Below are 60948 nucleotides of genomic sequence, written 5' to 3' on the forward strand. Positions count from 1 at the left end.
TCGGGGGGAAATTAAGGGAGGGACATTTAGACTTGATATCATGGGCAACATCTTGAGAAGGAAAGCTTTCCAAAGGATGATGGACTGCCCCAACATAAGTTTGGAACTTATCGATCCAATGGCCACTAAAATTCTTACTAGAATTTGTGTGTGTTACGTTTCTGCATCCACGGATGCCTGTGTCCGCTGCAGGGATTATGCTGGGCCGCATGGGGGACAGTGGAGTCCCCCTCGTCAGCTTCTGCCAGTGCTTGAATGAGTCTGTCATGAAGATCGTGGCTGTGGCTGTGTGGTGAGTGGGCAGGGACTGGGGTCACACATGCTTAGAAGAACTCATCTCCCTGGGTCATTTTATGGTCTGAAAAATGCTTTCCTTACAGTAACCCTCTGAGGGGAGGGGTGCAAGGGTTATCACCCCATCCCAAAGAGGTTCAAAAAGAGCAGGGGACTTGTTCAGAGTCACACGTTGAATGAGTCAAGAGTGGAAAGTTGATGAAGTGGACAGAGCACAGGGAAGTCAAGGGAGATAGCATCCTTACCATCACCATCATCACAAATATCACCACCATCATCATCACAATTACCATCATCTTCATCATCACTATTATCACCACAATCATCATCATCACTACCATCATCTTAATCACCACTATCATTGTCATCACCATCATCTTCATCACCATTATTACTATCACCATCATCATCACCATTATCATCATCACCCTATCACCGCCACCATTATCATCACTACCATCACCTTCATCATCATTATCATCATCACCATCACCTTCATCAGCATTATCATCATCATCACCATCATCTTCATCACCATTATTACTACCACCATCCTCATCACCATCATCACCATCTTCATCATTATACCACCATCCTCTTCATCACCCTTATCACCACCACCATCATCATCACTATTATCATCACCATCATCATCACTACCATCACCTTCATCACCATTATCATTATCTTCACCTTAATCACCACCATTACCATCATCTTCATCACCATTATTACTACCATCAGCATCACCTTTATCATCATCATCATCATCATCATCACTATTATCCCCATCATTAGCATCACTACCATCACTTTCATCACCATTATCATCATCACCTTCATCACCAGTACCATCATCATCATCATTATCATCATCATCATCACTGTCAAGATTTCTGTAGATATTTGAGGTTCACACAGTTCTTTACAAATATTATATCACTTGATTTACAAAACCCTGGGAGGTAAGTACTGTTGTCATCTTCATTTTGAAAATGAGGAAACTGAGGTTAGAAGAGATAAGTTTAAAAAAAATTAAATGATCTGTCCAGGGTTACACAATTAATAACTGAGTCAGGATTTGAATTCAGGCCTTCTTGACCCTAGGTTCAGGGCTCTATCCATTTCAGCACTTGGCTGCCAAAGTTCAAATCCTGCTTCTGGTAGCTGATGACTTGGACCATTGGTTTTGTGCCTCAGTTTCTTTGTCAGTAAATGAGGATTAATAGTACTTGCAATCCCTCCCTCCCAGGGTTTGTGTCATACTTTGTCCTGAGGCTCCCCTAGCTCTGACATTCTCTGTTCTAAGGCCCCTCCAGCTCTGTTATTCCAAGTTCTAAGGTTCCCTCCCAGCTTCACCCCATCAAGGTCTCAGGCACAGTTAAGAGGCCTTTTCTAACAAGAAGCTCACTCTGGAGATGCTCAGACAGTCCGAGCCGTCCAAATTCTCTGGGAGCCTCAGAGGGTGCAGGGGACCGGGAGTGATCGGGGAAGGTTGCCTGGGGAGGGGGTCCCTGGGCAGGGCTTTCAAGGCCCCCTCAGGAAGTACCTGCCATACTCCACAGGTACTTCCCCTTTGGTATCGTGTTCCTCATCGCTGGGAAGATCTTGGAGATGGATGACCCCACAACCATTGGGAAGAAGCTCGGCTTCTATGCTATCACCATAGTCTGTGGCCTGATAGTTCACGGACTCCTCATCCTCCCCATGCTGTACTTTGTCATCACCAAGAAGAACCCCATCATCTTCATCCGGGGCATCCTCCAAGCCTTGCTCATCGCCTTGGCCACATCTTCCAGGTAGAACCGGAGGCTTGCACATCCCTGGGGGTTAGGGTTCCAAGTACTTAAAGGTCTTAGAATCCCATAGCCACTGACTCTTACTCAGATCCGTGGTCTCCTGAAGGCCTAGAACCACAGAATGGCGGAGCAGAGACTTGTCTTTACAAAATCTTAGTCTCACAGCTGAGCCCCATCTTGCCCAATTCCATTAGGGAGCTCTTTTGCCAAGGACACACAGCTGGCACGCCGTAAGTCAGAGAGGAACCAGAATCCTCTGATTCCAAGTCATAAGATGGAGCTGGAATAGGGAAAGGAGGAGGGGAAGAGGACGGGAGGCTTTCTCCCAACTGGATGCTGCCATTGGCGGAAGTCCTGGGCTCATCAGGCCCAGGCATCTGGGGCTGATTAGAGGCGAGTCTTGCTGCCATCGCAAACACCGCCCTTGACCTGTGGCTCCAAACTTAGACTCCGAGATGCAGAAAATGGCAAATCTGGGGAGATTTCGGGGAAGGAGAATGGACCCTAGAACAGAAAATGTCAGAGCTGGAAGGCTCCTTAGAACAGGGAATATCAGAGCTAGGAGAGGTCCTAGAACACAACGTCAGAGATGGGAGGCCCTTAGAACAGGAGATGTCGGAGCTGGGAGAGGTCCTAGAACACAACGTCAGAGATGGGAGGCCCTTAGAACAGGGGATGTCAGAGCTAGGAGAGGTCCTAGAACACAACGTCAGAGATGGGAGGCCCTTAGAACAGGAGATGTCGGAGCTGGGAGAGGTCCTAGAACACAACGTCAGAGATGGAAAGTCCTTAGAACAGGGGATGTCAGAGCTAGGAGAGGTCCTAGAACACAACGTCAGAGATGGAAAGTCCTTAGAACAGGGGATGTCAGAGCTAGGAGAGGTCCTAGAACACAACGTCAGAGATGGGAGGCCCTTAGAACAGGGGATGTCAGAGCTAGGAGAGGTCCTAGAACACAACGTCAGAGATGGAAAGTCCTTAGAACAGGGGATGTCAGAGCTAGGAGAGGTCCTAGAACACAACGTCAGAGATGGGAGGCCCTTAGAACAGGGGATGTCGGAGCTGGGAGAGGTCCTAGAACACAACGTCAGAGATGGAAAGTCCTTAGAACAGGGGATGTCGGAGCTGGGAGAGGTCCTAGAACTGAGTGTCTAGGCTTAGAGGGGGCTAATAACAAAAAGTCAGATCCAAAAGAACTCTTAGAACAGAGAGCATCAAAGATGGGAAAGGACACAGTTCAGGGAATGTTGAGAAGGGGGACCTTGAGAACAAAAAAGAGGGGTTTAGGACACAGACTCTCCCTGGGGGAGGGAATTTCAGAAGAAAAACAAATAGTCTGAAAAGATTTTCCCAGAGCCCGACCATAGACTCGGGTTCAAAGAGCCAACTCCATAACAACTCCTGAACACCGTGAGCAAGGAGAGGCTGGCCAGCGGTTGTCCTGAACGAGACCCGCCAGTTTTCGTGGCACGAGCTCCCTGGGAGCCGGCGGTACAAGCTGGCGGTCGGGATTGCTAAATCAGGAAGAGGGGCCTGGCTCCCAGGGACGGGGGCCGTGCTACCGGACCTGGCTTCTCGGGCCTGCCCCGAGTCTTGTTTAGCTCCAGGCTCCCCCGGGAGAGGATGTTCACACCTGGGGAGCTGCCGGGGTGAAGGAGCCGGTCCGTGTAGCCTGGAGAACAGCAGGCCTGGGGGAGAAGTGGGACACGCCGGCCCTGTTGGGGCATTTGCCTTGGGAATGAGGGACCGTCTTTTCCACTCTGCCCGGCCAGGAGTGACGGGAAGTGGGGGAGAAGAACAGTTCTAGCGGGGCAGGTTTAAGCTTGACACAAGAAAGGTTTCCTGAGCAGGAAGCCCGGCCCCAAGGAGCAGGGAGCGGCCTGTGACGGACACATTCGCGAGAAAGGGGATCATGGGGCTTCCTGTTTAGTTTTGAGCGGGCCTCGCCCCCACTGACAGGACGCTGCCCCCCAGCCCTGAGGGTCTCTGCCCCCCTCACACAAGGTCTGACTTAGGGCGTCCCCCAGCAGCATCTCCCACTGGTCTAACGGGGATGGGAGGAAGGTCAGGGGGTCAGCCCACGGGCACTTGGCAAGCACTGGGGACACAGAGCAAGCTCGGGAAAGACTCAGCCCAGGCAGTGGCCGGTTCCTTGGGGCAAAGACTGGTTTGGTCCAGATCCCGAGATCGGCCAAAGAGCTTGGGGGGGCGGGACAGGGGGGGCTCCGGGTTTGGGGAGCAGAAGCCAAAGCCGCCTCCCCCCCACAGCTCGGCCACTTTGCCCATCACCTTCAAGTGCCTGCTGGAGAACAACCACATCGACCGGAGAATCGCCCGCTTCGTGCTCCCCGTGGGCGCCACCATCAACATGGACGGGACGGCGCTCTACGAAGCCGTGGCCGCCATCTTCATCGCTCAGGTCAACAACTACGAGCTGGATCTGGGCCAGATCATCACCATCAGGTGCCGATCCCCGGGGAGCAGGGAAAGGAGGGCAGGGGGAGGGGGGGGCGACCAGGCAAAGTCCCTCCCACACCCACCACAGAACTGGGGATGTCAGGGAGGGGGCTTAGAACGGGGGAGGTCAGGGCTGGGAGGGAGCTTAGAACAGGGAGAGTCAGAGCTGGGAGGGAGCTTAGAACAGGGGATGTCAGAGCTGGGAGGGAGCTTAGAACAGGGGGTGTCAGGGCTGGGAGGGAGCTTAGAACTGGGGGTGTCAGCTGGGAGGGAGCTTAGAACAGGGGGATGTCGGAGCGGGGAGGGGGCTTAGAACAGGGGGATGTCGGAGCAGGGAGGGGGCTTAGAACTGGGAACTTTAGAACAAGAAGAGACATCAGCTTCTCTCCAGTCCAACCTGATCATCCCACAGATCAAGCAGCTGAGACCTGAGAAGGGAGGGGCTTTTCCAGGACCAGGCCTTGGCTGCCCCTTGGTGCTCAGGCCCCGTTCCGGGCCCTGCCGTGCCGGCCCCTCTCCTCCGGGCTCTCATGGCAGCTTGGGGAAGCGGGAGCCGCTGGGCTGCTGCCCGGAGGCCCGGGGCTTACATTGCACAGCTTCGGGCAGATTGTTTAACCTCATGGAGCTTCTGTTTCCAAGAGCCTTGGACAGGGCGTCAGGAGGCCTGGGATTAGTCACACCTTGGCCCATCCTAGGAGCCAGAGGGGACCCCGGAGACCAGCTAGTTCTAGTCTCTCATTTTACAGATGAGGAAACTGAGGCCCAAGGAAAGGGGGGCTTGCCCACATAGGCAGTACGTGGCAGAAGCAGCATTTGAACCCACAGCCGTCATCCTTTCTCTTGTCTCTTGCCGGCCACAATCACAAGCAAATCATTTTTCCCTGAGCCTCAGTTTCTGAACCTGGCAAAGAGAACTCTCTTTCTATTTCCTCCCTCTCAGAATCAGGGGAAGCAATTTGTGGACCTCCAAGTACTACAGAGATGAGAGCCCCTGTTGTTATTGGCCTTATTTTCCATTATTTTGTATATAAATGTATATATTTTATATTTAGTTCACATTATACATAACTATTTTATGCATATTTAGATCTCCAGGGACACGGCTGCTTTTGTGGGGCAACGATCCCAGTGGGATGTTTGAGCAATCGTTGCTATGCCGTGATTGCTGGGAGCCTCCTTCAAGCCCCTCGGAGGCCCCTCCCTGGGTTCCCCCGAGTTCTGACCCTGGGGCCTTCGGAAGGCTGGGGATGCCCCGAGTGACCGGGCAGTGCCCGCCGAGCCCGAACCTTTCCTTCCCCTTCTCTCGGGGCCTGCGGCCCGGGCCGGGAGCCGGACTTTCTGATGGGTCTGGCCCCGGCTCCCGCTCTCCCCCTTCTCTCCTGCTCTAGCATCACAGCCACCGCGGCCAGCATCGGGGCCGCCGGCATCCCGCAGGCGGGTCTCGTCACCATGGTCATCGTGCTCACCTCCGTGGGGCTGCCCACCGACGACATCACGCTCATCATCGCGGTGGACTGGGCCCTGTGAGTGCCCCCGGAACCCCGGCCTTCGCCCAGACTGTGCCCACTCCGCCCGTGTTTTGTGGGCTCTGGGAATGTCCTCGGGCCCCAAAGGGCCCCTCGCGGGGGCTGGGAGACTCGTTCCAAACACCAAAGCACAGAGCTTTGCCAAGTGGGCGCCTTCCCCCCAGCGGCAAAGGGCAGGCGATGCTAATGAGCTGGTCAGCCCCGGCGGCTTCTGTCCCCACGGACCCCTCCCCCACCCCATTAAGCCGACCCACCTTGTTCTTTGGCCAGCAAGCGGGTTCGCCCAGAGCCAAGGTCCCAGAGAAGAGCCCGCTGCTCTGGGCTGGGACCCTGCTCGAGTGGCTGGGACCGAGTCTGGCCCCGGTTCTGAAATCCCCGCTCCGGTTCTCAGGGACCGCTTCCGGACCATGATCAACGTCCTGGGCGACGCGCTGGCGGCCGGGATCATAGCTCACATCTGCCGCAAGGACTTTGCCCGAGACCTAGGCCCAGAGGTAAGGATGGGCCCGGCCCCTTCTCTCCCCCAGGCCTGGCAGCCCAGCCAAACCCACCCAGCCTGGCTCGGAAAACCAGTGGGTTAGACTCAGGGACTCAGAGAGACAGAGACAGAGACAGAGACACAGACAGAGATAGAGATAGAGACAGAGACGGAGACAGAGAGACAGAGACAAAGAGAGAGAGAGACGGAGACAGAGAGAGATATAGAGCAACAGAGATAGAGACACACAGAGAGACAGAGACAGAGACAGACAGACAGACAGAAATAGAGACAGACAGAGAGATACAGAGACAGAGACCAAGAGACAGAGAAAGAGACAGAGAGATAGAGGTAGATAGATAAAGGTCAAAGATATATATAGAGAGAGAGAGAGACAGAGAGAGAGAGACAGAGAGAGAGAGAGAGAGACAGAGAGAGAGAGAGGTAGAAGATAAAGATAGAGATATGGCTAAATAAAGTAGATATAGATACATATTTATAAATATATGTATTTCCTATTTTAGAATCATAGATATAGGTACTGATAGATATATAATAAATTTATAAATATATATCTGATATTTTTATTTTCCCACAATTTTTTACATTTGTTTTTAAAACTTTGAGTTCTGGATTCTGTCTTTCCCTTCCCGCTTCCAACCCCCTTTAAGAAGACATAAATGAAGTTATGCAAAACTTTTCCATATAAGTAATCTGCCCCCCAACAAAAGAAAACCTTCAAGACAAATACAATTTTCAAAAGTCCGCTTGGGTCTGTGTTCAGACACAATCTGTTCTCCCTCTGGGCACAGAGAGCTCTTTTCATCATGTCCTGCAGAGTGGCTGCGATCATTGATTTGCTGAAAGTTAAGAGTCTTCTTTATTATCCTCAAAACATAATCTTAATAATTGTGTAAAAGGCAGAGCCCAGCCTCAGTCCCCAGACTGAGGACCTGGCTCTGTCACCAGCAGGCCATGTGACCTCTGGCAAGCGGCCTCGCACGGGCCGGGTCCTCAGTGCAGTCTCATACCCAGCAGCCCCCGGGCTTGGCCTGGGCCCCGCTAGCTCAGAAGAGGAATTCCCAAGGTTCAAAGTCTCCAGAAGAGCAAGGAGTCCCTTAATGAGCCAGTCAGGAGCGTTTCCTGAGCCCCAGATGTGCTGGCCGAGAGCGCCTCTGTCCTCCCGGAGCACCCGGCCTCGTGGGAGGAGCCGGGACAGGGAGCACCGGGTTTATGAATGAGAGGGCGCTTGCGCCAGTTCTGTGGTTCACTCGGTTTTTATTCGTTTCCGATCATGTGACCCCGTTTGGGGCGCTCTTGGCAGAGGTGGCGCGCAGGCTCGCCGTTTCCTTCCCGGCACCGGAGATCAGAGAGGGCTTTATGGAGGCCTCAGGCTTTACGAGATATATGGGAATTAGGGAAAGGGCAGAGGAAAAACCTAATGGTGGAGCCAGCCCAGAAGGGATGGGGAGCGGGCCTTCAGACTGAGGCCGGAGAAGGGCTTGTCTTGCGTCTGAAGAAGGGATTTTTGCTCAGGGAGGGGGTCGGTCCGGGCCCCCCCCAACAGCTAGGGCTCTGTCTGTCAGGGCTCCCTCTCACTGACGCTCCTCACTGTCCTGGGGCAGGCAGGGCGTGCCCCCCTCGTGGGGGGAGTCGTCCCCTCCATGTCACAGGAAGCTCAGGCCCAGCCCGGGTCTGTCATGGCCGGACAGCTCTGCCTCCGCGTCCGGCCCCCGGACCTCCCACTGCCCCAGTTTTGTCCCTCAAGGCCAGGCTGGCGAGCCTTGTCCCCACCGGCCCCCGCCTCCCGATGCCCGTTCTCCCCCTCCAGGGTCACAAGCCGGCTCCCTGCGACACGAAGCCCGTCAGCTTGGAGGAGATCGTGGCGTCGCAGAGGAACGGCTGCGTGAAGAGCATGGCGGGGGCCCACGGGCCGGCTCTGGCCACGGCCCTTCTCTCCCACCACGTCCCCGTGCAAGTGGAGCAAGACGAGGAGCCCGCTCAGCCCGCGCCCAGCGCCGATCACTGCACCATCGAGATCAACGAGCTGGAGACCAACGTCTAGACGTCCTCCCCGGCTGCCAGCCCGGGCCACGGGGAGGCCAGGAGGCTCCCGGCATCTTCTCCGACTCGCGGGGTCTGAGCACTGCCCAGGGCCCGCAGGCAACGGTGGGGCGCCCACCCCAGAAAAGCCCCCGCCGTCTCTGCAGCAGGAAGCCCACGGGGTCGCCTCGCTCCCGGCTCGGCCGGCTCAGAGGCGCGATCCTGGCAAAGGGACGCCCGCTTCTTTTCCCTAGGGCTGCCCTGCTGAGACCTCTGCCACTCCTGGGTCCTAGCTACCCAGACCCTCAGTGCTCTGCTGGAAGCTTCTCAGGAGCCCCGGCCATGGCCAGAGCAGCTCAGAAACCCAAGGTCCCCTCAGGGTCAGGGAGGGCCTGGGGGAGCCACAGCCTTCAGGTCCAGAGAGGGAGCACCAGGTCCAGAATGGGGGAGGTCCAGAACGGGGGAGGTCCAGAGTGGGGGAGGTCCAGAGCGGGGGCTCCAGGTCCAGAGTGGGGCCTTTAGGTCCAGGGTGGAGGTTCCAGGTTCAGAGCGGGGGTTCCAGGACCTGGGGTCCCTGGGTTTTGTTCTGCATCCCGAGGGGACTCTCCCTGGCTGAGAGGTGAGAGACGGCCAAGCCCCCTTGGGCTCTGGCAAGGGCCTCTGACTGGGAGGCCGGGTGCAGGCTGGGGCTCAGGACCTCTGAAAGAGGGGCCTCAGCAGCCCAGCCCAGCAGGCCTTCTGTCTTCCCGACACCGACCAGAGACTTCCTGTCCCCCCAACCCCAGGCCATGTTCTGGGGATAGAGGAAAAGACGGAGACGGCCCCTGGCATTGGGAGGAAGATGCTGTTCCTGCTTTTTGTGGGAGTATATAACAAACCTGAAGTTCTGGAGAAAGCCCGGGATTTGTACTCGTCACTGGGGAGGGTGGGAGGCGATGGCGGACAAGGAGGGGAGGGGTGAGAGGAGGCAGCAGCATCAACAGTCTGGCTGGTGGGAGAGGGCCAGCCTCAGAGCGGGTCAGGGAGCATCTATTAAGCCCCTAGGGTTTGCCTGGCCCTGTGTTCGGGAAGGACCACGTTGGTGACAGCTTGAACTGCTTAAAGAGCTCATTGTTAAACTCTCCGTGTGACCAGTTACACCTGGGAAATCTGCGAACTCGGCATCTCGTGGCGGGAGTTTGCGTCTCATTGATTGTCTAGACTTAAGGGAATGATGGAAAGAATTTTTAAAATCCAATTTTATCATATTTTCATCTCTGAATTCTCTCCTTCCCACTCTCTGTGCTTACACACACACACACACACACACACACACACACACACACACACACACGAGAAAACATGAAAAATAAAACCCTTATTTAAGAAGAGCCTTCATTAAGCACCTACTATGTGTCAGGCTCTGTGCTAAATATTTTACAAATACTTTCCCCCCTTAATCCCTGTGACAATCCTGGAAGGTAGATGCTGTTAACAGCATCATTTTACATTTGGGGAAACTGAGGCAAAGAGAATTTTGTTTGGGGTTTTTTTTAACAGCCTAAGATCATACAACTAGTATAGGTCTGAGGCTGGATTTGAATTCAGGCCCAATGTTCTGGCTACTGTACCACCCAGATGCCTCTCAGAACCCTGTATGGTCAAACAAAACAAATTCATACATTAACCATGTATGGGGGGGGGGGTGCCTCAGTCTATCACCTCTCTATCTGGAGGTTAGCAGCATGTGGGGAAATGTTAATATTTGCAAATTAAGGGGCAGCTAGATGGCACAGTGGATAGAGCACTGGTGAAGGAAGGAAAGAAAGAAGGAAGGAAGGAAGGAAGGAAGGAAGGAAGGAAGGAAGGAAGGAAGGAAGGAAGGAGGAGGAAGGAAGGAAGGAAGGAAGGAAGGAAGGAAGGAAGGAAGGAAGGAAGGAAGGAAGGAAGGAAGGAAGGAAGGAAGGAAGGAAGGAAGGAAGGAAGGAAGAAGGAAGGAAGGAGGAAGGAAGGAAGGAAGAAGGAAGGAAGGAAGGAAGGAAGGAAGGAAGGAAGGAAGGAAGGAAGGAAGGAAGGAAGGAAGGAAGGAAACGAACAAAAGAAAGGAAGGAGGGAAGAAAGAAAGAGAAAAAGAAAAAGAAAAGAGGGGAGAGAAGAAGGGAGGGAGGAGAGAGAGAGAGAGAGAAAGAGAGTGAGACAGACAGACAGAGAAAGAGAGACAGAAACAGACAGAGAGAGAAGAAAACATAGGTTGTTACCACTTCCAGGTACCCATGTCTGTCTCCAGAGGCCGCAGGAAGCCTGGGTCCCAGCCTTGCGGCAGCAGCTTCACCTTGGGAGGTCTGGGCCACAGCTGCTCCTCCCCCACCTCCCTCCTCTCCCTCGGGGTGACGGGAGCGCCCTGGGGAAAACTGCGGGCAAAGTTCTCCCTCCCTGAGCCAACATTTGTCCGGGGCACCCAGGCCGGTCCATACGAGGGATCCCTACTCTGAGCCTCTGCCCAGAGAGCTCCAGGGAAGGGTAGCCCACTGCCTCCGGGGGCAACCTGCTCCACTTTGGGAGGGCTCCCATTGTTGAAGGCTCTCCCCACATGAGCCTTGACTAGCCCCTTGCCATCTCTCCCCTCCTCCCCCTGCGCCAGCTTCTGTGCTCCCAGAACCCCCTCCATCTGACACTTGAGGACGCTCCCATTTCTCCCAGGCTGCTCCAAGTGGCCCCATTTCCTTCCACTCTGTCTCATGTGACCCGGAGCCGGGCTCTCTGCCATCTTGCTTTTTTGACCTCGCTGCCCGGATATTCTGGGTGACAGGAGATGCCACTTTCTGCTTCCAGGGGCCACCCGGAGGGCCCAGGGCCACATTCATCAGCTTTTTGAGAAGCACTTTCCAGAGGGTCACAGGCACAGAGCTAAAGGCCCCCTTAGAGCTCGCCTGGTCTAGTCCCCTCATGTCACAGAGGAAGACACTGAGGCCCAGAGAGGGTGAGGGAGCCACATCCCGCGGGAGCCCCTAAACTGCCCCCGCCCCTTTCAGAACCGCGTTGTGGAGCAGCCTGGGCTCCGGTGAACGACTCATGGCGAGCCAATGGGAAGAGCGCTGGGTGAGTGCTCCTCCGGCTTCCTTGGTGCTCTTGTTCATGACGGCCTCTCGGGAGGCCCTGACCTATCAGTGGAGATTGCCAAGGTCTAGGCATCTTTTTTCCCATTGTTGTTGTGGCTGCTGCTGAGGCAGTTGGGGCTCAGTGACTTGCCCAGGGTCACACAGGAAGGGTGAATGTCTGAGGCCAGATTGGAACTCAGGTCCTCCTGACTGCAGGGCCGGGGCTCTACCCACTGCACCCCCAGCTGCCCCATCGTGGTCCTGGGTAGGCCCCCTCTCCCCAGACGCAGCTCCCTCCTCCCGGGCTTCTTAGAAAGCCTTAGAAAGGCCATAGCTGGTACCTAAGTCCGACTTTACCCCCTCCCACGGACGGCCTTCCAGTGTAGCCGCTCTGCAGGAACCGGCCAGCACTGGGCGGCGCAGAAGGCCGTTCCATCACGGGAGGACCTGCCCTGAGAACCCAGTGTAAGGATCCGGGCTCCCCCCACACCACAAGGAGGCGTCAGTGGAGATGAAAGACGTCTGCTCTAACAGTCAAATGTCGGAAGTGACCCCCAAAGGGCCCGGCCGACCTCCCCGGCACTGATGCTAAGGGGTCACGGGCCCCAAGAAACACAGCTTCTGCCTGGATGCAAGCCCTGGATCTGGGGTCGGTGTGGGGGGTGGGCTACGGATGGCGACCTCCTTCGGGCCCTGGCTCCTGGCTGGAGGAGGGGCTCACTTCACCCAAGAGCTGTGGCTGCGCCTGTGACCGAGAAGGCCGGGGCCCCCTGGGGAGCAGCCTCGGGAGGCCGTTCTCTCCGGCCTCTGTGCCGTGTGTTGCTCAGCGTGCTGGAGGAGGCACTTACGGGCCAGAAGTAATCACCACGGGTGGAGGCGGCCCGACCATCCGCTCTTGCTGGACGACACCCTCTAAGTCTGGGCCCTGGCGAGGGACACGATTGTCCAGTTGGCCGAGTCGGGGAGTGGGAGTCAGGAGGAAGGGGGCTTGCACCAGACTGGGACCGCCCAGCCCCAAGCCCACCGCCGCTCCCTCAGGCCGGGGAAGAGGCCGCTCCGCAGGGTCAGAGGGGACGGCGCCATACCTCAGCAGCCCGGCCGAGTGGGCCCCCTCCCACCACAGCCCCGCCTCAGGGGTGACCCGGCAAAGTTACCTTAAGCTTCCGGGTCACTGGCTCTAGATCTGCCTCTATCCTTGTGAGGAGCTCCGAGCCAAGCCTCCCGGGTCCCCTCCTTCACTGCTGCGTCCCCCCCCAAGCTCGCAGCGGGAGACTCCTGGCTAAGAGGTCCTGACTGCAAGGTCACAAACAGCGCCCCGCTGGGTCCACAGGCTGGGAACTCACTGCGGAGGCCATCTTACCCGACCCCCTGTTAGCCAGCCTGGAGAGGTCAACCTGGACAGCAAAGACAGGAAGTGGGAGCTCAGATCTGGCCTGGGGCCTGAGGCCGCTGTGAGGTGACCCTCTGGACCTCGGAATCTTCTTCAGTAGAATAGTGGTGGGGAAAGCTCTTGGGAGCTGGTGTATGGAGCGGTGGAAAGTGGTTCTGGAACCAGAAGACTTCGGTTAAATTCTTTCTCTGCTGCACACCAGCTGTGGGACCCGAGGAGAACCCCTTGACCTTTACCTCAGTTTACTCTTCTGTAAAATAAGGGGAAACCTCTAAGGTCCTTTGCCAGTCTGCATGAGCCCATGTGCCATACAAGCATTAGCCAGCGTTAAGTCACAGAGAAGGAAGAGGCAGGGTTTTGACTGGGTTCTCTTCCTTCCAAACTACAGCATCAGGCTGCCCCCCACGCCGGCTGGAGCCCCATTCGGCCCAGGGGTCCCGGGAATCCCCGGCCCTTCCTCCTTACTCCCAGGCTAAGATCCAACTTTAGAGCCAGAAGGGGCCTGCCCGCCTGTTTTACAGAAGAGGGAAACTGAGTCACAGAGAGCCTCCATTCACTGCCTTCTCTTTGTAGTCTGCTGATGGTGGAGTGGGACGAGCTCTTGGTCTGCGCAGGCGGGGGGGAAGGAGGGTCCTTGAGAGCCAATGAGCCTCCCGAGGTTCCGGGCAGCGCCCCGGGTCTCTCTGGCAGGGCCACCCCTCCCCCACACTCCCGCCAGCCCCTCATCCCCGCTGATGTGTCCCCCTTGGCCACGAAGGCCGCTGAGGAGCGTCCCAGCCCTGCCCGCCTGACAGCTTCTCTTTGGATGGAGCCGCCATCTTGCAATAGGGAACCTCCAATCTCCCCTCATGGAGGCGTAGGAACCATATCATTCATAGTCATTGGGTGGTGATTTGGCCGCACGGACACAAATCCTGCCGCCCTACAGGCCAGCCTCTACAACCGAGTTGGTGATGGCTGGGCGTAGCCCGCCCCCGGGTTCTGCGGAAGAGGCTGAAACCCGGAGCCAGCGCTTGTCCTTGTGACTCTTGGGATGGTCAGGGCCTGAGGGGGCACTGGGCACGTGACCTGAACCCTTCCCGGGCAGTCCTGCGCCCACGTGACCACGCGGCAGAGCGCCCGCAGGGCCAGTGGCTACCGGCACTGAGCCCTCAGGAGAGGGGTCTGGCTCCAGGGGGCCAGGAGCACCAGCACATTCGAGCTTTCAGACACATGGGGGACCCAAGGGCAGGGCTCCCCCACACTGTGGCCAGGCTCCCCAAAGGCATTACGCCCCCCCCCACCGGGAGGCCCTCCCTGCAGCCACTGAAGAGCTATCGGTCGTAGCCAGGACCCCGGAGATATCTGGGGAGGGAGGGGAGGGGGAACAAGGCTCCCTGGCTGGTTCTGGGCCATGCCCGGGGCTCAGGCCTGCTGGCTGCGGAACCTTGCCTCAGCAAGGCTGGCCCTCGTCCCTACAGCCCACGCGGACACAGCTCCCAGCATTCTGTGCGGCAGCTCAGGGCTGGAGCTCCCTGGCGACCCACCCCTCAAGCTACCCTCGCCTCTGGCCATAGTACTGCGGGGGAGGGGGGGGAAGGAGCCTGCCGCCTCTATGCCTTTGCGGGACAGCCCTGGGGAGGAGACTTCTTGTCTTATTGTTCTTACATTTTCCTGGAAGGAAAAATCCCATGCTCCTTTAAGAAACCTTTATGAGAACGATCCGTGTGACTGTGGAGCTTGGTGCTTCCAGACACAGGACTGGGCGGCCTCAGCACTCAGGACCACCCTCCGCAGGCCCCGCCCTCCTCAGGCCCCGCCTTCCCAGTCCCCGCCCCCCAAGCGCGCCAGAGTGGGGAGAATCACGTGGCCGCTTGTCCGTCGGGGCTGGACGGCTGACAGAGCCCTCTGCTCGGAAGGAGGCGCTCCTCCAGAAGGGGGAGGGGCTTTTAGGAAAGATTTCTTGTGAGCGGGGCAGTTATAATAGCATGGTGACGTCAGGAGGACCTGAATTCGAATTTGACCTCAGACACCTCACACTTCCTGGCTGGGTGACCCTGGGCAAGTCACTTAACCCCAATTGTCTCAGCAAAAAACCCAAAAACTATTAAAAAATAATCGGTCTTATGGTCAGCGGAAGCCTGAAGCAGCTCCCGGAAGGAAGCCCCACGGAGATAAAGAATGTTCCACACAGAATGTGGGTGAAAGAGGCCCCGCCTCCATGGTGAGCTCGCCCAAGCAGGATCCGGTAAGCCCCGGAAGGCGGGGAAGCCAATGAGGTACCGGCCGACAGTGCGAGAGGTAAGTCCTAGACAGATGCAGCGGCTGCGATCAGAGCTGCTCCCACGAGGAACGACTGCCTCCCGGGGGAGGGCTCTTGGGACCCTTGTAGGGGACACTGCTGCCCAGAGAGGTCCTGGCTCCCCCTGCCGGCGAGGAGGACAGGACCGCACGGAACCTCAGAGCCAGAAACCCCTCGGAAGGGACTCCCCTGGTCAGGAGCCTTCCCCGCGAGCTCTGTGGGATAAGCCGCCATTCTGAGCTGGGTGACGGCCACTTCCTCCTGGTAAATGGAGAAGGCCGGACCAGGGCTCTCGGGGCCCCCGCTGCCTCCGACCGGCTGCCTGAAGGGTTCTAGAGCTTTCTAGGCTCCCACGTCCTCCATGACACGTTCCAAGGGCTCCCGGAGCTCAGACGTTCTACGACCCCAAGAACCCGGCCCCGAGAGGGGTAGGGGCGGCCGGAGGGCAGAACTCGGGCTTGTCTCCCCTCCTCAGTGTCCGAGGGGGGCAGGAACCCCCGGGCCTGGCTCTGGGCTCCAGGCCGCTGCCGAGCCTGCCGCTGAAGCTCGCGCAGGCTCAGTGTGTTCCTGCACCCCCTCCCCCCCACTCACCCTGGGTCTGTTCTCACCAAGGCTTTTCCTCCGCTCTCCGACCCCTGCACCCCGCCCGTTAGTCCCCCAGCCTAGAGTTTCCGAAGCCAAGCACTAAGCCCTGTTCTGGCTGCTTTGGGCCCACTCAGTCGATAAGCATTTATTAAGCGCCTATTGTATGCCAGGCTCTTTCAGCCTGTCAAAGCTGGAGCCATTCTTCCAGGAAGGAGCACGGGAAGCAAAATGCAAGGCAGGGGAGCCCCCGGGGCCACAAGGGAAGGAATATGCTTTTTATATTATTTTTTTTAACAAGGCACAAAAATGAATTTTTTTCTTTCTTTAAAAACAAAACAAAACAAAACATGAAGAAATCCACCACCAAACCTGCCAGAATAAGTGACTCTAACCCTGTCAGGAAGAGGATCTCTGCTACCCGGTTTCTCCCAAATGTCCAGATCGGTCGCCACTCCAGCCTCCCCCTCCCCCCCCCCCCCAACATAAGGTCTTCAGGTCCTGAGCAAAGACTCCGCAGGGCCCGACAGGGAATTCTTGGGCGACTGGAGGCATCCTTGGCCACGGAAAAGGCCCTGGGCCGCGGAGGACGCCGGGAGCGGGGCCGGAAGGGGCCGGAAGGCGGTCGAGGGCGCGCCTGGCGGGCGGCTCCGAGTCCTCCCAGGCCGCAAGTTCAGGGGCACTCAGTCTCTCCGGAGGGAAGGCGGCCGGGCCGGAGTCCCCGAAGTGGCGGGCACGCAGGGGGAAGGGACTGGACTGCGGGGAGCCTCCCGGGAGGCTCCTGCCCTTGGCCCGGGGGAACAAAAGCCAGCTTTTGTGCAGTGGGAGGCGGGGAGACTTCGAGACCCCCCCGGCCTTTTCCTCCGGGAGCTGGAAGTGGCTGCGGGTGGAAGGTAGGTGAGGCTCCCCCCAGCCCAGGATTAGGGGCCAGCCACAATGTGGGGGTGACTGCGAGCTGATGGTGACTGTCCGTGTGATAGATGGGGGGGGGGGGGGGGCTGGGGGCTGGAGAGTGGCTGTGTGTGTGTGTGTGTGTGTGTGTGTGTGTGTGTGTGTGTGTAGAAAGACAGAGTGGGAAAGGGAGGGAGATAGACAGAAGGGAGAAGGGAGGGAGATAGAGAGACAGAGAGGGAAAGAGATAGAGACAGAGATAGAAAGAGAGAGACAGAAAGAAGGGGGAAGGGAGGGAGATAGAGAGACAGAGAGGGAAAGAGATAGAGACAGAGATAGAAAGAGAGAGACAGAAAGAAGGGGGAAGGGAGGGAGATAGAGAGACAGAGAGGGAAAGAGATAGAGACAGAGATAGAAAGAGAGAGACAGAAAGAAGGGGGAAGGGAGGGAGATAGAGAGACAGAGAGGGAAAGAGATAGAGACAGAGATAGAGAGAGACAGAAAGAAACAGGGGCAGTTTAAAGGGGAGAAGGGAGGAAGCTAGACAGAGGGGGAAGAGAGATAGAGAGAGAAAGAGACAGAGATAGAGAGAGACAGAAAGAAGGGGGAAAGGAGAGAGATAGAGAGACAGACAGGGCAGTTTAAAGGGGAGAAGGGAGGAAGCTAGACAGAGGGGGGGAAGGGAAAGAGAGAGAGAAAGAGACAGAAGGGGAAAAGGAGAGAGATAGAAAGAAAGACAGAGACAGGGGCAGTTTAAAGGGGAGAAGGGAGGGAGACAGAGAGAGAAAGACAGAGACAGAAAGAGGGGAGAAAGAAGATAGAAAGAGAGGGGGGGTGGGAAGAAGGAGATAGACACAGTCCGAGGGAGGGACAGAGAGCCAGGGAGAGGCTGGAAGTGTGGCCGGGTCTGGGTGGGAGGAAGCTCCGGGGTATAAATACGCAGACACCGAGAGAGACATGGTTTTCCATCCGCTGTCCTGTGGGAGACACAAGCAGAGACCCTGGCAGGCTTTGCCGGCCTGGCAAGGCCCCCACCCCCATCATCCCCTTCCTCAGGGCCCCTCTCTGCTTCAGAGACCTTCTCTAAGAGCTGACGTCATACCAGTTACCCCCCTCCCCCCCAGTTTGCCCTCAGACTAGCGCTGCCCATCAGACTCGGACTCCTCCGTGCTCTTGGATTGGTCCTCGAAGGCCAGAGTGTCCCCTGCAGTGCCACGAGGCACCAGAGGGAGGGGGACATGGAAGCTTCTACCAAGGCCAGACTAGGGTAGGGAGATGGGGCTTTGTCCAGGGTGACAAAATTAAGGGCACTTGCAGTCCTTTGGCAGCTTGAAAACAACGGAGCTTGGTGCCAAAAGCAGGAAGCTCCCAGCCCTGAGACAGCCCCATCCAGCCCCATCCAGCCCCACTGGACAGAGACACGAGTCCCCGATACACCGTCATCCTCATTCACGTCCCAGGCCATCCCACAGCCTCGCGCCTCCATTATCGATAAAGCAACGCCCGGCCACGCCCAAATCCCCACAAATACATGGCGTGGGGGTTTCCTCCGCGCCCCGACCTCCTAAGGGAACGAACCGCGTGGCAAGGCCCCTCACTAAGAGGAAGGCAGACCCTGTCCCCGCCCCAAGCTCCAGCAGAGTCTGGCCTAGGCAGCGGGAATATGTCTGAGACCGGGGGACTCCAGGATGAAGGATGGGCCGGAGTTAACGAGAAATTTCTGGACGGGGGACGTGTTAGAGAAGCACGTTCCCAAGGCAACAAGACCCTCCTGCTTCCCAGGGGACAGAGGGGGGCTCAGCTGGAGAGAGGCGTCTGTCCGGGATGACCCTTCAGGCCTACAAGTCCCAGTCCTGCCTGGGAGCTGCCTCTCTGCCCTCCCTCCCAGCCCTACCTGGGCCAATCCTGCTCCGGTGGCTATCTCGTTTCCTCATCTTCCTCCTCCTCCTCCTCGCCTTCCTCTTCCTCCTCCTCCTCTTCCTCCTCTTCTGGGCGCCCGCGATTCTTGGACCCCTCACCCAGCTCAAAGTTGCCCTCGATGTCCAGCACCTGCAGGTGCACCAGCCCTTTGAAAGTGCTTTCCTTCACGGCTCCCACAGCCAGCTTGTTAAACCTGCACAGACCAAGAAGACAAAATTCAATTGGGCTGAATGTGACACCTTCAGAGACAGAATGGCAGAGTACACAGAGTTGGCCTTGAGGCAGGAAGATCTGAGTTCAAATCCACCCTAAGATACTTGCTAGTAGTATAATCCTGGGCAAGTCATTGAACTCCCTGCCTCAGTTTCCTCAACTGTAAAATGGGGATAATACCTCCTACAGTTATGAGGATCAAATGAGAAAATAATTCTAAAGTGTTTAGCACAGTGCCAGGCACATATCAAAATAATATATCAATAAATGGTTATAAAAAAGTTGAAGTGGGTTTTTTAAAAAAAGTATATGTATGTGTATACATACATACAAATACATCTTACATCTAATTATACAATATCTTATATACCAGGTATAAGACTTGGCTGACTAGCAGTTCATCTGAATTTGGGGGTTTGGGTGGACCACAAGGTCAACATGAGGGTCATAAAGCAGGGAAAAAAGGCTAATGAAATTACAGGCTGCATTTAGTAAGAGGCACGGCACTGACAAGGAGGTCAGAGCACATAGGGAGTGCTGTTTTCACTTGTGGCTGCCCCTTTTAGGGAAGATGATGGATAAACTGAAGATGGCGGCAGGACAACGGAGGGTTCGAGAGCCTGCCACAAAATGATCTGTTGGGGGAACTGGGACCGTGAAGACTAAAAGGAAGCCTGAGGAACCAGCTGGCTGCCTTTGAGAAAGATTGCCATGGAGGAAAGGCCTTGCCTTGGTGCTCTGGGCCCTGATGCCAGAACTAGGAAAAGCCGCTCAGTGTCGTGGGTGGGACGGGCCACCTCCTAATGGGCCTAATGGGCAAACAAAACCTAATGGGCCGGGCTGGGTGCCCTTGCTTGGTTTTGTGGCCCCCAGAACTCTTCAAGCACGGCTCAGACCGACTAGCTGCTGCCGAGCTCCCTCCCCACGCTGGACGGCTGTAATCCAAGTGTCTAAAACCGGGACGGGACTCTCCGGCCAGGGCTCCGTGTGCGAGTGACAGGTCCTTGGCCAGGGACGCCGGGCATCCCTCCTGGCTCTGACCAGTGTGGAGGGAGAGGGAAGAAACAGCCCCCAGGCATTTTCCAAGCCAGCGACCACGAAAAGCAGAAGAAGGCCCATGACACAGAGAAGACAACGTCCAAGGAGACGGAGGAGTCAGGGCTGTCCATCCCACGCTCCTGACCGGGAGCGTCCGCCACAGACGTACAGACCGTCAGCCTTCGATGCAAAGATCGGCCTTCGGGGCTTCAGCAGTGACACAGGATGAAAAAGGAGCCGTGCAATGGGCCATGGGATTGTGCTTCTAATTACATCCCAACATGGAGGGTCCTGATGGAGCTGCTGGTGCACAAGACCAACTGTCTGCCCACTTCAAGAATCACATCATCCCAGATTTACATCTGAGGGACTAAGGTCCTAGAAGTGGTTCCCTCATTTAACAGATGAGGAACTGAGGCACAACAAGGTTAAAGGGACCCAAGGACACGGTTACTAAGTGTCTAAGGCAAGATTTGAACTCAGGTTTCTTGCTACCCTCTAACTTCCCCAATGCCCATAGCCTTACAGCCAGTATGCTTTGGAGGTGGACCTTGAACCTGATGCCAGGGCTGGCCCTCCATCCGCTCTCCCCGGGACCCTCACCCTTTTTTGTGGCCAGGAACCCTTTGGCCATAAGGATCTCCTCTCAGAGGGTTGTTTTTAAATGCCCCAAACAAAAATCACAAGCTTACGAAGGAACCAATTCTACTGAAATAAAGGTGACATTTTCCCATCCAACTTCACCTGAAATCTGTCCATGGTCCTCCTTCATCTCAGGTAAAAAACAAACAAACAAAAAACCCCCCAAAAACTCTTTGAGTACACTAACTGCAGAAGCATGGAAATAGCAGATTTCTTATTTAAAACAGAGATTGGTCTAAAGGGGCAGGGTGGTATCAAGAAAACACGCCATGTGAGGAGATCCAAAATCTGGAACGAGGAAGAAGTGACTGAAAAGAAGTGGAGAGGAAAACCAGTATAATACTGTGGGAAGGGCCGGCTACAGACCACCAGGCCAGAGGGAGGAAAGAGGCTGAGCCCTGGAACGAAAAGGGTAGGGACAATGGAGGAACGGGTTGGCTAGGGCCTGATGTGCCCCCTAGAGCCGGAGAGAACAGATTTCACAGAATGCAAAAGAAGCTCACATATGGAACGTTGTTTTCTGATCAGGACAGATTTTTAGAAGAGATCTTGGTGAGACAGGGGAGGGGACTCAGGATCAACAAAGAGGATCAACTGGATGAAATTAGCTCAGAGAAGAAAAGACTCGGGGAGGACATCATAGCTGGCATCCAGTGTCAGAAGGGCTGCCACTTAGAGAGCAGAACCAGGAGCGAGGGGCAGAAACTGGGGAGAGGTCAATAGAGGGGAACTTCCTGGCTCGGAGCTGTCCAACAGTGAAAAGTGCTGACTCCTTGGAGAGTGAGGGGATCCAGGAGGCTGACTAGCCCTGCCTGGAGCTGTTCAGGGTGACGGTTCTTATTCAGACACGGGCTGGACTGGGGGATCTCCGAGGTCCCTGTCCAGTTCTGAGGTTTTGGGGTAAGACCCAAGAAACCCAGCTGGTTAGTAAGGCTGCCAACCTGCAGATCCTTAGGCTGAGGCTCCATTTTGTTTCTCCCACAATTTCACAAATGGGCCCATAATAGGGGCTGGGTAAAGGCTTGCTGAATCTACTCTTGGCTCTGGAGCCAACTCATCATGTCTCCCGAGGAAATGCAGCCTCCCTATCTTCCCCCGTAAGATGGGGACGATGAGTTCAGTAACCCTCTGATCTCTTCCAGCTCTGGCATCTTAGGTTGTAAGCTTCTGCCCACTCCAGTAGTCCACATTCTAGTGCTCTGTGTTAAATGAACTGAATCAGGAAAACCCTGGCCTGGGATCTGGGGGGCTCCCAGGGGATGTTGGAGAATAGGTACAAGGAGAAGTACTAGAGGAAACCCAAGGTTCTCTGGGTATGTTCTGGCCCTGCATCCTGGGCCCCGCCCAGCCTCCTACCTGAGAAAGATCCCCTTGAGATTGGGGGTCGACTCAAAGGCATTTTCAGACACGGAGCTAATCTTGTTGTTCTGTAGGTAGAGGTACTCCAGGGACTCGGGCAGGCCCTCTGGGATCTCTGTGAGCTGGTTCCCGGCCATGTTGAGCAGCTGAAGGGGGTATGGGGAGGTGGGGAGATAGATAGGAAGGGGTTAAGAGGAGAGGGAGTAGAATTTAATTCCTCCAGACTTGGAGAAGCATCAAGAATGGGGTGGGAGCAAGGCCACCACCCAAGCCCCAGAACCCCACCCCCCTGCCCCCACATGAGCTCCTAAGAAACAGAGCTGGATGTTGTGTTGTACAACAGCACCAGGGTTAGGGTCCCATTTTACAGAAGAGGAGGGGTCTGCCACCTGGAGCTCCCCCCCCGGATCCCACAGCTGCCAGTGTGAGAGCCTAGCTGGAGTGTCCAGCTGGGACTCAGGAGACCAGGCTCTATGTGGCCTCCATTCAGTCACTTCAGTTCACAGAGACTCAGCGATTGCCACCTAGATCCAAGGCATTCTGAGGCTCACAAGTTATTATAGATGAGAAAACTACCCAGGATCCCTCAGCCCAGCAGTGTCTAAGCTGGGATTTCCTCCTGACTCCAAGCCCAGCTTCTCATTCACCGTTCCACAGATCTGCCTGATGAGAGGGGAGACCGCTGCTCAAATAACGCCAAGAAGAGGGGCAAGCGTGGGAAAGCCAAAGAAGGAGATGGTCTGGCCAAGCAACGCCAGAAAAGTCAGAAAAACAAAATATAGAGAGAATTGACTCTAATTTATAAGAAATCAAGCCATTCTCCAATTGAGAAATGGTCAAAGGATATGAACAATTTTCAGATGAAGAAATTAAAACCATTTGTAGTTGTATGAAAAAGTCGTTATTAATCAGAGAAATGCAGATTAAGACAACTCTGAGATACCACTACACACTTCTCAGATTGGCTAGACTGACAGGGAAAGATAATGCAGAATGTTGGAGGGGATGTGGGAAAACGGGGACACTGATACATTGTTGGTGGAATTGTGAACACATCCAGCCATTCTGGAGAGCAGTTTGCAACGATGCTCAAAAAGTTATCAAACTATGCATCCCTTTGATCCAGCAGTGTTACTACTGGGCTTATACCCCAAAGAGATACTAAAGAAGAGAAAGGGACCTGTAGGTGCCAAAATGTTTGTGGCAGCCCTCTTTGTAGTGGCTAGAAGCTGGAAGCTTAGTGGATGCCCAACAATTGGAGAACGGCTGAATAAATTGTGGCATATGAATGCTATAAAATATTATTGTTCTGTAAGAAACGATCAGGAGGAGGATTTCAGAGAGGCCTGGAGAGACTGACAGGAACTGAGGCTGAGGGAAATGAGCAGGACCAGGAGATCATTGTACATGGCAACATCAATATTATGCAAAGCTCAATTCTGGTGGACGTGGCCCCCTTCAGCAATGAGATGAACTAAATCAATTCTAATGGAGCAGTAATGAACTGAACCAGCTACACCCAGAGAAAGAACTCTGGGAGATGACTGTGAACCACTACATAGAATTCCCAATCCCTCTATTTTTGCCTGCCTGCATTTTTTATTTCCTTCACAGGCTAATTGTACAATATTTCAGAGTCCGATTCTTTCTGCACAGCAAAATACCTATATGGATATGTCTACATATATCATATTTAACTTATACTTTAACATATTTAACATGTATTGGTCAACCTGCCATCTGGGGGAGGGGATGGGGGAAAGAGGGAAAAAATTGGAACAAAAGGATTTGTAAGTGTCAATGCTGTAAAATTACCCACGCATATAACTTGTAAATAAAAAGCTATAATAAAAAAAAGAAAAGTTGGAAAAATAATGGTCCTGTCCAGGAGAGCTTCCTGAAGTCACCTGGGCTGGGTCATGAGGGACTTTGGCAGAAAGAGGAGGACGCTAGAGGGGGAGGAGTTGATCTCCAGACTGGGGAGACTCTTAAGTTAAGAAATGGAGAAAGGGAGAGATGGGCTGTGGCGCAGCTCCTCTTGTTTCTGGGGATCTGGGGTAAGTCTCCTGAGGACAAGAACCTTTTTCCCTGCGGGTGTCCCTTCCACCGGCCCACCCCAGGTCCCATACAGAGCCGGACACACAGCCAACCCCCCAAACTCCTGCCGAATTGCTTTAAGCCTGTTTGGTTTCCTGGACTCCAGCCCCTGCTCATTCCTGTCCACTCTCGCCACCACGATCAGACGATGTTCCTCCAGCCCAGGGCTGGCCATGGCGCTCTCTGCTCGATGACCCTTCCTACTCGATGACCTCCCTGCTCGATGACCCCTCTGCTCAATAACCCCTCTGTTTGATGATCCCCCTACTCGATGACCTCCCTGCTGGATGACCCCCCTGCTCCTTCTGCCACAGATCAGACACAGACTCCTGCCTGGCTCTGACAGCCCTGCACAGCCTGGCTCCGGCCAGGGCTCGCCCGCTTGTGTAGCTCTCCTTTGCATGCTCTGCCGGCTCTCCCAGCCATGTCATCTTCTGCCCAGGCCGGCCCTCGCACCCAGAACACATCCCCTCCTACCTCTGCTTCAGAGACCCTCAGAAGCTCGCACATGGTCGGGCCAGCCTGACCCCCACCCCAGTTCTGAGTGCCCCAGATCCTTTTGGATAAACCCAACAGAACAGGGCTACTGTGCTCCGGAGACGGCACCTTCCCCCAAGGGAACGGAAGCAGCCTTAGACAAAGTCCATTGGTTTGTAGCCCCAGCACCTGACAGTGTCTGGCACACAGTAGGTCCTAATTAATGAGCGCTGAATTAGGCTGAATCCTGCTCTATCCTGGATGATCCCAGGGTCACAAGCTCAGAGAACACTGAGTCTACCCCCCAGCCCCCGCCTTCATAAGGAAGGAAATCGCACAGCCAAGGAGGTGGCAGGGACAGGGTTTCTAAAACTGCACCCATTCTCCTGTCTCAAGCTGGAGGCAGGAGGACCTGCATTCAAATTCTGCCCAGACCCTTAGGAGCTCTGTGATCCTGGGCAAGTCACTTAATCCCAATCAACTCAGAGGTAACAACACCACTAGCTCTTCCTTAGAGGGCAGCCGCAAAGCTCTGTGCGAGCCCGTATTCTAATGCTCCCATTTTACAGGGAGGGAGGTTGTCCAAAGCCACGTAGGTAGGATCAGCGGCAGGACCTGAACGCGGATCTGTGAACTCCAGAACCAGAACTTCTGACCCGATCTCCCCCCTGCCCCCACCCCGGCGGCCTTCTCTGACACACTCTGGGCTGCCCACAATACTCAGCATTTATCAAGTTCCAACTCTGTGCCAAGGATGGCAGTAGGCCCGGGGGGTGGGTGGGGGAGCAAAAATAATGCTCCCCCTGCCCTCGAAACACAGATCCCAATGGTGGCTCCCCTCCCACCCCCACTTCCCATGTAGCTCAGGGTGGGGCAGAGGAGGGGGGTCAGGAGCAGCAGGAGCACAGCGACTGCTCAGGGCCCCGGCTGGGCGCTCGGGGTCAGCCCCTCCCGTCCCCCACCCCACGAGCCGAAGAGCAGGGAGGGAGGTTGTCCAAAGCCACTTAGGATCAGCAGCAGGACCCGAATACGGGTCCATGAACTCCAGAACCCAGGGCCCAGAGCCCTGACCAGCTGCCTCTGAGCTGGCCACCAGGGGAGCGGCCTCCCAGAACCCCAGGCCCTGCACATGCAGGCGGAGCAGAACCGGGGTCGAGAGGGGCCACCTGGCAGAGGGCCCAGCGCGGTGCTGCCCCGGGACACTGGGAGGGAGGGCAGAGCCCGAGCCCCGGGGGTCACAGTGTGGGGACCCGCACCCTCCCGCACATCTCACGAGGAGCCGTGGAGCAGAGAGCTCAGGCATGGGGAAGAGAGCTCAGATAGTTTCCCAGGGAGAGGGTGGGAAGCCCCTGGGGCTCCTTCCCGCCTTGACCCCCAATCTCTGACTGTCCCCTCAGATGTGATCACCAGTGACCATGACCTTGTCCGGCTTCCCCTTCCCAGGTGAACAACACAAGTCCCCGGCAGGAGGCCCCGTTCTCCAGCCCAGGCCGCAGAGGGACGCCGGGCCAGGAAGCCTCTGGGTCCCCCCGGAGCTCAGCCGCTCACCGACCACCGTCCAGCTCCGTCAGGGCCCAGGCCCCTCTGGCACCAGCCTTAGGGAGCCGAGGCCATTTCTACCCTCACACTGAATCCCAGAGGAGACCGCGAGGGCCCTCCCTGCCCCCTCTCTCCCAGCATGCCCCAGGGCCCAGAAGGCCACCCATGATCTCCAGCAGCGGAGCCCGGGCACAAGTAGACGTGGCAAGACAGACGGCAACGTGTTAGCAAGGAGAATAACAACAGCGGATTTTCCATAGCCCTTTGAGGTTTGCAAAGCACTTTGCGCGTGTATCTCACTTTATTCTCACAGCCCTGCTTTTATGAGCCCCATTTTACAGATGAGGAAATCGAGGGTCAGTGGAGTGACTCGCCTGCAGTCACACGTCTCACCCGCATGTCTGTGGGTCTCCTCCTTCTTCGGGGGTAGGGATAGAAGATCTGAGCCCCTAATTTAACCCACAGAGAGAACCACCAACATGCACCCTCCCTCCAGCACCGCGGGTCAGCAAGATCTTCTGTGATAGATGGGCTCTGGGCGCCGGCTCGGACGCCGAGGTCGGGGGACTGGCCCGAGCTCGCCGAGCTAGGATTCGAACTCAGCGCTCCCTGCCTGCTCACGCTCTCCCTGTGTCTGTGTAATATCGTAGGTAATGTGCACCCCTGGGCGCGACTTCCCCATGATAAAAATGTGTCATGCTCTGTTTCCTAGACCTGGACACATTAGGAGGGTGAAGGTGAAGGAGCGGGGGCTGGGTGGGGGGCACAGTCCAGACCCTCCCCATGCCCTTGATATTCTACTACAGGTTATAAACCGGATCAAGCAAGTTGGCCAGTGCAGAGAACTGGGGCCCATTCGGGGTCCGAAGGCCTCCGATCCCAGGTTGGCCAATTATCAACGTGCCCTTGTTACAAGTCACAGATTTCCGAGGGCCCCGGTCTCCCCCCGACCCTCCCGGGCTCCCCGGCTCTGACCCCCAGGCCTCTGCCAGGCCTCCGGCTGTGGGCCCAGCGGTACCCAGCGGTACCCGGCCCCGAGGCTGGAGGGCGGCCCAGGTCCGCGGCTACTGCCCGGCTCTAACCCCCAGGTCCTGTGCACCCCCAGACCCCTGGCTGTGGGCTCAGTGGTACCCGGCCCCGAGGCTGGAGGGCGGCCCAAGTCTGCGGCCACTGCCCGGCTCTAACCCCCAGGTCCTGTGCACCCCCAGACCCCTGGCTGCGGGCCCAGTGGTCCCCGGCCCCGAGGCTGGAGGGCGGCTGGCCCCGGGCCCTACCTGGAGGCTGGCGAGGTCGGCCCAGGTCCGCGGCGGCACCGCCCGGCTGCTGAGGCGGTTGTTGGTGAGGTAGAGCTCGCGCAGCTGGGCCATGCCGGCCAGGGCCCCGCGAGCCACGGCTCCCAGGGAGTTGCTCTTCAGCTTGAGCACCTGCACGTTCTTGGGGAGGCCCAGGGGCAGCGTCTGCAGCAGGTTCCCCGAGAGGTCCAGGGACTTGAGCAGCCGCAGCTTGCGGAAGGCGTCGCGGTGGACCTGGGGGCTGGTGATCTTGTTGTAGCTGAGGTTGAGCTCCTCCAGGAAGTAGGTGGTGGCGAAGTCGTTGCGGGCGATGCCGGAGATCTGGTTGTGCAGGATCATGAGGGTCCTGACCCTGCGGGGGAGCCCGCCCGGCACCCGCTCCAGGACGTTGTTGTACAGGTGCACTGTGTGCAGCTTCTTCAGGCCCTGGAAGGCCAGCGGGTGGATGCCTTTGGCCTTGAGCTTGTTGCTGTGCAGCAGCAGGTACTCCAAGTTGCGGATCTGGGTCAGCACGTCGGGCCCCACGCTGCGGATGGCGTTCTTCTCCAGGTGCAGAAGCACGATGTTGCGGGGCAGCCCCGCGGGGATTTCCGACAGGTTGTTGCTGGACAGGTCGAGGTACTCGAGGCTCGAGAGCTTCCTGGGGGAGACAGAAGGGAGACCGAGTCACATCGGAGCCGAGTCCCAGCGTGGATGTAGGGGAGGGAGGGGAGGGAGGGACAGCGCTGCTCTCAGCCTCCTCGCAGGACGTCCAGGCCTGAGTCCTTTCCTGGTGACCCCGGCAAGGGCCTCCTCCCGCCAAGCTCCAGGCCACGCTCTACATTGCAAAGAAGGCAATTGTGAGGCCTCACACCCGTCAGACTGGCTAGAACGACAGGGAAAGATAATGCGGAATGTTGGAGGGGATGTGGGAAAACAGGGACACGGATACATTGTTGGTGGAATTGTGAACACATCCAGCCATTCTGGAGAGTAATGTGGAACTGTGCTCAAAAAGTGATCAAACTGTGCATCCCCTTTGATCCAGCAGTGTTTCTATTGGGCTCATACCCCAAAGAGATACTAAAGAAGGGAAAGGGACCTGTATGTGCCAAAATGTTTGTGGCAGCCCTGTTTGTAGTGGCTGGAAGCTGGAAAATGAATGGATGCCCATCAGTTGGCGTTGGTTGTGGTGCATGAAAGTAATGGCATATTATTGTTCTGTAAAAAATGATGAACAAGCAGATTTTAGAGAAAGATTGACAGGAACTGACGCTGAGCGAAGCGAGCAGAACCGGGAGGTCACTGTGCACAGTAACAGCGAGATCACGTGATGATCAACTATGAGAGACTTGCTTCTTCTCAGCATTCAGGGATCCAAAGCAATCCCAGGAGACTTTGCGCAGAAAATGCATCTGCAGCGAGAAAGGAACTGAGGAGACTGGATGTAAAGCAGCACGTGCTGTGCTCACTTCTTTTTCCTTTTTCCTCCCTCTCCCAGTTTTCCCCTTTTGTTCTGACTTTTCTCTCCCAGCATGACTCGTAAGCATTTACGTGTTAGTGTTAAAAGTGGGGCCTCGGGCTTCGTCTTTTTGCCTCTTGAGGCCAGTGGGCCCCGGGTCTCTCACAGCCGGCGGCCCGTGCCCTCCCGAGCTGGCCCAGCTGCCCGACAGCTCCCACCAGAAGGGCTGGATTAGCATCCAGGGCTGAAGTCGGTCTACTCTCCACCAAACCCGCCCCTCATTCAGACTCCTCCAAGAATGATCCGGATTCACAAACAAATCATCTTCAGCTTCTTTCTCTCCCTCAGGTCAAGTCAACAAGCACCTGCCCACTTAACCAGGCCTCCCCTCTCTGGTCTAAGCGGCTGCCAAGCGTGGTCTGGTCCATTCAGTTCCACACGCTCCCGGTTCCTTCCTCCTTCCCTCTGCTCAGCCCCAGAGGCCCCCACCCCACTTCAGGCTCTCACCCCCTCACTCCTGGGCCACAGCCTGGGAGGTGAGGAGTGGGCTGAGCTTGGTCTCTTTTGTATACGAGGAGACGTGTCTCGACAAGCCCTCGGTCACACAGCCAGGAAGCAGCAAAGAGGGCCCTCTAATGCAGGCCTTTAAGGGCCCCCAGCCATCTCCTCTGCTTTGTCACTCCAGGCTGCTAGCCCCACTCCACCTCTCAAGCCCCAACCTTCTGCCTCGTCCCACTTTCCTCCAACAAGGCTGCTTGGTCCACGTGCCTTCTCCTCCCCTCCTCACCCTAGGGGCCGACAGAGTCCAGAATCCTCCTTCTCCCGCCTGCAGCCAACTTCTCTGAGGACGGGGAGTTACTGGAAATGCTGGAGTCTGCTGGCGGGGAGCCCCACCGTGGCCTGACGGGCCCTGGTCCCAGCTCTCCCAAACAAGCCCCGGAGGTCAGCAGCAGGCCGGGGACTTGGCGCCCGCCCCGGGCCTTCAGGGAAGGACTGGCTCCGGCCACGGTCCCTCCAGCTAAGGCAGGGGCACGGGGGGACGACAGATTTCTCCCCTTCCACCAGCATCGCGGCCCCCCTCGTGTACACTCTCTGAGGCTCCCACCACGGCCCGCACGTTACACGTGAGCAGATGGCGCTGCCCGACGTGTGCCAAGGGCTGAGTCTGGGTCACATGGCTCACGCCTGACCCCAGGCCTTAGTGGGTCGGCCCTGGGGGAGGGGCTGGGCCCAGCTGGCCAGCGGCTCCTTGTGTACCACAGGCCTCTCCCAGAACAGGAGGGGAGGGAGCCCGAGAACATGGCGCTCGCCAGGGGCCTCGTCGCTGACCCGACCTCTGAGGGGGGCGAGTGGGAGCAGCTGAGTCAGCTGGCCTGGCCTTGGCCCACATCCCTGATTCTAACACCGGGGCCGGGCCAGGGAGGCCGGAGTTCCTGACCAACAGGGGCTTGCAGGAGAGCACACAAGTCACAACAGCACTGAGCCTTGGTTTCTCCCTCTGTAAAATGGGCTAATAATGTCTACACTAGCTCCCTCCCCTGAGGCCCGAGCAGAAAGCTTCGTGGGCCCCATCACCGGTGGCTCCCTGCCCTGTGGGGCTGCAGCCTTTGCCAGAGCGCACGGACAGCACTAGCTCACCTGCTGAGAAGCCCATCTGTGAGGGGTCGTGAGGGGGATGGGAAAGTGTGCTGCCGTTAATGGCCAAGGTCCGGACCCTCAAGCTCATGGCTTTTCCCTTAACAGGGGGCTTCCCCAGGAGAGGGCGGGCCGGGCCCGGGCAGGAGGCTCACCAGAAGGTCTCGTTGTCCATGCCTTCGTTGGTCAGGTAGTTGTTCTGCAGGTAGAGCTCCCGGAGGCTGGTGAGCTCGCTGAAAGCTCCGGGCGGGATCTTCTCCAGCTTGTTATTCTGGGGGGGGGGGGTGCGGCGTGAGGGGGGGCCGGTTCTGGGGGCCGCCCGAGCCCAGGAGCCTTAGGGACCCTAGCAAGGGAGGGAGGAGGGCGGTCCTGGGGAGGGGGCAGGCTCAAGAGGAGGAAAAGGGCCAGAGGCCAGGCTTTCGGCCCCCAAAGATGGGCAACCTCACCCAGCCGGCCCCATGATTAATCAACTTTCTTCAACTTTGTTCTTTCTTGGACCTTTTACCTTCTGGTTCTCACTGACACTCGGCCCCCTCCCGATGATTCAGCCTCCCGGCCTCCACTGCCAGCCCTGGCTGCCCCTGCTCTCATTGCTCCCTCCCCGACTCACGGGATGAAAACGGGAGGAGGGGGAGCTGGGACACCCCCCTGGCCACTTGTGAGCTGACCTCTCTCCCTCACTCAGTAATTCCTGCTGCTTCAAGGCTCTTATCTCCAGACCAGGACCCGCCCTTGCCTCCCCAATGGGTTCCATTCGTGGCTCACAGTCCTCCCCCCAGCTCCTGCCCCCATCTCAGGGGGCTTCAGGCTACAGAGCGACCCCCCCTCAGTGTCCCTCCTCATCCCACCCCAGAGGCCCCACTGCAGACCTCACCCCTGCCACAGGGGCCGCCTCCACATTCAGAGCTCTGAGCTCTGCCCTTGTTGCCCCTGTTCTCTGCCACCCCCAGCCCGCCCCCTGACCCCTGGGGCCTTTCCCAGGTCGCCCTCTGACCCCTGGGGCCTTTCCCAGGCCGCCCTCTGACCTCTGGGGCCTTTCCCAGCCTGCCCTCTGACCTCTGGGGCCTTTCCCAGGCCGTCCAGCCAGCCCGGGCTAACTCCCCAAGGCTTGGTGGCCACTGTGCCCTTCTCAGCATGTCCCCAATCCTTCCCTGCTGCCCCAGTCCTCGGTCCCTCCCACCAGGGGCCGTTTCTCCTCCTCACGTGCTGCTGGGGGGACCCTGAAGCTGCTCGCTGGGCCCTGTGGACCCCTCCCTAAGAACCCACCCCCCACGAGCTGTGGCCGCTCTCCTGCCTCTCCGACCCCCCTCTGAGGAGACCCTGCCTCGTGTTTCACTACAGAATGGGGGCTCCCTGGGAGCTGCACCCCCCCGCTCCTGTTCCTAACCCCACCCCGGCAGCCTTTGGCCCCCTCCTCCAGGAAGGCCTCTGGGCCCCCCCCGCCCCTCGCCGCCATCCCCAGGCCCCCTCACCTTCAGGTGCAGCTTGTACAAGGCCCGGGGCAGGTTCTTGGGCACGTACTTGAGGAAGTTACTGGACATGATGAGGATCTCCACGTTGCTGGAGCCGTTGAACATGTTGTCTGGGAGCCCGGCGTCGGCCAGCTTGTTATTGTGCAGGTAGACGGACCTGGAGGGTGGGGGCGGGGGGCTGCCTGAGGGAGGCCTGGCTCTGCCCCCCAGGCTCACCTCCGGCCCCCCAGTACCCCTCCCCCTGCATAAACGAGCACAGATTTGCATCAAATGCATCGGATGAATGAAGTGCAGTGACCTGCATGTGGGCGACATGTTGGACTCGCGCCCCACAGACTGTTTTGTGTGGAGGGAGAAGGAGGGGCCTGTGGGGGGCTCAGTGACACGTATGAAAAGGAGATGTTGGGGGGTCGCCCCTTGAGCCATTCGAGGCTCCCGTTCCGAGCCAGCCCTAAATGGAAGGGGCTACGGCGGGGGCAAGGTTCCCTCCCGGAGGGGGGCCCCCACTTGTCCGGGACGAATCCCTGCCCAGATAAAGCCAATGAGCCGCCCCCGGCGCCCTCTCCTCCCAGACGCCGCCGTTCACCCTTGTGGGCCGGGGCGACCCCAGAACCCAATGCCCAGAGCCCTGGAGCCCGGCCCAGCGCGTCCGTACAAGCCCTGTCAGTGCGGGGGGGGGGGGGGGGGCGCGGGGGGGCACATCCAGGCTTTGCTCCCTTGGGGTCCCTTCAGGCTGGGGGGCAGAGCTCCTCCCCCTCCCTGTCCCTCCTCCCCAGCCTGGACGTCGCCCTCTCGGGTAGCGCCTCCCACTGGCCAGGCTGAAGCGGATCCTTGGGACGGGGGAGGAGTGGGTGCAAGGGAGAAGCATTTATTAAGTGCCTACTACATGCCTAAATACGGCCGGAGCAGCAGGGACAGCGCCGCTGTGACCCAGAGCCCAGGGAGGGACCAGTCAGCCTGGGCCGGCGGGGGCCGCGTCCTCCCGGGGAGGGCTCCCTGCAGCCGCAGGGACAGCTGGGAGGGGGCGCGGGGGGCTGCCCGCCTGGGTCGGGCCTAAGCCGCAGAGTCTGGGGGTGACCGAGGGTCAGGGCGAGCAGTGAAACAGGCCCACGGCGATGGGGGGGAGGGGGGTAAGAAGCTCCTGACTTCCTGCTGGCGCTCCTGCCTCACGTGGTCCCAAGGAAACCGTCCCCAGCACAGGGCCCCTCCCCCCCGACTCCGCAGGCCGAAGAACGGTCGGTCGCTCAGCGTTGCCCGTCACTTCCCGGTGCCAGACGCCAGGCCAGGCCCCCCGGGCGCCCCCCCCCCGCCCCGTGCTGCCCACAAGGGCCCCCCCAGCCCCCGCCCCCCCACTGCCACGCCCCTGCACCACTCTGACCTCTGACCTCAAGTTTGGCTTCTGGCCGAAGGTGAGCCCGTAGATCTTGGTGAGGAAGTTGGCGGCGAAGTCGGCGCTGACCAGGGCGCTCGGCAGGAACCTCGGGGCCAGAGTCAGCTAGAACGGGCCGGCGGGGGCGGGGAGAGATCAGAGACAGAGGTGAGGGACGATGGGGGACAGACGGGCGGACAGAGACAAGCAGGCGGGTGAGGGGACGTGCAGACGGACGCCCGGACAACTGGACGGAGGAGGAGGCAGATCAGAAACACGGGCCGGCCGCGGCACCGAGCCCTCCCCCATCACGCTGGCAACGGGACGCCGGCTAGAGCACGTCCCGCCAGGCGCCGGGGAGGGCCCTGGGTGCTAGCTGGCGCTGGGACGCCCCCCCAGGCCGGGCAGGGAGGGGCTGATTCCCAAGCCCGCTCCTCTGAAAGTTCTTGGCTCCTCCTCTGAGCAATGGATTGACCGGCCTTCCCCGGACCCTGTCCCTGTCCCTGAAGCTTGCAGCTCCAGGGAAGAGAGACCCCCCCCATCCCCACACTTGCCAGGCTCATTGCCCCTCCCCACGGTCTCCGTCCCCTGCTGACTCCGTGGGACCTCCCCTGGAGACCCCGGCCTCCGTTGGCCCCACCCCCCTCCAGCGTTAGCCTGAACCACGGGACTTTTCAGTTTCCTTGAGTCCTCCTGCTTACAGAACTCACTGACAAGGTCTTATTTGGCGCCCGCTCTGGGCCAGGGGCAAAGGGCACCAGGAAAGGCCAAAGGTCATCCCTGCCCTCGGGGAGCTCATGGTCTAAGGGAAGAGACAAACCGTGTGCGCGCGTGCACATACATAGTGAGACATACATGCACATACACACACGAGACATACATGTGCATGCACACACGAGACATACATGCACATACACACACGAGACCTACATGTGCATGCACACGAGACATGCATGTGCATACACACACGAGACATACATGTGCATGCACACACGAGACATACACACACACGAGACATACATGTGCATGCACACACGAGGCATACATGTGCATGCACACATGAGTGTGGGACTTCACGGCTTCAGAGCACGTACGACCAGGAGAGGAAGAGGGACCGGGATGCAGCGAGGGGGAGGGAGGCTACGCTTGTGTCCCCGAGGTCCCCAAAGGCCAGGGGGGCCCCGACGACGGCGCTGGGCCAGAAACGTGCAGAGTCCCCCCCACATGTGAAGGAGCATCAGAACTAGAAGGTTCCTAGAACCAGGAGCTTCCGCTTATTTCACAGAGGAAGAGATTTGGGGAGAGGCCAGGACTGTGACCCCTCCCTCCCCTCAGGAAGACCCTGCAGGACCAGGCATGGGGCAGAGCCCAGGGACCTGGGCCATCGGTGCCTTTTCTGCCCCCCCTACTCAAAAATCGCGAGGGAAGGTTCCGGCTCCTCCCGCTGCTGGGGCCCTTCCCAGAATTCCCCCAGAGCTCTCAGCCTTGAGGGAGCCCAGGGGGCCCCAGGCCAGCTTTCCCTCGGAGGGGAACCAGCTGGGGAGAGGGGAGCTCAGGCAGCCCGGCCCCTGCGGCGCCTCATGGCTAACGAAGCGCAGGTTCTAACCTGGTCCCCAGACAGCCAAGCCCCAGTTCTTGGCCCCGCGCTAGACCTGGGGCCTGGAGGGAGACGGAGCACTCTGGGATCTGCAGGAGCCCCTGCCCCTCACACGCCCCCTCTCCCCCCCGCCACTCCCCCCCACTCCCCCCTCACACGCCCCCAGCCTACCTTATTGTTGGCCAGGTACAGGTAGTTCAGGTTTGTGAGCTGCTTAAAAGCCTCCTCCGGGAGCCCTTCAAATAAAGGAACCAAGACAGATCAGCACCTTGGACAGAGGAGGGCGCTGGGGCAGAGCCAGGCCCACGCCTCCTGGGGTCCTGGCCCGGCATTCAGGGCTCCTCCACTGGGCCGGCTCAGGCCTTCCGGCAGCATCTTCTCTTACTGCTTCCGGTCTCAGGGGCTCCTGGAGCCCCGAGCCAGAGGCGGCCGGGCCAGAGCTCTGCTGAGGGGCCACGAGGTGCGAGCTCAAATCTCTGCCAAACCATCTCTGAACCCTGATACCTCCTTTCTACCTATCATCCCCACCAGAAGCTCGGGCTCTATCCCAGAAACCACCTCTGATAAGTGCATTTCCCCATTATCTTGCCCCAGTCCAAGCTTCCAGCTCAATCTGGGGTCAGGTCCACCCATGATTCCTGCTTTATGGTCTGTCTCTGTCTCTGTGTCTGTCTGTGTATGTGTGTGTGTGTCTCTGTCTCTGTCTCTCTCTGTCTCTGTATCTCTATGTCTCTGTCTCTCTCTGTCTCTGTCCCTCTGCCTTTCTCTCTCTCACACCCCACCTTCTCCAGTCCCCCCCAATGTATTCGCTTCCCCATTAGAAGCGAAGGTCTCTGTGAACTGTCCCGATCATTCTAAAAAGCAGCTTGGAGGCCCCTTAGCTCCTCCATCGCCGCCAGGCCCAAACCCCAAAGAAAGAGGAAAAGGAGCCGTAGGAAAGAAAAGCTCCTTCCTGGAGGCAAAGGCCTGGGGACCAAGCGGACGCCTGTCAGTTGGAGAAGGAAGGTTTCAGAGGAGTCTGGGAAAGCGCGGGAACTGCGACAGGAGAGGAGCAGGACCAGGGGCACAGTTCATGCGATGGAGTAAATACGGCCATAAATGAGCAGCTCTGAGAGACCCGGGAGCTCGGACTGACGGTGACTAACCCCGGTGACCAGGTCACTGGTCAGGACCCGACCTCGGATGAAGACGGAGCTGAGGGGTCAGGGTGGCTGCATCTCTGGACGTGGGCGGGCGGGGTTTATTTGGGGATTTGTCTTGCTCGACTAGAAATAGTTATTGCAAAAGTTTTATCTTTTTTTCGAGAGGAAAGGGGTCCAAGGGAAAGAAATTCTCGTAAATTGTAAGTTCTTGGAGAACAGAGACCGCCTCACGTCCTGTTTCAGTCACCAGCACTTAACGCAGCGCCTGGCTCAGGCACTAAGTCATTGGCTACAACCTCGGATCAGTCCCAGCTCCCCCAGGACCCGGAGGATACTGACAGATCAGTCCCAGCTCCCCAAGTAGCCCAAGGGAACTGAAGGACAGGAAAAGCCAGGACCAAATTCCCCAGCTCCACCTGGGAGACCCTCACCTGTCCTCTCCCACTCTGCTCTCCGGGCTCCCCAGCACATGGAGCCCGTCTCGGCTCTGCTCCCTCCCCGCGTCCTGGCTCACCGTGGGGGGGGTGAGTGGGTGCTGCCGCACTCCGGCCCTGACTCCCCGGCTGCTTCCCCAGGCCGGGCACAGAAGGCGCCCTCCAGGCGAGCACTCGGCCCCGCCCCTCACGCCCTTCCCCTCCCCCGCCCTGCTGAGCTTCTTCCTGATGTCCTGTTTATAATAGGAAGTCGCCTTCCTCAAGTTCTCGGGCGCTCCCAGAATCCCCTTCTCTCAGGCCCCGAGGACAGAGGCTGCGAAGTTACTCTGGTCCTGCAGCCGAGGGGAACAGGGCCCTCTGAGGGGAGCCTTTGCCCAGGCTCACAGAGCTCTGAGACAGAGGAGCCGGCAGGATCCGAACCCAGCCCCAGCATTCTTCCTCCTCAGCAGTGACCAGAGAAACTCCCCGGTCAGGGTCTCTAACGAGCGTCAGCAGGAAGGCGGCCCCGGTGAGCGCAGAGCTGGCGCTGGGAGTTAGGAGACAGCCCGGCTGGGCCTGACTGGCCGTGGGCCCTCGGGGGCAGCTCCCTCCTCCTGCCCCCCCGCAGCGTTCCCCGCAGGGAGAAGCCTCTTTCTGGGCACTGGGGCAGGAACCGGGGCCGCCCGAAAATTGGCCACTCTCCGGCTCAGGGAGAGGAACCGTCCAAGGTCACGGGCAGGTCCTGACCCCAGGCCCCGATGTCTCTGGGAACCCTGAGCTTACAGGAACCCCCTTCTCAGCTCTTTAAAAGCCTCTGAGAGAGCAAGGGAGGGAAAGGGCGGAAGGGCCTGACACGTGGACCAGACCTGGGACTCAGTTTTCTTCTCTGTAAAATGGGAGCAGGTTCCCTTAGAACTCATGGGCTTCCTTTTCTTTCCCTTACCCTTGGAGGCCCTTATGAGGACTGGGAGAAGTAATGTGGAAATGCCCTATGGAGAAACTATAAATGATGGGAGAGAGGAGAGAGAGGGGACAACAGCCACGCTAGAGCACTGCCCTCGGGAGGATCCCGGTCTTAGGCTGAGTCAGAGGGAGCGGCCGGAGCAGGCAGAAACGGATCCAACAGAGACGAAGGTCAAATGTTCCAAGAGCGGTCAGAAAACCTAGATACTGGGAGCTGGTCAGGGATCTGAAGAAGATCTGGGGGGCTTAGTGGGCTGACAGCTCATACCAATCCAGACTGGGAGGTGGCCGTCGAGAGAAGCCATTCAATGTTGGGTACATTAAGCAAGGCCCAGGGTCCGAGAATAGGGAGGTGACGGTTCCGCTGCCCTGGGCCCTGCCAGACCCCATCCGGAGTCCGGGGCTCGCTTCTGGGCCTCCCATTTTGAGGAAAACCATTGATAAGTTAGGAAATGCCCAGAGAAGGGCAACCTCCCAGAGACTGTGGCAAAAATGGCCGGGCCTGTTTAGCTTGGGAAAAGAAGCTGCTGATGGCAGAGGCGGGGGCAAGAGAGGGGGCAGAGGGAAGGGCAAGAGGTGGGCAAGGGAAGGAGCAAAGGCGGGGCAGTAGCAGAACTAGCCAAGAGCAGGATGGCTCGCCCCAGGAGAGAGGAAGTTCCCCATCACTAGAGAGAGAGGTTCCAGCCCAGTCTGGCTGACATTGGGGACCCCAGGGACCCCCCATTCTGCCTCTCCTCCTCTGGGCCTCTGCTTCTCATATTAGGGCTCTCCGAAGAGATTCCCTACTCATACCTGCCGAGTGCCTGCCTCCCCGACCCGGAGAACCAGCCCCTTGCCCTGAGCCAGTGTAGGCTCCCAAACACCCAGGGTAGCCACAGGGGGCCCCCCAACCGAGGCTCACCCCAGACACCTCACCGCCCGCATCCTACACTTCCAGCAGGTCTCCACTCCCCTGCCCGGGGCCCCCTCACCTCGGGACGTCAGCCGGTTATTCTGAAGGTTGAGGGTCTCTAGCCTGTGGAGTCGTGAAAGCTCATCGGGGTAGATTTTCTCCAACTGGTTATTCTGTGGGAGGGGAAAGGGGGGTTACACGCCAAAGGACAAAGCTCCCCAAGGCCGCCCTTGTCTGAGCCTCGTAGTGGGACTCGCTGGGGTTTCCCTCATTCCCGGGGATGTTATCACTGGGGCATCCCAGAGAGCTAAGGGGTGGGCAGTGGTCGCTGAGCAGTAACGATGGGAAGCCCGACGGGGAGGCCGACCGGAGAGTCCCCTGCGAGCGCTTGTGGTGGAGAGCCATGGAGTAAAGCACAGTCCGACATCCGGGACTGCGGGAGCAGGAAATGTGGGGAGCCACGGACCACCCTTACCCCAGAATGAGACTCTCCCAGGGAGCAGGTTGGGAGGAGAAAGAAAAATCACGAGTTGTATGCAAAATGTCTTACCCTGTGGGTCACAACCCCCCTGGGGTCTCATAACCGAATGTGGGGGTCATGAAATGAGGATTTATTGTCAGCATATGGTTTGTATATCGATTTCATGCACCCATTACCCAGAATCACACAAAAATTTCCCTCAGGGGCAGCTAGGGGGCGCAGGAAAAAAATTTCCCTCAGGAAAAGGGGTAGCAAGTGAAAAAAAGTTTAAGAAGCCCTGGTCTAAGGCAACCCAATGTGGATGCCCAGGAAACTCAGCCACTGACTTTTATTTGGAAAACCAAGTATAGGAGAGAGAAATAAGGGCAAACACCTGAGAAGCAAGAAGGCACCGAGCGTTTAAGGAGCACTTATGGCGTACCAGGCCCTGTGCTAGGAGCCGAGGATACCAAGCCAAAATTGAAGCAGCCCCTGCCCTCCGGAGCTTGCTCTCTGCTCCAGGAAGCAATTGCGAACGTCTGAGGGTCTCCACAGGAATATACAGGACATGCTCATGGTGGGGGGGGAGGGGGACCCGGCCTGTCCCGATCTAAGCTGAGCAGCCAAAGAAAGGAGAAATTCTCTAGAAAGCAGAAGGAAGCTCCTATTCAGGCCCAGAGATGGCAAACAGAAGATCCCCAGGAGGGGCAGGAGGGAGAGATGTAGCCTAAGGCAGGAAAGAGGCTGGAGACCATCATGAAGGACCCTAAGCTGCATTTCGTGCTGGGGTGGGGATTTTAACCTGACTTGAGCTTCAAAAAGCCAGCGGGCCGAGTTTGGAGGGATCTGGGAATTTGGAGAGGAAGCCCATTGCTTCTTCCTCAGTAGAACCGATTTCCTCTGTAACCCTATGCATCCAACTTCATGCATTGTGGATGACGAGCAGGATGGCGAGCCTGGAACTGATGCAAAGGAGAACACGGCAAGGCTGCGCGACGTCCAATTGTCAGTGACTTAGCTATTCTCAGCGACACAGGGATCCAAGACAACTCTGAAGGACGTGACAAAAGACACCGCCCGTCGCCAAAGAAAGAACTGGTCGATGGAGTATAAATGCCGATGGAAGGATACTTTTTCTTTCCTTTCTTTATTTTTCTTGGGAGAGGGGGTTTGTCTGGGTTTTCTCTCACAGCATGACAATGGAAATGTGCTCTGGATGACTAGACATGTGTAACCTATGTTAAATTGTTTTCTTCTCAGTGGATGGGGGGAGAAGTCAGGGAAAGAATCTGGAGCTCAAAACTCAAGGGGGAAAAGGTTCTAAAGTTCTTTTTACATATTATTGGGGGAAATAAAATATTAAATTTTTAAAAATCATTATTTCTGAAAAAAAGGAGCCATAGACTTCACCAGCCTGACAAAGGGATTCGTGACACAAAAAACATTAAAAATCCCTGTCCTAAAAAAAATTAGGAAAATCCTGGAGTTTATTGAGAAAGATGATAGATATGCACTTTTGAGAGAACACTTTAGCAGCTGGGTCATGGACGGATCGGATGGGGAGAGGCTGGAGACAAAGAAGCCCCTTGGGAGACTAACGCAGTAATCCAGGACCTGAATGAACAAGGTGGTTGTATGAGTACAAAGAAGGAGACAGAGGTGGGCGATACTGTAAAGATAGAATCTAGAAGAGTTTAGAACAGAACAATTTGTACAAAAATGGCAATACCAAAAGACAAACCATTTCAAAAGGCAAGGACGTTCTCATCCACTCAATGACCAACCACAGTTCTAGAAGAATAAAGGTAACTCATGCTCCCTTCCCTCCTGATAGATTGCAAGAGCAGAGACTTTGGGGGGTAAACGGGGAACACGGCCAAGGTGGGAATTTGTTTTGTTTAATTAAACAAGTAGGTCCCCGTGAGTGCAAATAATGAATCACCTGAAGCAGTCACATTACGTGAATTTGCACGGCATATTTCCACTCATTAGAACAATCAGCAAATTTATAATTTTGAATGGTGTGAATTAGAATACACGGAACCACTTCACGGGACTCAATAGCTGCACTAATTAGAACCTCGATATACGTGTTTGTAACAGGAGTTATGTTTTACTTGCTTTGTCAATGGGCTGGGAGGCAGGGAAGGAAAGTGAGGATGTGAAGCTGAAAATAAAAAGAAGACTTGGCAACTGATAGGATGTGAGAATGAAGATGAATACACAAGCACTGTTATTACCATAAGAACAGACAGTCATGATAAAGCTCAGAATGAGTGAAGATGTCAAGAAAAGCTAAATATAACCCAAAAATGGACACTTGAAATGATCCTGAAGGGAAAAAAAAGCTGCAAGAAGGAATTGCCAATGCTTGGGACGATGATAAATGGCAACAGAGAGAGGGTAATGTTGCTCAACTCTTAATTTGGGGGGAGATTTTCCTCTGCCAAGGAAAAGATTCTCTACATAGGAAATAACAGAACCCATGTGATCAATAGGAGCTGGCGCCTACAATGAATTAGGAGATGGTAAGAAGCACTGAGCAACCCCTGATGAGTTCAAAGGTCGTTTGGTCCAGATGTACAACATCATCGGAGTGTGAAAAAACCAGCAGATGGAATGGACTTCCCTTTCACGATAACTGGGACGTTTGCCTCTTTCCAGTCAATCAAATCAAACTGTAGGTCAGGGAACTTGACTTAAATTCTTGGGAAATGCAAGGATGAATCATTAAAGTAATGATTTGTGATTATCTCGAAAAGAGAGCAGGGATGGCTGAGAGCCAGTCTAGCTTCATCAAGAACAGGTCCTTCCAGACTGACCTCATGTCCCTTCTGGAAAGGATTAACAGACTAACAGATGAGGGGGATACTGTGGATCTGATTTATCTAGAGTTGAGTGAAAGAGTTCATAAAGCAAACTACAGCCTGGGGAATAATAAGGTTAGATGGATTCAGATCTGGATGGATCCAAATAGGATATACTTAGAGAACCCTAGAAAATCATCCAAAAACTTACTGGAAACGATTCACAGCTTTAGCAAAATTGTAGGATATAAAATTAAACCCATGCAAATCATCATCATTTCCACACATTACTGACCCATCAGCAAAAGATAGAAAAAGAAATTCCATTTAAAATGATTGTAGACAAAATAAAATACTTGGGGTCCACCTGCCAAGACAAACCCAGGAACTTTGTGAACACAATTACAAAACACTTCTCACACAAATAAAGTCAGATCTAAACAATAGGGAAAATATTAATCATTTGGGGCTGGGCCAAGTTAATAGAATAAAAATGACAATTCTGCCAAAATTACTCTACTGGTTCAGTGCCGTATCAATCAAACTGCCAAAACATTATTTTATAGAACTAGAAAAATTAGTAACAAAATTCATCTGGAAGAACAAAAGGTCAAGAATATACAAAAGATGTTGGCTTAGCAGTACCAGACCTAAAACTATATTATAAAGCAGGAGTCCTCAAAACCATTTGATATGGCTAAGAAATAGAGTGGTGGATCCGTGGAATAGATTAGTTCCACATGACATAATAATCAGGGCCTGTAGCAGTCTAGTATTTGATAAACTCCCAAACTCCAGCTTCTGGAATAAAAAACTCACTATTTGACAAAAATTGCTGGGAAAACTGGAAAATAATATGTCAAATTTGGCATAGCCTACATCTCACATCCATACTAAAATAAGATCAAAATGGACGCATGATTTAGGCATAAAGGATGATACCATAAACAAATTCGGAGAGCAAGAGATTATTTACCTATCAGATCTTCGGAGGAGAGAGGAATTTATGACCAAAGAAGAACTGGAGAACATTATGGAAGGTAAAATGGATAACGTTGATTCCATTCAATTAAAAAGATTTCATACAAACAAAACCGACAGAAACAAGATTAAAAGGGAAGTACAAAGCTGGGAAAAAATCTTTACAGCCAGTGTTTCTGATAAAGGGCTCATTTCTCAAATATATAAAGAACTGTGTCAGATTTATAAGAATATAAGTCATTCCCCAATTGATCAATGGTTTTCAGATGATGAAATTAAAGCCATCTATAGTTATATTGAAAAAACTTCTAAATCACTATTGATTAGAGAAATGCAAATAAAAACAACTCTGAGATATCACCTCACACCTTTCAGATGGGCTAAGATGCCAGGAAAAGATAATGATAAATGTGGGAGGGGAGGTGGGAAAACTGGGACACTGATGCGTTGTTGGTTGTGAAATATGAAACGATCCTGGAGAGCAATCTGGAACTATGCCCAAAGGGCTATGAAATTGTGCGTATCCTTTGATCCAGCAGTGTCTCTCCTGGATCTGTATCCCAAGGAAATCATAAAGGAACGAAAAGGCCCCACGTGGGCAAAAATGTTTATAGCAGCTGTTTTTGTGGTAGCAAAGAATTGGAAAATGAATGGAGGGATGGATGCCCATCAACTGGGGAATGGCTAGACAAACTGTGGTATATGAAAGTAATGGAACATTATTGTACTATAAAAAGTGATGAACAGGTAGATTTTAGAAAGGCCTGGAGAGATTTACATGAACTGATGATGAGTGAAACAAGCAGAACCAGGAATACATTGTACACAACAACAGTAAGAATGTACAATGATCAATCATGAAAGGTCTGGTTCTTCTCATTGGTTCAGTGATCCAAGGCAATCCCAAGAGACTTTGGACAGAAAACACCATCTGCATCCAGAAAAAGAACTAAGGAGACTGAATGTAAATCAGCCCATGCTAGGTTCATTTCTTTTTTCTGTTTTTGTTTATTTTTCCCATGGTTTTTCCCTTTTACTCTGATTTGTCTCTTCCAACATGATTCATAAAGCAATGTGTGTTAAAAATAAATTTAAAAAAAAAGATCTGGATGGATGGTCTCAGTCAAGGCAGGGTCATTCATGCTATAATGTCAATGTGCCAGTGGAGTGCCCCCAGCCTTGGCCCTGAGCTGTTTAATATTTTTATCAATGTCCAAGACAGAGATAGGAGTATTATCAAATTCTAAAATAGACCAATTGGGCTGAATTTTTCAGATGAAATTTAGTAGGGATAAATATAATTTTATACTTGGGTTTAAATTACCAACTTCTCAAGCACAAGACAGGGGAGGCAGAACTAGGCAGCAGTTTGTCTGGAAAAGATAATGGGTTTTATTAAACTACAAGCTTGTTATGAGTCAGTCACGTGATGGGACAAGCAGAAAAGCTGATAAGCTCTACTAAGCTCTGAGGCAGCAGCGTGGGGGTCGGGGGCACGCTTCCAGGAAGGGGGAGGGGACGGTCTCTCCGCCCTTCTTTCTGGTCAGAGTGCATCCGGGTGCCCAGCTTTGGGTGCCAGGAAGAATGTCCAGAGGAAGTTAACAAAAACGAAGAAGGTTCTTACGTTCTTAACATATGAAAATCAGTCGGAGGACCTGGGTCTGGGAACTGGAGAGGACTTGGGGGGTACTTGATGCCCAGGTCTGTAGAGAAAGGGGTAAGATTTGGTATTTGGGGCCTCAGAGGACAAACTGAGCAAAGGGGGACATGGCAAGTTTAGATCCATCAGGAAAAATTTCCTAAGATGTTGAGCTGCCCCAAAGTGGAATGGGCTGTCTTCCCCCTCCTGGAGACCATCAAGCAGAGGTCGCTTACCAATGGGGGCATGTGTAGTGGGGGGTGGGAGTTGGGGGACTTTTCAGGAAAGGAATTGGTCTAGGCCACTGAAGTGCCTTCCTACTCCTCTGAACTATGAATCCTCTCCCCTACTTCTCCCATGTAAAAGGAGACAGGTTAAGAAATGTCAAAGAAAACAGAGAAATTAGGAATAACAAACTATATCTTAATATAAAATTATAATTACAGGTTATAACTTTGATACCCCAAAATGTTATACTTAATAGGTATTTTCAATAGGAATCAACCCCTAGCATTTATTAAACACCTACTAAGTGTCACGCACCGGAAGAAAAGTGTTACATTCAATATTTGAGAAGAGAAAAGAGAAAAGATTGGCATTTTCTAACAGAATCTGATTTGTGCGAAATTTGGGAAATCCTCAAAAATCTTTCATGCTCCAAACTCTGTTTTCTAACATTTTATGTTTATGGAATCCCAAGACTTCGAGCCAGACCTTGGAGATCATAAAAGCTGCCATTGATACAGCCCTTGAAGGTTTATAAGTTACCAGCAGTCTCTTCATTGCCCAGTCTAATGGCCTCCCTTCCATCCTCTTCTTTCTGAACCTCTCAGTGGTGTCTGATACTTTGCTTGCTCTCCTGACACTACTCGCTCTCTCTCTCTCTCTCTGTCTCTCTGTCTCTCTCTCTCTCTCTGTGTCTCTCTTTCGCTTTCTCTCTCTCTGTCGCTTTCTCTCTTTCTGTCTGTGTGTGTGTGTGTCTCTTTTTCTGTGACTATCTCTGACTCTCTCTCTGTCTCTGTCTCTCTCTTTTTCTGTGACTGTCTCTGACTCTCTGTCTCTCTCTTTCTCTATCTCTCTCTGTCTCTCTCCGATTCTGTCTCTCTCCGTCTCTCTGTCTCTCTGTTTCTCTGTCTCTCTCCATCTCTCTCTCTCTTTTTCTGTCTCTCCATCTCTCTCTCTCTCTCTCTCTCTCTCTCTCTCTCTCTCTCTCTCTCTCTCTCTTCTCTCTCTCTCTCTCTCTCTCTCTCTGTCTCTCTCTTTCTCTATCTCTCTCTGTCTCTGTCTCTCTCTCTCTCTCTCTTTCTGTCTGTGTGTGTGTGTGTGTCTCTCTCTTTTTCTGTGACTATCTCTGACTCTCTCTCTCTCTCTGTCTCTCTCTTTTTCTGTGACTGTCTCTGACTCTCTCTCTGTCTCTCTCTGTCTCTGTCTCTCTCTTTATCTATCTCTCTCTGTCTCTCTGTCTCTCTCCGATTCTGTCTCTCTGTCTCTCTCTGTTTCTCTGTCTCTCTCCATCTCTCTCTCTCTTTCTCTGTCTCTCCATCTCTCTCTCTCTCTCTCTCTCTCTCTCTCTCTCTCTCTCTCTCTCTCTCTCCCCCATCCTGTCTCTTTTGCTGCTTCTTCCTCTAAGTCACACACATGAACCACAATGTCTCCCAAGACTCCAAGTGCTCTTCTCTTCTCCCTTCATATTCTCTCATCAGCTTCCATGGGTTCAATGATCATCTCTAAACAAGTCATTAATTTTCAAATCTCTATTCATCTAGCTTTAACCTCCCTCCTAAGCTCCAATCCCCCGTCACCAACTATCTTGTGGACATCTCTACCTGTCCTATAGAATATCCTATAGACACCTTAAATTTATCACATCCCAAACGGAACCATTGTTTTTCCTCCCAATAATTTCTCCAAGTTCTTTATTCTTGTGGAGGGCGACAACAACCTTCCAATCATCTGGGCTTGCACCTGGAGCTGGCTGCAAAGCACGTTCTCTGTACCAGGGAGGGATTTATCTCGACCATTGGTTGGCTAATTAAAGTAGAGGCAGAGGTGATTCAACTGCAGATCAAAAGGGGAAGATCGTGTCCAACGGGGGCGACCAAGGAACGGGGAGACACAACAGTGAGCAATGTGGCAGGAGAACAGGCGGAGACCTAACACTGTCGAGAGGAGAGCTTCCGTGAGGTCCAAGGAGGAAATGGGTGACTGAGGGGCAGGGGGACCAAGGAAGCTCGTTGGAGGATGAGATGATGACGAATGAAGCAGATTTCTGCAGGTAAAGGGGAACAGGGGAACAGGGAGGCCAGATCCAGACCCAAAGTCCAGATCCAGGTAAGTGCTTTAGCAAAGAAACAGTGACCGAACATTACCAAGCTGCCCAGTTTGGGTGATGGAGAACACTCAGTTTATCTGGAGGGTAGAGTGGGTGAACAATAGCTGGAAAACACTGAAAATTTTCTTTCAAGCACCATATAACTCAGTTATTCTCATATAAAATTTGTAACTATGGATATATATGCATATATAGACAGATATGATCTTAGGTTGATAAATGCAGAACTGAGAACTACCGTAGGGCAGAGTTCTTCACATTTCATCCAATTAACTTGGATGGTAAAAAATATATTTTTTTATTTCAACATAGTGGGTTTCCTTTGTAACTTTAGGTATTTTGTGCCTTTACAAACACGGTCCTGAGAAAGCTTCCTCAAATTGCCAATGGCTTCCACAAGACCGGAAAGATTAAGAGCTCCTGCCTTATAGATATCCGGACCATCTTTTATCTTACATCTTACAGAAGAGGAGACTGAGGTCCAAAGAGGTTAAGAGTGGTAGTCGTTTGCATGTTGTCTCTCTCATTAGATTGAGAGCTCTCAGAGGGCAGGGACTGTCTTCTTGTCTGAATTTGAATGTCCAGCACTTAGCCCGTACTTGGCACATAGTAGGTGCTTAATCAATGGCTGTTGATTTGATCCAGTTATACAGGTAGAAATGGTCAGGGTGGATTCTGAAGCCCCATTTGCTGCCTCCAAAAGCACCTCTCTTTTCCCTCTTTTCCCATTTGGTCTCTGAGTGGAGGGAGATGTAATGGAGAGGGAATCAGCAATGGAGAACCAGCTTCAAGGCCTATCTCGGACACTTCAGCTATTCGACCCTCGGCTAATCAGGGAAATCTCTGAATGTAAATTATAGGTGGAGCGATGAGTGGCAGCTGCAGAGGGGCTCTCCACACGGGAAGTTTCCTACACGGAATAAACCCCAGATTCAGATTAAGTCCAAAGGAATAAAATCGGGGATGTCTGTCCGGTGCTTCAGCATTGACAAAGCCCTTTGTGATCCAGATCTCGCCTGGAGAGCTGGGAGGCGGTTTGTAACCAAAGCTGTGGGATGGAAGGCTCTGTGGGGTGGGTGGGAAGCTGGGGCTCTTACCTGCAGGGACAGGTGATTGGTGTACTCGGGAAGGTCTCCAGGGAACTCCCGGAGGTCAATCCCTCCACAGTCCACCACACCCTCCTGTGTGCACACACACTCCCGGGGGCAGTCGAGGCTCCCCTGGCCCGGTTCCGGCCTCAGAAAAAGGATGGGATCCTCCAGGAATTCGTTGTCTTCGTGGGTCTGACCGTGAGCACCGTGGGGCCCCCAGGCCCAGGCCCAGAGCACCAGCAGGAATGTCCTGCTTGGGACCATTGCCTCTGAAAAGGAAGGAAAAGCGTCAGGAGGAGAAGGGAGAAGAGAAGAGCGTGGCTCCTGGCCCCCAACCCAGGGCAGGGGGGAGTGCAGAAGCCATCCAGCCCAGCCCAGCCCAAGAATCCCCCTCGACAAACTCCTCCCACCTCCTGGGGAAGTGCTCTTTGAGCACTTGCCTCCGGAAACATCCCCTGCCCTTCTCAGGCATCCCAGGTCCAATGGACACTGCAGTCCATCTGTCTCCTAACTCCCCCCCCCCCGGCTTCTGCTCTACAGCCACGTGCTGGACATACAGTCAGAAGGAGCTGGGCTGGATTCTGCCCCTGACACTTGTGACTTCAAGGTCATCTCTGAGTCTCAGCTCCCTCCCCTGGCAAGGAGGCGATAAAAGCTCCTGCCGTGGGGTCCGCGTCTGGCGCCCACCAGGTTCTCTGGAGCTGAAGGGAACTTTGCACGGGGGAGGAGGGGGAGGGAGGGCAAGGGCCTGGAGGGGCACCTTCCAGGTGGAAATGGGTCAGAACAAAAGCCTGGAGTGGTGAGCAGGAGGCTGGAGCCCTCTACCAGCCCCCCCACTTATCCCTGCCCATCACTCTCACCCCCTTCCATGACAGGCCCATAACCTGCCTCTCCCGGGGAGAACCTGCAGCACGTTGGCCGGCAGGGGCCACACGAGAAAGCTCTGGGCTTGGAGTCGGGCATTTTTATTTTGAGCCACACGCCCTCCCCATGAGGAGGCAGAATATTTTTTTCTCCTTATAAAGGCAATATCTAGGGAGGGTCAAAGTCTCCCACAGAGCCGAGTCTCCTTCCCATGCCATTCACAAGTCAGACATCCACCAGCCTGGGGTGACCTTCATTCCTCTCTCTGACCCAGAGGGCAGCAGGCAGAATAATCCCTCCTGGGGCATGGAAAACTGGCAGCACTCTGGCCCACTCAACCCAAGCATTTATCAAGCACCTACTGTGTACCAGGCAACCGCTGAGGATGCAAGGATAAGTAAAAATGGCCCCCGCTAGTATATGGGGGAGACGATACTTAAATGAGCAGGTCCATATGAGATATATACAGAAGAGAAAAGAGATCATTTCGGAGAGGAAGCATTAGGGAGGAGGGGGCACAGGGCAAAGGCCCCCAGTTGCAGGTGGGACCCAGTTGGGTCTTGAAGGGAGACAAGGGGGCAAAGCGGGCAGAGCACTTCAGGCATGGAGGACGACCTGTTAAAGATGGGATGTCAAGACAAGCAAAGGGCCCTTTGGATTGGATTTCAGCATTTTGTGAAGTGAGCGAAGGAGAAGAATGAGCGGCTGGCAAGCCAGGGAGCGAGGAGCTTTCAACGTCAAGCAGAGTGGCTGTCTGAACCCAGAGGAGTGAAGAGGCTCCTGGGGTTTCCTGGGCAGGAGGGACAACACAGCCAGACCTGGGCTTCGGGAACGCCAGACCGGCCGCGGTGTGGGAGTGGACTGAAGGCGTGAGGAAGAGGAGAGCTGATGAGGTCCCCGCCCGACCAGGTGACCCCAGGCCTCTGCTCCGAGGCTGGGGAAGCCGCAGGCCCGATGGCACATTCACCCCCCACCCATCCCTAGGAGCTCCCACATTTATGGCGCCGGCCCCTGGACACACAGAGTCAGAGGCTTCTCCCTCTGGCGAGCTGAAAAAAAAGGTTCCAGTTTCTCAGGTTTGACGCTTAGAAGCCCCGCCCCTACATCTCTGCAGCACTGGGAGGGCGGCAAAGGCCTTTTCCCAGAATGTGTGGGAGATAGGCAGCCTGGGAGGTACAGTGTAAGGATCGTTCCCATTTTACAGATAAGAAACCTGAGGCTCCATGTGGGGAGAGGGGGAATTAAGGTTCTGAGCACCATTATTTATTCTTTTTTTGTTTCCTTCTCTTTGTACTTCTAGTAGGTCTCTGTTATCTTCTCCATTAGAATGCAAGATCATTGACAGTAGGGGTTGCTTAATTTTTTCTCCTTTTATGGCACATAGTAGGTGCTTAATAAATGCATGTTGCTTGATTGTTCACCAGAGTATTCAGGGAAATTGGATCACATCATTCAGACTTTAATTAACATCTAACTTAAGCCTCTCCTCTAGAGGGAATTACCCCCACCCCACCCCCCCACCCCCCACCTCCCGGACACACACTGAGACCCAAAGCTGGTAACAGCTAGAATTCCATTCGAGAGCCTCTGGCCCGCCCAGCGCTCTCACCACCGCACTGGGTTGGAGTCCGGCCTCTCCCCTCTTCAACCTCCAAGATAAGGGGTCTCTGCAGACACTCCAGCGATGCCCCCTCCCAGCGCCGCCTGTTCCAGCCAGGGGTCCCCATGAGGAGAGTCAGCGCGCCTTGATTTAGCCCCTACTACAGGATCATCATAATAATAATAATATCGTTCAATTGAGTCCAAGTCTTCAGGGTCCCCTCGGGGTTTTCTTGGCAAAGGCGCCGGGCTGGTCGCCATTTTCTGCTGCAGCTCGTTTGCCGTTTCCTGCTCCAGCTCGTCTGGAGAGGACGCTGAGACAGACAGAGGTCAATGACTTGCCAGAGAGACCAGATTTGGACTCGGGGACTTGCTGTTCCCAGGCCGGGCACTCGCTGCCGCCGCACCCGGGAGCCTGTAATAATGATGTCTGGCTTTCAGATACCACTGGAAACACTTTGTGTGTTTTATCTCACTGGCTCCTCACGAGCCTTTAAGTTCAGCGGTCACTGGTCCAGTTTTACAGACAAGGACATGAAGTCTGAGGGTAGAAGTTAGACGAAGGAAGGGCCGCTGGACAGCGTGTCCTCGCACCGGTCCCCGGAAAGCACAGTTGCCAGCAGTTCTGGGCCCGAAGGCCTTTCCCACGGGCCAGACCTGCCGAGGTGGCTCCTGGGCCCGAAAGCAGGGAGTTCTCTCTGTAGGTGAGCCGCCCGCACCGGTCCTGCCCCCTGGGCCGAGAACAAGAACAAGGATGCTCTCTCAAAGCATCCACCCCCCCCCCCCAGGAGCCGTAAATGGCTCACACCCACCCCCAAGAGCCCAAGGACGGCCCAGGACTGATACGGGCCGAGCCCCTCCTTCCCAGGTCCCAGCCCCGCAGCCAGGCGCCCGGGAGGCCGCATCCACCGCCCTGCTCCAAGGTTACCCTCCCGTCCTCTCCCCACGTGGCCCCAGGTCTCCAGGCTTGGGGGCTGCCAAACCACAGTGCTGACTCCCACGGAACCCCCCGCCCCCCGCCCCCTCCAGGCTGCATCTGGGAGTTGGAGGCTGGAGCACAAGAACAAGGGAGTTTGCATTTCTTCCTGCTAAATCCCACACGATGTAGCCCGTGACAATGTGGGGCTCCTGTCCCCGAGCGTGGCCGGCCCCCCCCCCCAGCTCGGCGTCAGGGCCATGGAGGGCGCCCGAGGCGCTGGGAGAAGGGTTTACGCCCGGCGGCCTCCCCGACAGCGGCCTCCCCGACCACGAGCTCCCCGCTTCCCCCCGAAACATGAGCCTGCCTGGCAGTGTCGGGGCGCGCTCCCCACTCTGTCCCGCCCATGCTGGGGCACGGACACAGACCGAAAGGCCCAATCCCGCCGCCCACATGTAAGAAAAACGCAAACTGGTCGGAAAAGAAATGTGCTCAAAGTCACCAGGTGAGAGGCCCCGGGAAGGCCTGAGCCCAAAGCCTCCAAAGCCAGCGCCGCCCACTGCCCCGCCCTGCCTCCCAATGTGTACAGAACCAAGTGTGGCAAGGGTGTCAGGTCCCAGCTGCTGACACACAGCCAGGTTTTGTAAAATGCTTTGCTAACAGCTAAGAAAATCTCTTCGTGCAACATTTCTCCCATCGGGCAAGAGGAGGGACAATGAGGGGCATCCTCCGTGGCCTGTTCCTGGTGAATCCCGCCTCCTTCCCTCCATCAGGAGAGCTCAGGGGCCGGGAATGGGGAGCTCCTCCGCCCCCCCAAAACGTAAACTGGGGTACGGGTCTACGGGTCTTACTCATCCCATATTATGATGGGAAAATAGAGGCTCCTGCCCTAGGGCAGGCAGCGAGGAAGACGTTTTTCTAAGGCCCCCAAAGTCCAGAGTTCCTCAACTCCTTCCCATGGCCAGCGTTCCTGATCAGCTCTGGGTCTTCCTCTGATCAACTCAGGTCCACACATATTAAGGTCCGGCAAGGACCCCACAAGGCTTGAGAAAGCCAAGCCAAAATCAACCATCTTACGGTCCCTGCCCTCGAGGGGCTTCCCGAGGCCCAGGGAGGAGGATTCCACAAGGCCTCCGTTCCGTTACTGGCTGGGAGCACCAATGGCAGCCCCTGCTCCCTGGGAGCTGCTGAGAGCAAAGAACGGGGGTCGCCTGGGCTGGGAGGGAAGCGTGACAAGATCCAGCCTGAAGTTCCAGCCCCCGCCCGAGGTTCTGGCTCCTGTCCAAGGTTCCAGCCCCCGCCCGAGGTTCTGACCCCCGTCTGAGGCTCTTGCTCCCACTTGCCAGGAACCAGGAAAGCCACGGGGGAGTCGTCTCTCCCGGGGAGCCCAGTTTTCTCCATGTGGAGGATGAGGAGTGAGGACCCAGGGCCCACTACACTATCTGCCCACTGTCGTGCAGGGACACGGGCTCCCTCAGGGGCTCCTCTCCCTGCTCAGACCAAGAGATTCCTGGAGGAGCAGGGGGGGGGGGGGGGGGGGGGGGGGCGCCCTCTTCCAGCAAAGAAACAGCAACAGGTGGGGCAAATAACCAGGCGAACAAGGACCAGGCGGTGGCCCGAGCAACAGGCCCGTGGGGGGTGGGAACCATGGCTTCGGGATCATGGGGTATTTGAAGGTGAAAAGGCTCAGAATAGAAAGTGTCATTGGAGCTGTGGGGGGCTTAGAAAAGAGATTATCAGGGCTGGGAGGGAGCTTAGAACAGGGGGTGTCAGAGATGGGAGGGAGCTTAGAACAGGGGGTGTCAGGGCTGGGAGGGAGTTTAGAACAGGGGGTGTCAGGGCTGGGAGGGAGCTTAGAACAGGGGGTGTCAGGGCTGGGAGGGAGTTTAGAACAGGGGATGTCAGAGCTGGGAGGGAGCTTAGAACAGGGGGTGTCAGGGCTGGGAGGGAGCTTAGAACAGGGGGTGTCAGAGCTGGGAGGGAGCTTGGAACAGGGGGTGTCAGGGCTGGGAGGGGGCTTAGAACAGGGGGTCTCAGGGCTGGGAGGGAGCTTAGAACAGGGGGTGTCAGAGCTGGGAGGGAGCTTAGAACAGGGGGTGTCAGAGCTGGGAGGGAGCTTAGACCAGGGGGTGTCAGGGCTGGGAGGGAGCTTAGAACAGGGGGTGTCAGAGCTGGGAGGGAGCTTAGAACAGGGAATGTCAGAGATGGGAGGGAGCTTAGAACAGGGGGTGTCAGGGCTGGGAGGGAGCTTAGAACAGGGAATGTCAGAGATGGGAGGGAGCTTAGAACAGGGGGTGTCAGAGCTGGGAGGGAGCTTAGAACAGGGGGTGTCAGAGCTGGGAGGGAGCTTAGACCAGGGGGTGTCAGGGCTGGGAGGGAGCTTAGAACAGGGGGTGTCAGAGCTGGGAGGGAGCTTAGAACAGGGGGTGTCAGGGCTGGGAGGGAGCTTAGAACAGGGGGTGTCAGAGCTGGGAGGGAGCTTAGAACAGGGGGTATCAGGGCTGGGAGGGAGCTTAGAACAGGGGGTGTCAGGGCTGGGAGGGAGCTTAGAACAGGGGGTATCAGGGCCGGGAGGGGGCTTAGAACAGGGAGGTCAGAGCTGGGACGATGGGGAGGGAAGAAGAGGGTGGACATTTACTCGGAAGGTACGGCCAGGGCGGTTGTCACCATGCCCCCCAGCCCAGGAGCACACGGTCCCCTGGCACATACACAGTTCCTGGGGCAGGCGAACACAGAACTCGTGTGTGGCGGATACATTCAAGGCTTCTCCTCTCCACGAGTCCCCATGAAGGTCAGCTCCAGAGAGAGCCGTTCGCGGCTGACATCGAGGCAGGACCACGTGGAGTCCCTGCGGGCCGGGGGTGACCCGGTGTCTCAGCTTCCGGACCGGCCGCGCTGCTGAAGGGCAGCCACCGGTGCTGACCCAGCCCTCCTCCCCAGTGCTCCTCTCCCAGAAGCCCACTCCCCACAGACCGGGCCGGGCTCCCGGAGTCCCAGAGACCCAGGGCGGGACCCAGGACGAGACACTTCCGGGAGCCGTCAGCGGGCTCCAGGCCGGTCCCTTGCACCTCCTCCATGTGCTCCTTGACTGGATCTGGCGTCGGAGCTTCTGGGATTGGGGGAGGGTGAGGAACTCCTTACAGCAGCAAACCCAGAACCCAGAACGGTTCCACGGAACCGAGAGAGAAACGAGGGCGGGAGTCGGGAAAGCCAGTCCTGCAGATGGAGCTTCCCGAAGGAAGAGGGATTCTGCGCGGGAAGGGGGGGAGGGGGGGTCCAGGCACTTTGAGAACATTTGGTCCAAATCTGGCGCTGGGTCAGGAACAGAAGCGGCCGGAGCCGGCCCGCGGGGAGACGAGGAGCGGGGTCCTGGGAGCCTGGGAGCAGGGTCCCCACGGTGTGAAAGGCTAACCAGAGATTTCTATTTGGGTACAGATGGGGAGACCGAGACCTCGGAACGCTGTGTCTTGCCCAGCCCACTCTCGGTAGGGTGCTTTCCGACGCTTTGCTACCCAAAAGCACCAGAGGTGCCAGACGGGGGCGCCAGACAGACAAAGGCACCAGACAGACAGAGGCATCAGACAGAGGCGCCAGACGGGGGCGCCAGACAGACAGAGGCACCAGACAGACAGAGGCATCAGACAGAGGCGCCAGACGGGGGCGCCAGACAGGGACGCCAGACAGACAGAGGCACCAGACAGAGAGAGGCACCAGACGGGGGCCGCCAGACGGGGGCATCTGACAGAGGCGCCAGACGGGGGCGCCAGACAGAGAGAGGCACCAGATAGGGGCCGCCAGACGGGGGCATCTGACAGAGGCGCCAGACGGGGGCGCCAGATGGGGGTGCCAGACCGGGGCATCAGACAGAGGCGCCAGATGGGGGCGCCAGACAGGGACGCCAGACAGACAGAGGCACCAGACAGAGAGAGGCACCAGATAGGGGCCGCCAGACGGGGGCATCTGACAGAGGCGCCAGACGGGGGCACCAGACAGACAGAGGCACCAGACGGGGACGCCAGATAGACAAAGGCACCAGACAGACAGAGGCACCAGACGGGGGCGCCAGACAGACAGAGGCATCAGACAGACAGAGGCACCAGACGGGGGCGCCAGACGGGGGCATCTGACAGAGGCGCCAGACGGGGGCACCAGACAGACAGAGGCACCAGACGGGGGCGCCAGACGGGCAGATTCAGGCTCCAGGGCAGGGGAAACTTGTAGCAGTTAAAGCTCTCCAAAAATTCAGTGGGAGGTGGGGGGAGAGGGAGGGCGTCCCTTCCTCCTCTTGAGCGTCTGAACAAGCCCACGAAGGCTAATTGTCTCCAGAAGGTCCCTGGGAAAACGTTCTTGTGACGGAAAGGAAGCGCGCGGCAACGCAGTCAGGCGGGCCGTAAAGTGGAGACTCGTCCTCCCGAGCTCAAGTCTGGCCTCAGATGCTCACTGGGCACCTTCTGCCCGACTCAGTTTCTTCATCTGTGAGATGGGAACAAGAACAGCACCCGCCTCAGGAGGTAGCTGTGAGGCTCCAGGAGGGACCTGTGAGGGGCCTCTGAAAACCCCAAGTCCGCGTTCACGCTGCTTTAATGCTGGCTTCGGAGCACCCACCTCCAAGGGTCCCTGGGCTCGGGGCAGGAGAGTAAAGGTGAGCGCGGAGAGGAAGCGTCCTGAGGACCCGAGGGCGGCTACGCCCACGAGCGCTCTCAGGCGGGGTGCTAGAGCAGTCGTTCACGCGGGGCCGCGCGGCGAGCCTCCCTCAGCAGGTGCTACAAGGCCGGGACAAGGCGCTGCTCTTCCCTGAGACTCAGTTTCCCCATTTGTAGAATTAAATTCAATTGTTGAAAGCCACTCTCGAAAGGCTCCAGTCTCCGCAGCTACAAAACGAGGCTTCCGGACTTGGGGTTTCCCAATTCCCAAGTGGTGATTGGCCCAAAGGGAGGCTTTCCCCCATCAACTGTTGTCGATGAAGATGTGACATCGGCCGAGCCACAGAAGCGGCGCCCCCTTCCCACAGATGTGGGCGTCTCCCAAGGGCGGCGGCCCCCAGGCCAGTGTCGGGGGGCGGAGTCTCCTCCCGGAATTCCATCCCCCCTCACTCACTCACTAGGCCCTAGGCAAGACACCTCCCCCTGCCCACCGCCCCCCCCACCCCGCCTCCTCATCAGCAAAACCAACTGGGGAAGGAAACAAACCGCTCCAGAGTCTGCGAGAAAACCCCAAATGGGGACCCCAAGTAACCCACGGGGGACGTGCACCTGCGTCACGCGTGCAAGTGAACACAACGTGACTGGGGGGGAGGAACGGGAAGGACCCCAGTCCTACAGAGAGGCGTCAGGGGAGCGGGAAAGGAGCAGATCCGCAGAAGCGGGTGAGGAACTTGTGCATTATCCAGGTCAGTCCAAAGGGGAATGGGAGGAAGTGAGCTCCTCATCCCTGCAGGTATCCAAGCAGAATGGATTTCTACTCAGGTAGAGTCATCTCACACTCACTCACACTCTCACACAATCACACAGTCACACTCACACAACATACTCTCACTCACACACTCATGCGCCCCCCATACACTTATCACACTCACTTGCGCCTCCCCACGCTCACTCACACCCACACCCACTCACACCGGCGCACGCCCCCATACACACTCACACTCTCGTACACACACTCTCACACTCACATACACACCGGCGCACGCCCCCCCCACACTCACATTCACTCACACTCACTCACGTGCGCCCCCACACACACTCACTCACACACACACTCTCATACACACTCATGCGCCCCCCATACACTCACACTCACGTGTGCGCCCCCCACGCTCACTCACACTCTCTCACACACACTCACTCACACTTAGCCCCCCTCCCGCCTCCCCCCCCCCCCCCACAGCCACTAGAAGGAGCGAGTGTGTCGGCGCTGGCCCTCCGGGCTCCCGAGCGGGCACTTGCCCCGCTCTCCCGCTTCCACACTCCCTCAGGCTGCGGACGAGGTTCGGGTCCCGCCCACGGAGCCTCCGGAGCCCGCTCCCGTCTCTCGCCTCTCCGCCAGCGTGTGTGCCCCGGGCAGCGGGGCGCCCGGCGGGCTCGGGACGGGGCTGCAGCGAGAGCCCGTCCCCGAGGGAGGTCGCCAGCGCGCGCCCGGGGCCGGAGTCGGGACGCAGAGAAGGCTGGGGAAGGAGCGAAGCAGCCCCCGCCCCCGCCCCGCCAAGGTGTGGGTCCGGGCCGCGGGTCCTGCGCCCATCCCGGCCCCACGCGCCGCTCCCCGCCCCGCCCTCCGCGGCGGGCCTTTCCAGATGTGCGCTGAGGGGGGGGCCGCGAGGGAGATGGGGGGGCAGGGGGAGATGGGGGCGGGGGGAAGCAGCCTCCCCCCGGGAGGAGCCGCCAGCCCCGCTGCCCTTGTGCCGCAGGGAAGCCGCGACAGGAATTTCCCCGTCTGAGGCTGGGGGTGGGGAGGGCGGCGGAGCCCCGGAGCCTGGGCCGGGGACCCCAGGCCGATCGGGGACGGAACGGGGCAGGGCAGGGCAGGGCGAGGCGGGGCGGAGCGGGGCTGGTCGGGCGGCTGGGGCTCGGCACCCCTCCAGTCCCCCAGTCCCGCCCGAGCCTCCCAGCGGCTTTCCCCCTGCTCCCCCTTCTCTAGCCGCGGCGGGCGGGGGCGCGGGGGAATCCCCCGCCGCGCCCCCTCCCCGCTCCCCGCTGCCCCTCCGGGCCCGCCCCGGGCCGCCCTACCTGCGGCGTGGGCCCGCTGGCTACGGCTGTCCCGGGGCTCGGTGCTGAGCTGCGCGGACGCCGACTCCTTCCATTCAAGTCGAGGCTCCCGCTCCGTCAACACGAGTTTTGTTGTGGGCTCCCCCCTCCCCCCGGCAGCCTAGGCGTGCATCTGCTGGACCGCTTCCTCCCCTGGACACAGGCGCAGGTTCCTCAAAGCCAGAATGGAAGTGATTGCAGTTCCCTCCCGCCTCCCCCGCGCCCCCTCCCCCCCAGTGATTCAGACCGACCCCTCTCTGTCCCCCCCCCCCTCCGCCACTGCCTGATTTCCCCCCCAACTCCTAGCGCAGAGAATCCTGGCCGGAGGGGGGGGGCAAGGACGGGCCCGGGAGGGCGGCCGATGGGGCTCCTCCCCCCCCACCCCCGCCGTGCCCCTCTCCCCTAAGTTAAAATCCTAGAAGTATTTCAGTAACAGGCATTTTATTAACGAGCCCAAACCCCAGCTACGAAAAAATCCTCCAAGAATAGAAGCGAGTTCTTTGAAAGAGACCAGAATTCCAGGCTCTCCGCCTGGAAGCGCTCCATCCACTCCCAGCAATGAGGGACCAGAAGCCCTTTGGACAGCGCGCCCCCAGGAGTGACCAGCCTCCCACAGAAGGAACCGGGCCCCATTTACCCATAAAAATATTACTTGTTTCAGTCCTTCCAGAACTTTACTGAAAACAATCCAGAGTAAAAGTTTGGGGGCAAAGCCGCCCAGTAGGTCAGCCTCCTCCCATTTACCCCAGCCTGAGGGAGATCTGGGGAACAGACCCGGCCAAGGCCGAAGTTTCCTGGAAGCTCCCTTTTTACCCCACCTACGATGCCCCCTTCTGTCTGCTCCGGGCCCTCCACCCTCCCCTCCCCAGCCCCTTAAAGGACAGTATATTGGGCAGGGAAGGGGGGGGCTGCTTTCCCCAATCACAAGACAGAGGGGAAGTAAACCCTCTCTCCGAACTGTGCCATATTGCACTCATGAGCCAAGAATATTTCCAAGCAAACCAGTATTAACTGCTAACAGCTGAAGCAACATTCTGAGTTTTGGCTTGAGCTGCGTGTGTATAATGAACACGGAGGTGGTTCAGGCGTCAGCATCGGGCCAAGTGGCAACAATGCACCAGGTCCTCCCGGGGTGGGCGTAGGGGCTCATAACGGCCATCCTCCTCCCTGCCAGGTTGGGTTGGAGCAGAGTGCCAGGCTCCAGGGCCTTCAGCCTGGGCCAGCAAGAGCCAGAAGGGTCCCCCTGTGGAAGGGCCACGGCTGCTGGAAGAGACTGGATGCTACTGGGAGACCACCCTGGGCATCCCTCCAACCTCTCCAGGCGGCACAAGAGCATCCGTGCCCTCTCCCGAGGGGCCGCTGGGGCTTGGGGGCCAGAGGGCTCTGCAGGGGGAGGATCTTCCCGGGCCGAGAAGTCAAGCAACTGACTTTTTATTAAGCACCCACTATGTGCCAGGCTCTGTGCTAAGTTCAGGAGATACAAAGAAAGGGAAAAGAAAAGGTGTCCGCCCCCTCAGGAAGCTCCCAGCCCAATTGGGGGAGACTGCATGCAAACTAGCCAAAAATTAGCTACAAACAGGATAAACTGGGGATAGTCTCGGAGGCAACAGGCAAGATTAAGAAAAACCCGAAAAGACTCTGCAGAAAGTGGGGCTTCCCCGGAGATCCCAGGAGGCAGAGACGGAGAGGGAGGACCGGCCAGGGCAAATGTCCAGTGACCAAGCGGTGCAGACACGCCCCTGACTAATTAGGGTCCCCCCGCCTTCGTGGCAGAACCCAAGAGATGGTCAGGGAAGGATGCAGCAGGCCCAGAAGCGCTGCCTAGAGGCCCAGGCCCGGATCCGATCCCGTCTCCACCTAGTTCTGGGGGCCAGCAAACTTCTGGAACCCACTTTTTTCTCATTCATGGAAGACTAAAGTTGGGTCCCTTCCAGCTCCTGAGCTGGTGTCCTGAGTCTAAGGTTAAGGGCCCAGAGTTGGCATCCCCGCTCTGTCGCTGAGCCCCGGGGAGCTCAGGGAAGTTTCTCGGAGCCCTGAGCTTCCAGCTGGGTCCCTTCTGCGGAGGCCCCAAGGAGCGGCAGAGAAGCCGCAGACATCACGCTCTCCCCTCAACACCGCCCTCGGCCGGGCAGCAGGAGAGGGCCCACGGCCTTCTGGGGCCCAGGCAGCGGGCTTTCTAATGAGCAAGGATGGGGGCGGCCACTGAAAGGGGCTCAGGGGAGGGCCAGAGGACAGGCGGCTGCCGGACCATCCCACAGAGATGCTGCCGGGGAAGGAGAGGAGGAATAAGGAAATAAGAAATGCTCATTAACGGTGCGGAGGACAGCAGTGAGGTGACCCTTAATTAGTCAGAGCATTAAATCATTAGTTAATCATAAAGATACACAAATCTATCACAAGCCCACTCCTTGTCAGTTCCTTGTCCACAAGCACTTCTAACAGGTGTGTGTGAGATCCACTCAAACCCACTGGAGCACACCTGTATTATTGGGGGGAGGGGGGCGGTCTGAGTAAGTAGCTCGCCTTGTCTCCCAGCTCCCCAGGGACAAATATCTGAGGCTGCATTTTAACTTGGGTCCTCCTGGCTCCAGAGTGGGGTTTTATCCAATATAGCGCCACCTAGCTGACCCCGTAACTGTCTGCAGGAACTTAAAATACTACAGCCGGGTGAGGGAGAAATCACCTGTGGTCGGGCGTATCTCCTCTGTCTATTCCAGCGTCCCAGTGCTCTGGGAACTTCTGCCTTCCTTGGGGAAGGAGCCCCGAAGAGCTGATGAGCTCTGGCCCAGTCCCAGGGGTTCCAGAGATGAGCCTGGCCCGTGACCCTACCAAGGGGCCTACCAAGATTTTGGAGGGGGGCCATCTAAACTTCTGAGACCATAAATCTTTTCACATTATTAAGCACAAAATAACTATCTGAAAGGTTGCCTGACTTTTGCATATTTAAGCCAAGAGCTACCTGTGAAATCCATCTAAAACTAAGTGATTTCTTTAGTCCCCGTCTTCAGTTTGCTTCCCCCCTCATCCACATGCAGAAGTCTCTGTCCCTTCGATTCCTCTCATCCTTATGGTTTTCTCTCCTAAGGAAGGAAAAGTGATGTTTCAAAAAGAGGGAATTCCCGGAAAGAACAATCATCAAAACAAATTACTCACAGTCAAGAAATAGGAGGAGAGACGTCATCTCCCTTCCAGTCCCATCT

General features: G+C 56.3%; 2 protein-coding genes across 2 annotated transcripts in view; one reads left to right on the forward strand and one right to left on the reverse strand.

The window, feature by feature from the left end:
- Positions 1 to 9900, forward strand: part of SLC1A7 (solute carrier family 1 member 7) — a 69839-nt gene extending 59939 nt beyond the window's left edge. The window contains 6 exon segments of the mRNA XM_051999672.1: positions 193 to 292; positions 1860 to 2093; positions 4362 to 4556; positions 5939 to 6073; positions 6468 to 6570; positions 8386 to 9900. Coding sequence (XP_051855632.1) covers positions 193 to 292; positions 1860 to 2093; positions 4362 to 4556; positions 5939 to 6073; positions 6468 to 6570; positions 8386 to 8619 — 1001 coding nt within the window. The 3' untranslated portion in view covers positions 8620 to 9900.
- Positions 9901 to 16191: 6291 nt separating this feature from the next.
- PODN (podocan) lies at positions 16192 to 57897 on the reverse strand. Its single transcript, XM_051999673.1, has 11 exons — positions 57731 to 57897; positions 47636 to 47898; positions 38399 to 38492; positions 35081 to 35145; positions 33329 to 33438; positions 31944 to 32100; positions 30627 to 30742; positions 27378 to 28035; positions 21988 to 22136; positions 18713 to 18931; positions 16192 to 17795 (listed from the first exon to the last, which is right to left on the reverse strand). Exons 2-10 carry the CDS (start codon positions 47891 to 47893, stop codon positions 18736 to 18738), a joined length of 1803 nt encoding a protein of 600 aa, XP_051855633.1. The 5' UTR covers positions 47894 to 47898; positions 57731 to 57897; the 3' UTR covers positions 16192 to 17795; positions 18713 to 18735.
- Between the last annotated feature and the right edge of the window lie 3051 nt (positions 57898 to 60948).

This window comes from Antechinus flavipes, chromosome 4, assembly GCF_016432865.1.
Source record: "Antechinus flavipes isolate AdamAnt ecotype Samford, QLD, Australia chromosome 4, AdamAnt_v2, whole genome shotgun sequence".
NCBI classification, from domain to species: Eukaryota; Metazoa; Chordata; class Mammalia; order Dasyuromorphia; family Dasyuridae; genus Antechinus; species Antechinus flavipes.

Coding starts and splice junctions, on each gene's coding strand:
- PODN (XM_051999673.1), bottom strand. CDS start 47,893: ATGGTCCCAAGCAGGACATTCCTGCTGGTGCTCTGGGCCTGGGCCTGG. Junction 32,101..33,328: donor GGCCAGAAGCCAAACTTGAG/GTCAGAGGTCAG, acceptor CCCACCCTCCAG/GTCCGTCTACCTGCACAATA. Junction 18,932..21,987: donor CTCAAGGGGATCTTTCTCAG/GTAGGAGGCTGG, acceptor TGGTCTGTGCAG/GTTTAACAAGCTGGCTGTGG.